Raw genomic sequence first — 60,948 nt, forward strand, 5'->3', positions numbered from 1 at the left:
CCTTGTTTCTTCTCCAACTTCATCTCTCTCTGTGCTCTCCTTTGCTCATCCTCTCTTTGTAGCCACTTTGGCCTTATTTGATTTCTTAGTACTCTTAAATTTTTCCCTCCCTATCTGCTTTACCCTTTTCCTGGAATCCCTTCCCTTCCTATCTTGGCCTGGTTAACTGTAGCTTTGATGTCATCTCAAATGTGATGACATCTTTAAAAAAGACAGATATTTTCTCTCACTATGTTTTAAGTTGCTGGAAGACAGGCATCTTATGTGTTGGGTTTGCTACAAAATACATGGCTCCTGGCACACAGTAGTCCCTCTACCATATTTCTGTTGGCTAATGGATGAATAGATACGTAGTTGCCAGGTGCCCCATTCATTTATATATTTAACATATATTTTCTTGAGTAACTGCTGGGACCAATCCCCATGTAGCATCCGGTGATACACTGGTAAACATCAAGAGGCATGTCCAACTTTGTGGAGCTTACAGCTGAGTGGAGAAACACCTCTTGATCAAATAATTACCATACTGAGGATATAATAGCAAAGGGAAATACATGCTCTGAAAACAAAAATAAGTTCTAGGAGAATCTAGAATGAGGAAGCTACTCTGCACTGAGAGGTCATGAAGAGATTCCTAAGTGCTAAGGGGGCAACTCTAAAAGCTGAGGGAGGTGCAGAAATGGATAAGAGTGGGGACTTGAGGAATAAGAGTGCAGTCCAAGGACAGGGAGGGAGAAGGTACTATGGAAGGCCAGTGTGGAGGGATGCAGAATTGGAGGAGAGAAGCATGGGAGCTGGGAGCAGTGAGGATGCCCCTTACTCTATTTTTTCTTTTCTTTTTGCTATACTGGGTCTTGAACCCAGGGCCTCACACATGCTAGGTATGTGTTTCACCACTGAGTTATGCCCCCAGTCCCTAGATGCCCTGTATTCTAAAAGCAAGGGGAAGCATTTTGAAGGGTATGAACCTGGAAGGAGATGGGGACTTGACAAGATAATATCACACTTGACAGTATTACACCAGCTACTATGTAGAAGACACATTGAGAGGGTCAAGAAGGGATGGAGGAGACTTTTGTTGACCTTCTATACAGAGGATAGTGCTGTGAGGTGGGGCAACAGCAGGAAAGATGGAGAGATGTGGATGGAGATGAGCAGGACGATGAGAAAGATGGAGGATTCTTATGGAGGTACACATGACCGCCACCACCACCACCCTGACACACACACACACTGCCTCTGCACATCTTACTTGAAACTGTAAGTTCTGCTTATCAAGGCCAAAGAATTTCTCGGAGATCCCTTTCTTTACTAACAAGTCAATCCTTCATGGAGGCAGAGACTGAGGTGAGTTGATCAAGTTCATGCTAATTTAGAAACAACGAAAAACAAAGACAAAGAGGATCTGAAATAAACATAATAAAAATGTACACTGGATGGTCTACAGTGTTTAATCTTTGTCCTTTTTTACCGAACAGGAATCTAAACTTCCAGACTGTCTAGTTCAATACTGTGCACTCTTTGTCCGGATTCCTGTACCTTCTTCCTTCCTCAGAAAACCCAGGCTGCTGCCACAGGCTCAGACTCCCAGACCTCTTCCCTCTTCAACCCAAAGAACTTTTGACTCAAGACCTGGAGCTTCTCTCCCTGCCAGGGAACCCAGCCTTCTGTCACCCTCATGGACCTCTACTCCTTGCCCTCTTGTTGGCTCTGATGCCTGCTACCTGTTCTGACCCTGATCCTACCACAGCCAATCTGCAGCCCCTTCTAAGCCAGGAAGATTCCTCCTCAAGTTCTTCATGGATTCCAAGCCTCATCCTTGACTTGATGTTTCACTCTGCCACTTTGTTTTCTTTGTCCTGGGTCAAAGGACCCTCTGACTAGACTCCCTGGGCTGGAGGCTGTGAGTATAGGGAGAGGAATGGGAAGGACTGTCAAGATCCTCTCCCTTTTCCCACTTCTTCCTCAGTCTTGAGCCCTCCCAGCAGAATCAAGATCTGTGATGCTGCCTGGAACAGGGAAGGGTGCTGTGAGCAGTGACAGGTGCTCCCCTGGCTCTAGAGTCTTAGAGCTTGTTGGTCTGTGTAGCGGAACAGAAATGGAGGCTTGGCCTGTAGGGAGAAAGCTCCAAGTAGCGAGTCTTCTTCCAAGAGAGCAAGGGTTCTTCTAGGAAAAGTCACCTTCTAATACACAGGAAGTTTCCTTGTTTGTCACCTCTATTCTTGGTGAGCTGTATATGACACTATGTGCCAGTTTTCTTTGTTCAGGGACTGAGATGATCAAGCAGGAATAAGTCCAGGCTCAGTGGAGGTTCTGAAATATTAGATAAATTGTGAAGAATGCTCTTTATAAAGATAAGAGTGCTTAGCTTTTGAGGAATCATAAAACCTTACAACGGGCAAAGTGTCCTCTCACTAGAAAGATTGACATGTGGAAAAGTGAACAATGCTCCACATATAGCACCAGGACTCCATCAGGCAGAGGGCCAGGTCCTGGCTCCAGTAGGCAGGCAGGTGAGTACACAGTCCCCAACATCGCCACACACAGTGAGGAGAGAATCCTGGTCTCCACCCGGGTCCAGTCCCCAGATCCTGGTGCAGGGAAAGGGCCAGTGAATGAGCATTTCCCTTAGGAGACAGTTCCACTAATCGGGGCCCTTCTTCTCTACTGTCATTTAAATTGGGGCTCCAGAGCAAGAATTTCCCTTCAAGTTCAGAGTGAGTAAAATGCTAATTCTGATGTTTCATGAGGAAAAAGTCTACACGATGCACCCCATGCCCTGGACCAAATCTGCGGTCTCTTCACTGATGAACTGTAACTGGGACCTTCTAGGTCACTAGAGAAGAGAGGAACCTACCGACACACACAGGTATGCACATGTGAGTGTGCACACACACACACACGCAAAGGGCCAAGAGACCTGTTTCTACAGTGAAAACTTGTTTGGGCTCCATCCTTTACTGGGGCACCAAACTGGGCAAAATAAATGAAATCTCCATAATTAAAACAAAACACAAACAAACAAAAAATCAATAGCTTATAAGTCAACAAGAGCAAAGTCTGCAGGAGCCCCGGTTAGGCCGAGACTTTTCTAACCTTTTAAAACTTTTATAATGAGCCAAGTATGGTGTAGCATTCCTATAATCCCAGTGAATCAGAAGACTGAGGTAAGAGGATCACAGATTCAAGGCCAGCTTTGCAACTTAGTAAGAACCTGTCTCAAGATAAAAAATAAAAAGGACTAAGGAAGTAGCTCAGTAGTAAAGCACTCCTGGGTTCTGTCCCCTGTACCCAAACAAAACACCTGTTGAACTCACCCTTCCCCTGCCCTGAAAATTGTTTTTGCTGTTAATTTGGGGTATTTCTCCCAAATTTTCCCCTCTGGGTAAAAAGAGAAAATAAATTTTTACATGTTTTGCATTATAATTCAATTGATAAACATTTACTGTAGTTCTACTATGCATCACTATGTGGCAGACACCACAGTGAAGAATTAGACGCTCCATACTCCTACCCGACATTACAGAAATAGTTCAGGTGCAATGCGACTTCCCACAGATGCTCCAGATGTCATGTCATCTAGGAGTCGTGGGAGGAAGTGATATTTGACACCTCCTTGAAGGGTGAAAGTAGCAAGTGAGGGCTCCGTCCCTGGGGTCTGTGTGTCCTCATTGTACCTTGTTCCCTTTTACACTTGTTCTGCCCATTACCAGGTGTGCAGGTGGGGGGACCTTGTTCATACTTCACCACAGCAGGAGAGATGTGCAAAGCCTTGGGAGTGCCATCTGGGTGGGCATGGTGTGGAAAAATGATCCTGGGCTGGCCTTGAATAGAAGTCACAGGTGAGATAGTAATGGTGCTCCTGAAATATTGTAGGAGGGCTTGTCCTTAGAGAACCCCCATCTTCCAACCTCCTTCCCCTCTATATCTATCTCTTTTCTGGTACCTCCAGCTTTCCTCTTCATTGTGAAGGTAACTCCCTGGGACCCAGAAGAACCTGGCAATCCTGTGATGCACAGTTAGGATAACTCCAGAACACCACCATGGCCCCCCAAGCCCTGGACTGTCCTACCCACCTCTCCAGGTCCATCTCTCCTTGTTTTCTCCTCTGTCCAACATGTTGGTTTTCTTTAGTTTCTCATTGTCACTACTGTGCTCCCCAACGTTGCTGGGGTCATGATACAGAAAGCCCAGAAAGCCCTGCCCACCCTTACCTCCAAACATCTCCCCAAACTCCTATTCATCCTCCAGGTCTCTCCTCAAGCACCTATTGGTTAGAGCAGCTCTGTGCCCTCATGGCCTCTGCTCCTTTTTGTATAGTGTGCTTATCTGATTGTTGCCCATTCAACTGACCCTGAGTTATAGAATCTGTGTGGATTGGGATGAGTCTGTTTTTTTGTTCACTATTATGTCTGGCATCTGTCTTTACAAAGCCTGCCACACAGTAGGCTACCAGTAACAAGTGTGCAGGTGACTGATGAATCAATGTGTGCCCAGTATGGAGAAAACTATCCAGAATGAGCAGATCCCTGACTCTCACTTTGTGTGCTGGCTGGGCAGCAGTGGAGTCCAGGAAGCCCACGGTGTCTGCCATGCCCATGACTGCCTCATCAGGAAAGTGACCTGAGCCACTTCCTTCCTGCATTTGGGACTTTGGCTTTTGCTATGCAGTTAGAGTGGCAGCAGCCCTATAGCTCTGACCATAGCTGCCCAGGTAAGGACTGACATGTGCCCTGCCAAATTGCAAACAGCTGGGTGTGCTAGAAATCAATACATTCCAAGAAGGCTTGGCATGAACTTCTGCTGAATACTGGGGCTCCATCTGGGGAGTGACAAGCTTCGGAGTTTCTTGTAAGATGTCTAACTACCATGAATTCTAGAAAGAAAAGAGAAAAAAGAGCAGGAGTTCCTCTCTAGGGCAGGCTCTAATCCCAACCTGCCCTGAGCTATTGTTCTACAAGCCTACAGGACAGTCCAATTTCTGTAGCCCTGGGAACAGAGGGATTTTATGGATAAGGAAACTGCATTCCTTGAAACCACACACTCTCAGAAGTCCTTGTCATGTGCCTCCTTTGCCACTGGGAGCTAGTGTTCATCCTTTCCTCTCAAATGGAAGAGTCAGAACAATCTAAGTATGTGGATGAGGAATGGAATTGGCTCCTCCTTAAGGCTGCTCTGAGCCTCTAAAGGTAGCAGGCTATTCATTAGCTGTGGGACATTAACCTGCTAATGAAATCATTCATGATGTCCTTGTGGTTCCAGCACAGTTTGGGGTCCTTAAGGTGAAATATCACAGATAGATTAAGACACAATATGTTTGTGAGTGATAGCACTCACCAACAACCCCAGGTGCCAAGTCCTACAGAATTAAAAGCAAGCGTGGATATTGGTGTCCAGGTGCACCTAGTTAGTCCAGTTTATTTGTGGGTATGTCAGTGTTGCCAAATCAACAAGAAAGGCATCACTGTATCTATTTCCATGAGGTTGGATATAGACCTCAAAAATGAGTATCAGACAGGTAATGATAAGACAAGATGAACAAAGCAAAGAAAACAATTTTGCCATTGAAAAAGTTGAGCTCAGCTGATGATAATCAGAAGAATAAAGCGAATGTCCTGGGATCATCCTAGGCAGACTAGAGGTGGAACAAGTCTCTCTGACTTGATTGCATTCCATGAGAGAAGGTCTCTGCATGAGTTTGCTCTCTAAATCATCCCTAGTGTTGATCCTAAGGCCTGGCACATAACAGGCACTCAGCAAATGTTTGTTCAGTCATAAATGAATCAGAAAGGAAGTTGCAATCATGATACCACAGATCAGAATAGAGAACCAACTAAAGGATGAGATGGGACAGAAGATTCAAGGAGAGAGATAGGTGTTCTTTTTCACTTATCTTTATCTCTGAATGTCTTTATTTTTCATGAATAAATAGAGGAATGTATGAAATAATTTCCTTACAATTATAGTTCCTGGTATATATAGAATCTCATCCATCAATCATAAGAAAGTAAAATAAATATTTTATCTTATGTGGAAATAGAATTCTTTCCTATCATTCTAAAACCAGAAGCAGCCCCCAGATAGTTTTTGCTCTGAGCTCAGAGACGTTAAAACCAAGACAACTTTGGAGCTCTGATATCATGCAAATTCTCGTTTCTGTCAGAATGACCCAGCAGGGGGCTCCTTCTACTCCATCCATAACCCATTTGGGACAGAGGACTTTGTGGACTTGTTACCTTGTTTTTTATACATTTGAATTTTAGTTTTTAGTACACAGTGCAACAATGCTTTCAAAAGCAAGTTTTGTGGAAGCAACATAATAGATCAACATCTCTGGACTGCTTAGCATGGCTCCTCTCAGGGATGGAAACAGTGTACTGTGTGACTTGGGAAGTCAGAGTGGACTTAGAGAAGCTTAACTTATTTGATGCATCAGTACAAATTGCTCCTAATGTGGCACATTAGTGATACCCCCATATTGTCAATGACACATCCACAGAAGTATTAGTCACTATACAAACAGAATGAATAGTTTCACTACACTTCAAGATAAACCTGTTGGAACACTAGCTCCATTCAGTCAGGGCTCTTTGAACTTGCTGGGGCCCTCGCCTGACTGTTAGAATACTTATAAAGTTTTATGGTCTACTTGCTCTATGTGATTTTGCTATCACCGAAGGACACAGATTCAGGTTAGAAATCGCAATAGAATACATCACACATTTATTTATTATTTTACTTAATAATCTATTGTTTTCACAGCCTAGTTTGCAGAATATTGTGGTTCCCTGACATTATCATAGGATTCATAAGAACCACTTTGTCAGAATGCAATAGTTTAGTATGGTTCCGTGTTTTGGTAAAAGTGTATCAAGAGAACAGATAGCACTGTGTAGTGGTTAGAGCAGGAGTTCAGGAGTTAAGCACCACTGGATGTGAATTCAAGTTCCCTTACTACTTACACAAATTCAGGAATGGACTTGACCTCTCTGGGCTGCCCTCATCTCTCATCATCCTGACACACACTGTTCCTACTTATACACCTTTCAGAATGCCAAACATCAAGAAAAGATCCCTGAGGACCAGGAGGGCCTCATGAAGGAGGAGGAGGAATATAAAGTGACCTGGGAAGGGAAGATAAGAAAGACAGTGAGAGAGGACATTCCCCACAGAGAGATTACTGTGAAAGAAAGTTGTGTTGATGGAAATGTGATAGTCAGTTGGAAGTTGGGAGCAGTGCAGGTAGCAGAGAGACCAGTTTGATGGCAGGGTAAGGAGAGGGTAGAGGGAGGTGGGTGGGAAGATGGTAATGGGCTGAGTTGTGGGAAGCAGAATATGCCAAATTTTACAGAGTATGCGAAGTGAGGAATAAGCCTGATGTACAAACTATTTCATAAAAATTCTGTTATATCCTTTAATGATTAGCAAAAATTCACAAACACCAGTTCTTTAAAAAGATATGCTCTAAGGCAGGGCCAGAAACATTTTTGGGATCCACGATAGCTAGTCCTTTCATGGCTTGTGTCTTATTTTTCTTCGTGAGTGTTTGTGTGTGTGTGTGTGTGTGTGTGTGTGTGTGTGTGTGTGTGTGTGTGAGAGAGAGAGAGAGAGAGAGAACAATAATTTCAGTAATTGGAAGCTTGTGGTAAGGTTGCAGTGGCATTTCATAAAATATATAAAGCACATTTCTCTACAGTTAGCATAAAGTTAAGTGCTTGATCAATACTGGCTATTATCACAAAGTACATACACATAAAGAGAGATCTGGCAAAGTGTTACATCAACTTATAAACCATGGTCATTTCTAATTCATGGAATTTTAATTTTTTCTTTTTATCATTCTTGACCTTTTTCCTATAATTTGAATTTTCCCAGTAAATGTTGTGTCATTTTTATAATAACCATGAAGGTTTCTTTTTAAATTGATACTTAGCAATGAAATATTTTAGGAAATGTAATCCAGTAAGATACAGCTCTGCTTGTAACCACCTTTAGAATGATTAGTACTGAAAAGTTTAACCCCTTAATGCTAAAATCTCCGCCTTAGAATAAGGTTCTTCTTTTGCATGTTTATGATTAAATGTTCTGTTGAAGGAACTCATCAAGGAACTCCTTGAAGAGAAGAAGGTTCTCCTCCACTGTGAACCCTTGGGTTCACAGCTTTAAAATAACAGATTTTGATTTTTTAGTTTCTAGATCTTACATCAAGTGTTCAAGGGTTTTAAAGACAGAAGACAAGCAAATGTCCCCCAGGGGGCCTGAGTTTCATCAGGGCAGGGAATTACCTTTGTATTCCCACTGCTTGACACAGTGACCAGTACACCGGGGATACCACATACATGTTTTTATATGAATGAATAAAGGCTGAATCCAAGGGCTGGGAGGCAGAGGGAGTCATACCCCATTGCATAGTAAAACTGAATTAGAAAATTTAGAAAAATCAGCTGGAAACAATGTGATTTTTAACTAGGAGCAAACATAAGGCCAAAATCGAAGCAGAATATCAAATGCCTCTTTATTGAGGGCCTGCAGCATGCTGGGCCTGATCTGAGTGTTAAGGATTCAGCTGTGAAGAGGAGCTTAATTACAGTGGGGAATATAGACTTTGATCAAGTTACGGCGTGTGAGAAGCGAGTCCCAGCACAGCAGGAACTGGATGCTCTGTAACTATGTAATGGGGGATCCAATCTAGGTGGAGAGGGGAGGGAGGGAGAGTGGATGTGGACAGGGACCGCCTTTGTAAGAAAGTGGTATTTAAGCTGAGACTTCGAGTTGATGAGAAGGAGTGAAGACAGGTTAAACCTTCTATAAGTTTCTGAGGTGGAGAGAGAATAAGGGAGGGAACAACAGGCACAAAGATCCTGATTTGGAGAAAAGTTTGTGAAATGTGAGAAACAGAAAGAAGGCCCATATGAGCAAGAAAGAAGGCCCATGTGAGCAAGACACATGCAAAAATGTTGGTGACAGCAGGAATTCTATCACTGGAGGAAGGGCCATGGGCGGGGTTCCAGGTTTTATCTCAAATGCAATGGGATTGCAGAACATTTATTCAGGGGTGGCCATAATCTTATTTACATTTCAGAGGTGGGTATTGGGAATCAAACTCAGGGCCTCCTGCATGCTAGGCATACACTCTACCACTGACTTATATCCCTAACTCAACCTTATTTGCCTTTTCAACTTATGATAGCTGCTGGGTGATAAAGGAACAGAGCAAGGCTGCATGGAAGCAGAAGATGGTCTGGGGAGATGGAATTGTGAGGTAGTGCTGACTATCTTGAGGACAGAGGACATGGAAAGAAGTGGGTAGATTTGAGATATGGTTTGAGGTAGAACTCTAAGACTTGACACCGATTGAAAGTGGAAGAGCAACCCTATTTAACCCTGACTGCTCCATCAAGAGAGCAGCCATTGTTCCTCTTTATCCCAGCAGTATCTCCCCCAACCTCTACTCATGGTTTTATTTTTCTGCAGGTACTTATTACCATGTGGCATAATGAATGTTACTTGTTTTTGTAGTTTTTAAAAAATGACCTATTTATTATTACTTGGATTTTCGTTTAATATCCCATGTCTGATGATGCTTGATAGGTGCTCAATAAATATTTACCTCTTATTGAACTATGGAGTAAGTAAACAAATAAATGAGAGACAAATAAATGAGGAACAGGGATAAGTATGGAATATTTTTAGTTGGCTATTGCTTTTTAACAAACAAGCCCAGAATCTTAGTGGTATATAACAGCAAACATTGATTTTTCTCATTCATGAGTCTGTGAAACAGCTTGGGTAGCAGTGCTTCAGGCTGCAGGTCTGTAGAGCTGTCTCCTTACTGGGATGTGGGATGACACAGCTCCCTGTACATTTTCATTCTCCTTGGACCATTGGTTACTGGGATCTTATCTTCTAAAGATGGATAACAGAACCAAAGACTAAGTGAAGACACTTACAGGTTATATTCATATCATATCTACTGGTCAAAATCATCATGGCCAAAGTCAACTTCAAAAGAGCATATTCTACCTTCTCCAGTGGAGGGTACTGCAAAGCCACAGGGCAAAGGGCATGGGATGTGTTATTCCACAACAGGAAAGAAGTAAAGATTTAGGAACAATAACCCAATTAACCAATGTGACTGCCAGGTATGGCTTGAGCAACTAAGGGGTGAAACTGCCACTCATTGATATAGGGAAGACTGGAGCAGGACCAGGCTGGGGAGGGAGTATGACAAATATCAGGAGTTCAAATTTGGACCAAAGAAATCCAATGAGACTGTTAATAGCATGTGTTACAAGAAGTAGAAGTAAAACTAGCTAAAACAAAAGCAGACTGTACTGGTTAATGTAGTTGGAAAGTCTAAGGAGAACCTAGAGCTTCAGGCATAGCTGGATCCAGGGTCTCGAATATTTCATAAGGAATTTGTCTTAGCTTCCCTTTCTCTGTTCGTCTCTCTTTTGGCTTCATTGCCACACTACAAGGTAACAGGATGGACCATGGGTGCCTCAGAGTCACTTGTGGTTTAGTGATAACAGAAAGAAGAACTTTTAACATCCATACATCAACCTAAGGAATGATGCATGTTATTTCATTGAGGTCACATGTCCATCTATGAACCAATCATGGTGGCTTGGGTTAGTGGGATATCATAACCCTTCTGGGTCATATGCTCATCTCTGGGGTGGGGTGTCCAGATTGTGGTAACTATAGGAGGGGAATGGTAACATAAAAGAAGGAGAGAGGACTGTAGAATATGAGGGCAGGCAAAATATTTAGCTAATATAGTCAGATAGGGAAGTGAAGAGGATAGTTGCTTTAGTTTGGATCCAGAATGTCTCCCAAAGGCCTATGTGTTAAAGTCTTGGTCACTAGCCCATGGCACAATTAGGAGGTGGTGAAACTTTTAGGAGGAGGGGCCTAGTGGAAAGAAGTTAGGTCATTGAGGCATACCTTTGAAGGGATATTGGTCTCTCCTCTTTCTTTCTCTTTTTGCCACCCAGCTGCCATGAGGTGAAAAGATCTTCTCCCTCACATGCTCCCATAATGATGCGCTGCCTTCCCACATGTCCAAAAGCAATGGGTCACTTGACCATGGAGGGAAACCTCTGAAACCAGGAACCAGAATAAACCTTTCTTCTTTATAAGTCAACTATCTCAGCTATTTGTTACAGTGATAGAAAATTGACTAATACAGTAGTGGAATTTAAGAGTCTGAAATTCATTAGCCAAGTACAATGGAAGCACAAATTTAGGTATGGTCTGTAACAGATGGTACCAGAGGCCTGGAAATGAATGAGATTACTTATCGGAGTGACATAGGAAGAAGGCCCATTATCCTGTGAAATGAGCACACATCTTATGTAATAAATCAATTTGCTAACAATATTGTAGATGTTTCTGGCATATCAAGAGGAAATGCATTTTTTGTAAAATAAACACCTTTGTTGCACTTAAACTGTGTGCCAACACTGTTCTAAATGTCTTACAATCCTCACAAACATTTTATAAAATTGATAACCACTATTATCTCCATTTTACAGATGAGGAGACTGAGGCACAGTTGTGTAGGAAACTTGTCCAAGGTACACAGGTAGTAAGTCAACAGTTTGTTTTCAAATCAAGAGGTCAGTTTTGGAGTTCTTAAGAGTAAGATTTCAGGAAATTAAAAGGCTTCCTAGAAAATGTGAAATTTTGTCTATCCCCCTTTCCCCAATTCCATAGCACTCCCAGATTTTCCACCTGCTGCTCTGGATTTGTGGTGGGGTACACATGTGGTTGGATCCTCTGAGACCACGTCTCTGAGGATGAAAACCGAGAATGTTGAACCACAGAGGTTAGTGGAGTTAACTCAGGGGGTGGGGTTGTGCTGGGGTAGCCGGCAGGAGAAACAGATGCTGCTTAAGTCAGGAAGAAACAAGTGTTCGCTCCAAGCCCTGCTTTAGAAAGCCTCTTTGTTTTATGACTCCGGGTGCAAGCTACCCTTTTAATTTTGTGTTTTGGATTCCAGCCATAGGAGGCCTTCTTTAATGTAGCAGATGGCTGGAGACAGGCGAGCCAGGTTCTTCCACTCTAAAACAAGCTGCCTTCCCCAGAGAGGAGTCTCCTAATTATGTTGCTCTGAAAAAGAAAACGATAAGTTAAAATAGGCATGTTAAAAGTACACCAGATGTAATGCAACCACTGTCTTGAGCATCTGCAAATGTGGAGTTCAGGAAAACTTTTGAGAATATGATGAAAGCTACAGGCTTTTTCTGCAGAAAATTCGCACATAGGTATAAATGCAAAAATGTGCACAGGGGGCTCATAGATTCTCTGACATTATCCCTGAAACTTCCAGATCCCTGTGCTTCAATGGAGGCAGCTTCCATTCTTTTATTTTTCTCTTTCCAGTACATTACAATTTCAACTTCTCAGTTCTGAAAATAAAGGAATTTGTCTGTGGATTGTTATGGAAGCATTTCACACCAGAACACCAAAGTTTTACTGGGAAAAAAAAAAAAAAAACCTCTGAAATATTCTATAAAATCACTTTAGTGTAATCTCTGGTTGTCATGGAATTTTGGTTCATTCTCTTAAAGAACATGAAGCTTCTTCTGGCTAATTGTAACAGTGATCTTTCCTCTCTCTCTCTCTCTCTCTCTCTCTCTCTCTCTCTCTCTCTCTCTCTCTCTCGGGACTGTGGAGGATGTCTTTATGCATCACTTCTTGGGAACTTGCCCTTCTTGGAACTCTTCTCTGTTTAGTTCTGGCTCTGGCACTGTTTCCAATCTGAAGAATGGGGGAAGGGGCTGATCTGCAAATAGAAGGACATACAAGGATTTCTCAGAGCTTGGAATGAAGTTTTATTGTTTCTAAGGATCCTGTCTGGAGGAGTCTTACAAACTGATGTCTACTTTTCATGACTGTCTGTAGAAATGAGGTGTCTTTGAGGTATCTACCCAGAGCCCTTTACGGATCCCTGTGATGTCATTTGCTGATGCTTTTGTGATGTGTGATGCCCCTAAATATCATTGCATTCTTCCAGCTCTACTGGGCCTGGGAGTTATTCAGGCAGAACCTTCTGAGCTACTACAGAAAATTGTGGAATTGAGATGTTTATTAAGGATATTCAAAACCAAACCAAATTGTCTCAATTACTTGACATGTTAAAATAAAACATAAAAAAATGAACTTGGTTAATTATTCCAATTCTTCATGTTCCATGCATTGTTGAAAATCGCCTCCTTCTTAGATCTGGAAAATTCAAGATGGGAACTAAACATTGAGGCTAATTCTCCATGTGAAATGAATAATTTAAGCCATTTGAAAAATTAGTAAGAAATGGTCCATTTCCTTTCTTAACACCCATTTAAAGAAAAACTATGTGGGGTTTAAACCAAGGTTTCTTAACCTCTGCACTATTAACATTTTAGGCTGGATAATTGTTGACAGAAGGTGGCTGCCCTGTGTATTGCAGAAGGTTTAGCAGCATCCTTGGCCTCTGCCCACTAGGTGCCAGTAGCACTGCCCTCCTTCTTGTGGCAACCAAGAAAATCTTCAAACTGCCAAATGTTTCCTGGGTGCGGTCACCCTTGGTTGAAAAGCAGTGGCCTAAATTATCCAGAAATAGCTTTCTTTACTAGTGAAGTAAAATTGAGTGTTGAAGCTGCTGCTCTTCTTGATCAGGTAGGAGGCTAAACTGAAAAAGCAGTTTGTCTATTTTGATGTCTCACTGATTCTATCTACATGTTCAGAGCATCCTGTTCTATATTTGTTCTCAGATCAAAAACAGGGTCTTCTTTATTCCATTCCTATAGCTCTGGCAAGCCTGATCCTTTCTGTTTGATAATCTTCTTGACAGTTATATAGATAGTGAGCCCTCAGACATTCTATACCTTAGAAGTCGGGGTAATTTCTAAGTCCTTTTGGAAGACTCATGCTGACTGCTAGAGTCTCCATTCCTCTCTTCTATATAATTATCTCTTCCAACTAAAGACCTAAGCCGAACCCACAGAGTAACTAAGAGAGATCGGAGTCTCTGGTTGATTTGATCAATATGTGAACTCATAGTTCAGAAAGCAAAACTGTTGGCTTTAGGATTACAAATATAAATATTGAAAAGGAATCCTATAATCACAGGTTGTTCTTACATATATGCAAACAATTTGTTTGGGTAAGGATTTTACTGGCTGTTTGAAATGAGGAGTGGCTCTAGCATATGAAATATTTAAACCAAATTGTCATGTCCTGTAATGTTCAACAAAGCACTCTGTAAACACCAGTTCTGAATAAAAGGTATCCTCTAAGGCAGGGTTAGAGGCACTTCTGGGAGTTGTAAACCCATGCAGGCTCCAGAAATATGTGTGTTCCAAGAGTTGGAAATTTCTGAATTAACAACAAATAATCAGTGAGTGTGACAAAGAGTTAAAGTACACAGACTTTACTTTTACAAAGTTTATGATGTAGTAAAGAAGTTTAACATGTAGACCTGATGTAGACCTTAGATTGCAAATTGATGGCCAGCAGGCTAAATTGGGACCATGAATTTGTTTTGTTTGGCTTGTACAGGGTTGGCCTCCTGAATGTCTGAGAGGGAGAAGAAGGGGGAGGAGAGAGAGGGAGAGAGAGAGAGAGAAGAGAAGAGAGGAGCGGAGAGGAGAGGAGAGGGAAATTGCTAAAGAGATTAAACTGAGATTTGGTTTTTGCATAAAAACACAAGTTTTCAGTTACCTTTGAAAAGTAAGATCTACCAACACTGGGCCCTCATCCCTTATTTCCCCCTAGTTACAGTTGGCTAGAGTAGAACAGCAGCTGTTCTCTTCGGTGGGAACAGACACTCTCTGGTTCCCCACTCTGGCTCACTTCACTCTCTCACCAGGCCCCTGTCACCATTGGAGGTGGCCACTTCAATGCTGAGACTTCTGCAGCATTCCTTTGATCTTTTCTCCATGGAAACAATTTACTAGAACCTGGAACAAAAAAAAATAAATAGCTGCCCCATTTGTGTGTCAGGTGATATGACACTGGCTCTGGCAATGGAGGTGGCAATAAAGGTGATGAGAAATTGTCAAATTTAGGTTGCTCAGTATCTGAAGGCAGATTTAATAGGACTGATGAATTGGATTAGTCTGTGAAAGAAAGGATTAAAGATGATTACAATTTTGATTTATTTATTTATTTGTTTTTTGGTACCAGGGATTGAACCCAGGGGCACTTAACCACTGAGCTACATTCCCAGTTCTCTTTTATATTCTATGTAGAGACAGCGTTGCTTAGGGCTTCGCTAAATTGCTGAGGCTGGCTTTAAATTCGCGATCCTCCTTTCTTAATCTCCCAAACCGTTGGGATTACAAGCGTGCGCCACCGCACCCCGCCCCATGATTGATGTTTATTGAATGAGAAAACCTATAATGGAAAAGCGGAAAGTCAGTATTGACCTTTTAAAATTAAAGCAAAATTATTTAAAACATTTTCCTCACTAGTGCTCTTCAAATCGGGTGTCCTAGGTGGTTCCCGTATCATATTCTGGAAAGTGCTAACACTTTGGGGAATTGGGAAGGGGAAAGGAGGGAACCTCAATCACTGGGAACAGAAGGGGTGAAGTTCATCAGCCTTTCTGCGCCCCGTAGCCCACTTGTCCAGGCCTGTGTACCTAGGAGGTGGAGGAGTGTGTTATCTTCACTACTGGGGTTGCTCCTCCACAGGATGGGCAGACTTATCCCCGGAATCCCAGGGATCCAAGATTGCCCTATGGGAGAAGTTTTACAGCTGCATCTAGGAAGAAGCTGTACGATGTTCAGAAATTTGTTCTGAAGCGACTTTTGCACAGAAAGAGAACTCTTTTTGTTCAGATTTATATCACAGTTTAAAAAAAAAGTACCGATCTTGTATTTGAAGATAACTTTGCTTACACTTTATGTCAGAAAAATCTCCAATTGTCCATATCCAGGACAATTAGTTTATGATAATGTGTGTTCATTTGGCTTGCGGAGGATACTAGTGCCTACAACGGACTCCCACTCGCAGTTCTGGACATGGACGCGAGAAAGCTTCGGACTGATCGGAAGTTGGGGTTTTTGGGCTCGCAGCCAAGTGCTGAGGCTTCCTTCGGCTGCCGGGGTAAGGCGGCCCTTCCCTCCTACTGCAGCGGTCACTCGGCCCTGGCGCGCATGCGCAGATCCCAGCCGGCGTCCTCCAGGCTCGCTTCTTCCCTCCCTCCCTCCGTCATCCGGGTTCTGGGCAAGCGGGCGCCGTGCGCGTGTCCTGCGGCCGAGCTGCTAATAAAGTTGCAGCGCGGGGAAGCGCAACTACGGCGCCAGGAGAGCGCGCCCAACCGGCCCGCGAGTGAGTGAGGGGCCCCGGGGCGGGCGAGCGGGTCCGGGGGCTGCTGTCTCGGTCCGGACGTGACTCGCCCTCGGGCCCTAGCGGCGGGACTCGGGCCGAGGCGGGGGCGTTCGGCTGCGGGCGGAGCGGAAACGGCCCAGGGCCTGTGGGGCGGGAGGTAGGCCTAGTCCGGCCTGCCGGGGTCCGGACGGGCGGGGATGAGAGTGCCCGGCCGGCTGCAGAGGCCTCGCCTGCGGCGCGGGGCGTCCTGAGGCGGGGCCGGGTCTGGCTCTCGTCCCAGCTCCGCCGTTCGCGCCCGGATGGTCGAGGCAGGCGTCCCAGACGTCCCAGAGGGTCTCCCCGGGTCCCACTTATGTCCAGAGGAGCAGTTTGCTACCCTGACGCTTCTAAGCACCACCCTCGATACACATGCCTGATAGGATTGCCCTAGTCGGCTAAGCAGCTAGGTCTGCTGCACCGCCAAGGTGTCCAATGGTCTGATGAATCTGTGCCGCCGTCGCTTTGTATTTCAAAGATAAGGATCCACGCTTATCGGTGGGAATTACACTCTGGGCATCGGTGACCTGCTGCTGCACTCAGCTGGTACTTAGATCTGGTTTCTACCACTTGCTATGTCAGCTTTCAGTATTGCAAAGATTTCTTCTACTTGATATAAACTTCGGTAAGCTGCAAAGTAGAATGCCCAAGTAGTGTCTCTTTTCCATCACTATGTTCACCTCCTGCCCAGGTCCTTAAATATTAGTATTCAATTCATATTCTAGGCCCCCCACCCCTTTTCCCTTTTTCCCTCTTCCCTTTTCATCTGCTTTATTACGTGGAGTTTGGAGCCTAAGCTTTGAAAACTCCCATGTGGCGCCTGTCTTAAGTCGGAGCATGCTCCATAGCAAAAACAGATTTGAGTTGCAAAAAAGAACACGGGTGAGGATAGTCGGGGTATTTGGAGATTTGCCCATTTCTTGACCCATGTGTTTCAATTCTGGTTTAGATGGCATTGGAGAATGGAGCATAGGCCAGCCTAGAGGTGAGGAATGCCTGAACACCTTTAGGCCAGATCTTTATCTCAGCTGTAAAGACAATGTTTCCTGACCAGCTGGAGGTCTGGTGGATGTGAGTGGGGAGCATTCCTGGCTGCTTTTGCGTTTGAATGGGTGTGGTGCTAAGTATATCTTGTTTACCTTGTCTTTCTGTGGAAAAAGTTTTGAAGTCAGGTTGGGTTTGTCACATATGCCTGTTACCTAGCACTACGAAAAGTGTTCTTATCTAGCAACAAAGACTGGATAGGTGGAGATTGAGGCTTGGCTTCACCAAAGTTGAGAGGAAAGGGTTCAAGTGTTGTTTGTTTGTTTGACACTGGGGATTGAACCCAGGGGCACTTTACCACGGAGCTACATCTCCAACCCTTTTTTATCTTTTTATTTTGAGACAGCGTGTTGCTAAGTTGCTGAGGCTGGCCTTGAACTTGGCCATCATCCTGTCTCAACCTTCTGGGTCGCTGGGAATTTTACAGGCATGTGCCATCATACCCAGCAACAAGTGTTGTTTTTATAAAATTCTTTTAAAAACTAAAGTACTTATATTTTCTTAGAGTACTTGAATGCTAAGTGAATTAGTTTTAATTTAAAAGTTGAAAGCCTTAGCCCCAGCAGATTAATAACATTTCAAATGGTTTAATATTTCTGCTAAATGCCAATGTGGTAGTGTCCATTTGGAGAAACAATACCTACACTCAGTATGACACACATTGACCTGATATCATTAATGTGTTCCAGATTCTGTAAGAAGTTATTTGTGGATCTATTACATATTCTATGTATATATTCTATTTTTTAATTTAACTCCTTTGGTTAACTTTTTTTTTTTTTTTTTTGGTCTAAGGTAAACCCTGAAGTTATAAAAATATAAAACAACTCAGAGAGACAATTTAATAAATTCTAACCTTCGTAGTGGTTATACATATGCTCAGGTTTTAAAAATTTGGATTATACATTTAAAAAAATTTAAAAATTTTATATTTGATTATGATTGTGTGGTCATCCGTATGCATCCTCTTTTCCTTCCCTCTGTATTGCTGCTCCTGCCGTCAGTCCTTTTTACCTAACTGCTGTTACCACATAAACTGTTATAAATGCCCATTCATTTTGTGCTTCTATTACTTTCAGATCATAACTGAAATAGGCAATAAAGGTAGACTGACTTTCCTCTTAAGTTTTAAATGTATCCATATGATATGATTTAGTTAAAACAAGGAAGAGAACTGGAAAAAATATTTTTGTAGGTTTTGTACAGATCTATAGCATTTATCTTCTTGTCTGGTTCACTGTGGTAGGCGCCACAGAAATGGGTAGATTGATATGGTACATTTCTTTTCCCTCTGGCAAAGTGAGCTGTTAATTTCAGTGGGAGACAGTGGCAGAATGTTGTTACTAATGAGGTTTGAATCAGATTGTTGTTTACTGTTGGTTATGTAACATGTTGCTGAGAGTATTATTAAAAGTTGCATTCTGTAGCAAGGTAGAAAGGGAGTAGATTCTGCTTACTCTCTTCACTGGGTTTTAATTCTTGGCTGAACCTGAAGGCACATTAGAGTACAACCATAATTATACCTGGGCAGCCAGTCTGTTTCCTGTTTTCATCGTGAACTCAAACATTATGATTTGCAGTGATGATCTTTTTTGTCCTTTGCGTTAAATAGAGGCAATGTGTTTTCCCTCTCTGTGAAAACAGATTTGTAACTTGGTCAAATCAAAGATTTTAGTGTTTTGAAGACTGGGCAGTAAAATACCAAATAGTTTTTCATTTCTTAGGAATTTATTTTAAAATACCATATAAAACTCCATTTCTTAATATATTCTTTGATTATGTTTTAGGTAAATTTTAATATTGCCAGTAACTTGTAGAGTCTTTGAATTAAGAAAGCCTTTTTTTTGTTTATGACTTATCCATGTTCTTTATAACCAGATTGTATTTGTTGGTTTAGGCAATGAGCCCCACATATGGGAACTGATATGAATACACTGAAGGATATAGGTACCTTTTCTCCCTGGTTTATCAGTTTTCCATATTTTCTTTTATTTCTAGAGAGTCTATGTTCCTTAGCTCCTTTTTGTGCTTACAAAAAGAAGCCAAAGTTTGTATTTCTTTAGATACTATAGTTACCTTATATTCTATGTTTGCCAGTCTAAGTCTGTTAGACATTGGAGATATTCCTTTTTGTAAAGGACAGTAGTAGCCAGAGGAATTATTCTTATCTCTACCATTCTGGATATTATTGGAGAAAAGACTATTTGGGTAGGCAGGACTCAAGATAGCTGAGGTGCACAGATATAGGTGCTTTTTCGACAAAGATGAAGGATCCCAGGAAGCTGACCCATGTCTTTTTACACCTTTTTTTTTCACTTCTGAAGTTAGAATAATAGTAATGAAAGTTTTAGTGCTGGGATTTTTAGCTCATATTCACTGTCATATGCTTTTTACAGCTAATCAAGACTTTGAACCTGAAATTTTTTTTTTTTTTTTTTTTTTTTTTTTTTTAAGTAGGAGGTCAAGATTTAGAACTCCTTTGAAAGAATTATGAAAACCTGGAGTGTTGTTAGGATCAACTGAATTCTCAATCCTCATAGCTTACCTATTCTAATAGCTTTTGTTTTACAGCTTAGAAAGATGAAGTAATTACAGAGTTCCTAGATTTTTCATAAATAATCAGCTATTTCTGGACTTTTTGTGATATATACATGTAATACACACACACATTTGAGTATCCATATATCCATTCTGTGGTGAATTGGGAGGGGAGGTTTTGGTTTAGTATTTTCAGTGACTTTTTCTCCTGCTTTTACTGAATCTTAGTTGAGATATTTTGGAAAGACAAGCTCTTCATTAAGACCGTTTTATGTGTAAGATCTTAATTGACTTTTGGAAGGTTTTTGTTAATGTGTATTTTGTAAGTAGGTTTTACTTTTGAATCCTTTGGGACCCCACTTTTGCCTATAATATGTCTGTAATTTATAGGTTGGTATGCTATTGAAATTCGAAAATGGTTTTATCTGTTGTGGTGAGATTTTAACTGGATTTTCCTTTTGATTTTCATTTTTTTTTTTGTTATACTAAGAGTAACAAAAAACAAACAAACAAACAAACCAGTGTCCCCTTCCCAGCTCTCTCAGAGCATAGCATCTGGTGTGTTGGGAAGAGGTTTATACTTCTCAAATTTAACTATGATCTCAGAATATGGCTGGTATTTTCAAGGCAAGTTTTGTTTTGTTCAGTTTTGTTTTCAGTCTGTATTAGCCTCTGTCTAGCATCCTATCTAGTAGGCTATATGACTTGAGATCTAGTTATTCTGGTTTGTGTGTTCTCAGGAAGAGGGGATACTGCAGAAATAATTCAAAGTCATTATTCTGTTTTTTTTTTTTTTCCCTCCCTTATTCACATGTTTTGCCCACATAAATGTCTAGTTGACTTATCGATCATTTCCCACTCTTTGGAGTTGAGGGTAAATGAAATGAATGATGACTAGAACTGAAAAGGTACCCAAGAGCCTTGTTTACTCTCTTTTCTACTAAGTGAGGGACTTGAACTCTGGAATGTATGAGATAACTGGAGAACATCTTTGCAATGCATTGGAATATATGTTGTGTGCACAGGTTAGCTTTTTATGCTTCAGAGATACATCTAACAGTAACAATTTTGCATCTGTGTTTGGTGATTGTATAATTTAAAGAAAAGCACTGTGAAGATTGACCAGCTCTGTGTCTGGTCCTGTTCTTACAAGCTTGTACAAGCACACTCAAATACTTCGTAGCAATGTAGAAAATCTTGCAGGCTCTGTGGAGGTGAGTGATACATCTAGATCAGGCTCTGCTTAATTAGAGGATTTAAAAGGAGCAGGTGAAGCTTAAAGAGTGATTAAAAACTGGGAAACAAAAGTCGGGTGTGGGAGATAGAAAAGTAGAGGCTTGTGTGGGCACAAAGAGAACAGGCAAGAAAATTATATTGTGAAAAGTGTTAGGGATCATGAGTTCAGCTCCTGAAGAGCTTTCAATCTACTTTGAGAGCTTTTCATGTCATTGGAAATTGGGGGTTTCAGTTGAGAAAATGGTGATTTAAGTGTTTCTTTAGGAAAATAATTTTGGGTGCCCATATGATAGTATGGTCTCTTCCTTATAGATGTTCTCATAAAGAAAAGAAGTTTTGAAACCAGAAGAAGTATGGGCAAACTTGCTTTGGGTTTTTCTCTTTTCTGCCTGCAATCATGAATGTAGCTTATAAGTTCTGTAGTAATTGTATACTTGGATTTAAGTTGCTTTGATGGTTGTCACAAGTGTATATTCTTGCAGATGCTTGGTGACTGCTATTGACATTAGAACCACAAGGAGAGTCCCAGGTGTGGTGGTGCACACCTGTAATCCCAGCTGCTCTGGAGGCTGAGGCAGGAGGATTGTGAGTTCAAAGCCAATCTTAGCAACTCAGCAAGACTGTCTCTCTAAGTAAAATATAAAAAAAGAGAACTGGGATATGGCTCAGTGGTTAAGTGTCCCTGGGTTCAATTCCTGGTACCAAAAAAAAAAAAAAAAAAAAAATTCCACAAGGGTAAGAGAATTTTTAAAGCTTTATCCCCCACAAATCCCCTAGAAAGGGGTATATATCAATGTAGCTTTCTTCTATTACTGGTGATCCTGAGCTTCTTGGTTCCCAAACCTATTGCATAACATGAGACTCTTATTAAAAATATGGGAGGTAGGGCCAGACTTCTAAGCTTAATGAATGAATTTTTAGGGTAGGTTTGAGTGGTGTTTTTTTTTTTTTTTTTTTTTTTTAAAGCCCTCACTTGTAATTCTTTTTTTTATTTTCCCCTCTCTCTCTCTCTCTCTCTCTCTCTCTCTCTCAGGTGTGTGCCACTGTACCCAGTCTCACCTGTGTGTAATTCTTCCGTAAAGGTTTGGTGTAGATGATGGTGGGTTGTAGCCCATATGTATGTTCATTTACATAGGATTATGTGCTCAGTTGATTTTGTTTTTGCTAATGATGATGGGGGAATTGAGAGGATTGGTTTGTTTGCCATTTATTTTGGATTGAAGCAGTCAGAGATGTTGGAGTAGAAAGTGAAGGAGCTATTTATATGAATTTGGAAGTCTGGGTATGAGCTATGTGTGTCTGTCTTTGTGGGTTGCGGGTGTTTAGAGTGTGTGTGCATGTGTGTGTATTCATGGGAGTTGGTGGTATGTCCTATCTCAGTAGTTTGAGAGGAAAGCAGGACCTTTGGGTTATTATGATTTCATTTGAGATGAAAGCCTTGTGAAGCCCAGCAACATTTTATTCATACATTCAACTTGTGTACAATTTAACTTCTCATCTTTCTTTAACCTCCTTATCAGCCTTTCCCAAATCAGTTAATGACAAACACTGTTCTTCCAGTTGCTCAGGCTGACACCTGGGAATCATTGTTGGCTCCTCTGTTCTCACACACCCCTTATCTCTTCCATCAGGAATCCTATTGTCTCTCACATTTGCTTCTTGCCAGGTCAGTGCTATCACCTGGTCTAAGCAACCATCATTTCACTTAGATTACTTCAACTCTGATCTGGTCTCCTTGCTTTTACTCTTGCTTTCCACTCACCCCATCCTTCATTCCTCTTTATCTTAGCACACCAGCTAGAGAAATTTCTTAATAACATAAACCAGCAAATGTTGTGTCTTCATTCAGAGCCCTCTGACAGGACCAAATTTACTTTAAATAGTAAATCCTAAAACCCTTATCACAGCCATTATGACCAGTCTGGGTCTCTTAACCTCTTTGACACCATTCCTTACCTTCTCCTTCTAGTTCAGTTTATTCTCAGGCTACATTGGTCTTCTAGTTCCTTGAGTGTGCCAGGTCTGCTCCCACCTTGGGATCTTTGTATTGCCTATTGCCTTTGCCTGTGATGTTTTTTTCCCAGATACCTGTTTAGCGCACTTTCTTTATTTCCTTAAAATTTTGATTGATTTGGCACCTTCCAGTAGGCCAAGCCCAGTCATCTTTTTTGAAATGACACCTTCCCCCTAGGACACCCATTTTCATGTTTAATTTTTTTCCATAGCAATTTTTAATCTAACAAAGCTATCATAACATTTTGTGTGCCTTACATAAGGACAAGGATTTTGTTCCCTTTTGTTCACTTTTGTATTACCAGCTTTTGAAATGCTACTTTAATTAAATATTGAATTTATTACTAATAATTTTATTAATTTCAATAAACTATTTGGGAAATATTGAAAATTGAATGAAGGACTTGAGTGAATGAAACAGGTTATCTCAGTGTGTATGCTACTATATCTTAAAGACTGCATTCTAGTGGGAGAGGGAAGCCTAGTGAATGAACAAATTATTACAAATTGATCAAGTGAAGGAGATGAATATAGTATTGGATTAGAGAGTGCAGAAAACATTCTATAGGGTTAAGGGAAGATCTTGAGATGATAGCTAAAGCTGAAACTGGAAGAATGGTCTAGAAATTAGTGATTGGGGCTTGAGCATTATGTAATGGGCAGAAAATGGCATTTGTAAAATCTGAAGTATAAAAGATACTCCAGTACAGGAAGTGAAGTGCTTTTGAAGAATGAAGTCTTACTAATATTTACTGGGTGCCAGAATGTTGTTTCCAAAGTTTTATTTCATTGTTTTGAGGCACACCATGTCATTTGTAGTAAGAGGATATACTAAAAAGTTTGGATTAGGTGCCCCTCCTCTGTCCTTGGGTGTTCCTTCGGTACTGTGAATTTATCTCATTGTACTTAATATATAGGGTATAGTTTGATGTCTGTTGTGCTAGATTACTCTGTGAAGGGAAATTCTGTGCCATATGCATTTTTGTTATCTTACTCACTTATACAGTACTTTTGTATGGGACTTAGAAAAAAGCACCTTCACTTCCTCCTTTACCCTTGCACAGTGAACAGACTGCATTACCTTACATCATAGTTCTGATAAATCCCCAACTGTACCACAATGTCTGGTAGTAGATGCTCAATAGTTGTTTAATGATCTAGAACTATTTATGACAGCTATTTCAGTTACTGTACTTTCAGATGTAGGTCTATCATATGATAATAAATTCTATTTTCCTATTGACTTACCTAGAGTACTATAGTTATGGAAATATTTGCCACCAGTTTCTGGTTTATTTTTTCTTAAATTAATTCCAACCTCCAAATTTCAGTAACACTAAATATATTAGAGGGAATTCTTTTGAAATATGAATAACTTGTTTTTTTCTTTTTGGTACTGGGAATTAAAATTGGGGCACCTTACCACTGAGCTCCACTCCCTGCTTTTAATTTTGAGACAAAGTCTTGCTAAGTTGCTGAGGCTGACCTTGAAATTTTGATCCTTCTGCCTAAGCCTATGGTGAGTATAGGTGTTCACCATGTCTGCTATCACTCTTGATAGTGTGAATCCTCTTTTTAGTGAGGATTTTAATATGACTGAGGCACAACTTCACTCTGGTTTTAAAATATGTTTTTTCCCCTGTCTTTCTAAGAAATGTTTATTTTTACAAGTTGCTTATGTGCTTTTCCTTTCTCTTATTAAACAAATATTTGTTGAGCATATGTGTCACTAGCCTGCAGTGATGAGTGAAAACTGATATGGCTCTTAGAATTTACATTTTTGTGGGGCAGATTAAATAGATAAATGTAGCAACATAGGTATGGTAAAAGCTACAATATAAGGTATGGTATACAGTAAGTATATAATAGGGGGATGATGGTGGGGTGGGAGTTGGGGAATTGATTTGTAATGTGATAGATTCTTTTGTAATATATGGTGTCTCTTGATTTTATAAGATTTTCATTTATAGTTAAAGTACTATTGCATTTCTTTGGATTTCTATGTGATGTTATTGCTCTGTGTAAAGTTACAGTTTTCAGAAGAAATTTAGGGAAACTACCATCCATAGAGATTTCTAAATGTTATTATCCAGGTTTTCTTTCTAGCACTTAGATCTTTTCTCTAAGAAATGAAAAAATACATTAATAAAAGAGTATTATCAAGTCAGGTCTTTATAAGCCAGAGGCAAGTTATAAAAGGCCAAGATAAAAGCAAATAATGGGTTCGTAGTTACTAACTCCCATTCCTCAATTTCTGACATAAGAAATAGCATATGTTCCTGTCTGCTCAATTACTGGCCCTCTGTGCTTGCTGTTCTTTCTTTAATGCTGTATCTCTGTTGGCTATCATATGGAAATAAGTCTAGGGTAAAATTAAGTGATGTGCCAAAAGCCATATGAAGTTCTTTATTCTTTCTCTCTCTCTTCCCATTACTAAGAATTGAGAGATTGTGAGTAGTGTCTTTTAAGTCTGAGTTCCTAGCATATAGTATTCCTGAAGTAGTAAATGCCCAAAAGGTTTTGAAAAAATGAAGTATCTACTGTCACAAATTCAGTTCTCATATCTATTCCTGTGGTCCTTCAAATTGATATATTTATTATTTCTCTCTTGAGTTTTATATCTTCATGAATGTATGTCAGTGCTTGCCCTCTACTATCACTTTCTTGCCCCTTTTTGGCCATAACCAGAACTTCCCTTTTTTGGTAAGTTATACAATTATTCTTTCAGCTTTTAAACCTTTCCTTTCTACTTTGCCCTCTGTTTCTAATCAATAGGACTTGATCACTAAGGTCCAATAGTTGTTTATTTGTAATGTCCTTCATATCTCTTCCTTTTCTGTCTCTGCGGCTCTGTGTACTACCATTGTGGTGTGTGTGTTCTTATGGTTGACTTATTCCATGTTTTTCCATCCTCTTTGCCCACCTGGTTAGTCTTTACTTGGTCATGTGTTGTGCCATTTTTGTCTTCTTGAAATGTGTCTTTGAGCATATCTTCCTTCTTATAAAGAACTCTGCACTGCACATAAGATTATTTCTGGCAGTTTGAGGCCTTTGTATTCATTCTTTCCCTGTTTGGCCTTATTCTTTGGTGGTGCCCTTCCTTTTGGCTTCACAGGCCACTTGGCTGATTGTCTCCTCCTGATTTCCATTTGGCTTAGTAAAACTTGTTTTTTCTTGCTCTTGTCCTTTCTTAGTGGACTATGAATTATAGATTGTCGTGTTTCTATTTGGTATTCACTCTCAAAATTTGCGCTGTTATGGTCAGTAGTTACCCATGCCTCATACTCAAGGTTTTATTCAATTCTGTGCAGTGTGTTTGTGTTGGGGGGTAGCATAGGGTAGAGTTTATCTGAATTAGGATTTCTGCTAAGCCTCCAGTTTTTGTTTTTCCTGGCTACTTGGACAGTTAATTTCTTCTTAAGCAGTCTTATAAGTACATAATATTTTCACTTTTTTCTTATTCACTTTATAGTAGTAATAGTATAATTGCTCTTCCTTCCTAATCCATTTATATATTGGTTGTCCTCCTTGTTTCCTAGCTCACAATTCCTATAGCTTTTTCCCAGGTGACCAGACAATAAAGGTATCTTGTGTTAAAATATTTGGGCTTTTTGTTCCTGCAACATTTGCAGTCTTTTCTTATTTATGACCAGCTCTTTAAAACATACTTGAGCTTAGGTAACAAGTGGATGAGGGGGGCTCATTGATAGGGGAACCAGTCATGTGTTCAGAGAATTGGGACTTTCAGCCCCATCTCCCAATCATCCTGAGAGTAAGAGCGGGGATTGAAGGTTAAATAGATTCTAGTGGCCAGTGGTATAAAAACTTATGCCTACATATGGTTCCATGAGCTTACAGATAGCCAGACACATTGGGACCTCTAACAAGGTAGACAGGAACACGTCTGCCTGCTAGGAGGGTTGTATACTCCAACTACATGGGGATGGAAGCTTCTACTTGCAAAACCCTTCTAGACCTCATCCTGTGTATCTTTCATCTGGTTGCATATGCCTGTAATTCCCAGCTGCTTGGGAGGCTGAGGCAGAACGATCACAAGTTCAAAGGCAGGCTCAGCAACTTAGCTAGACCTTTCTCTAAATAAAATACAAAGACAGACTGGAGATGTGGCTCAGTGGTTAAGTGCCCCTAGGTTTAATCTCTGGTATCAATCCTTTATAAATAAGTGCAAGTAAGTGTTTCTCTGAGTTCTGTGAGTCACTCCAGAAAATTAGTGGAACTTCAGAAGCACAGTTAAAAAAAATATCTGGGTTTGCAGTTGTCATCAAAAAGAGGTGAGGGAGTCTTGTGGGCATGAACCTTCAACTTGTGGGATTTGAAGCTATCTCCAGGTAAATAGTGTTCAAATTTAATTAGAAGACACTCAAGTGATGTCTACTGTAGCATTGCATACTTGGAGTATGGGGAAAACTTCCCCACATTTGGTCACTGAAGTAGTCTATGTTTATAAGGTATAATAGGAGAAACAATTTCTTTTTCGGCTCACACTTTGATAGACCTGTCCTTACTACTGACTACTTAGCTTAAATTAGAGAAGATTGGGTTAAAAGTTTTATACATTGATGTGTTAAATGGTATAAAAATTAATTTGAAAATAAGCACACTGAACTGTATTATTCTTGGTCTCTTAAAAATTATAAGTTTATGTCATTGTACAAAGATTTGGATGTTTTGGAGAAGTCAAGGGAGGATAGAATAATAGAGAAGATCTTTTTTTTTAAGAGTTATTTAAAGAAAATTCATTGATGCATGAAAGAATAAGGATGTGAGCCTTGCTATAATATGAACAATTTATTTAAGTGTAAACAACTTAATTGGGATATAATTCACATATTATACAATCTGCACATTTATAATATACAAATAAGGATTTTATGTTGTTGAACAATCATCATAATCAATTTTAGAATGTTTTTATCTGTGCACAAAAAAGCCCTATACCTAATAGTAGTCCCTCCCTATTTTCCTCTTCCCCCACACCCTGGCAACCATTGATCTATTTTACGCGTCTGTTCTTGACATCACATCTCACAGAATTGGAATCATACAACATATGGCCTTTCGTGATGGACTTCTTTCACATTTTAAGGTTTAATCATGGTATAGCATATATCAATACTTTGTTCTTTTTAATTGTTGAATACCATAGTATGATAGCTAAATTTTTAAGAGAGGCTCTTTAAGGGAAGAATATTCCTTGACAAGAGATTTTCTTTTAGTAATGCAGTGAGTAAGAGTGTTGGTTCTGGAGCTGGACTGCCAGGATTCAATTCCTAACTGTATTTCTTCCTATCTGAATAAGTTAGCAAGTTATATTTAGTCTCCCTTTGCCAATTTTCTCATCTGTAAAATGAGAATAATGCAATTTACCACATATAGCTGTTTTAAATTCAATGATTTTCAGTTTCTAAATGTAAGGTCCTTAATGGTGTGTGGCATAGTGAGTGCTCAATAAATGTTAGTGGTTTTATGATTAGTTTTACTATTATCAAAGGAATATTATGATTCCTTTGCTTAAGCAATTGATTTTTTAAGAAAGGAAGCTGTTGAAATCTTTGATACAGCTATATTCCTTTTAAAAAGTCAAATGTCCAAAAGTCTACCTTTGAAAGTAGCCTTTCAAGATTTATTGCCCTTTTTTTCTCTTCAGTCAGTAGCAGTGCAGTCTGTGTTCCACACCTTCTTCAGAGGGTTTTCAGCATGGCACAGTAATGGGTATTCATAATAACTGAGTCATCAAGAAAAAGTCCTACATTAAGGTCTTTGTGAACTAATGATAATTGGTTCAGGAAGAAACTCATTTAAAGTAAAACCATTTAAAATGTAGACCAACATTTCATGCTAAATGATTAATAAAAGTGTCTGATTGAAAGTTTATCTTAACTAAATATGGAGGAAAACATTTGGTTATAATTATAAACATTGTTACAATGAACAAAGAATGAATGAATCAAGTGTGAATGGATAGGCTTAATTGTTCTCACAAACAATTCAATAGCATGACATCCTTCAATTTGATATCTGTGACATTAGCATTAAAATATTTTTTGCAAAAGTATTGTTAAAATATGTATTGATTTTTTTTTTCCCCAAAGGACTTCTGTAAATCTTTTAATAGTCAAATTACTCTTATGGCCACCACAAAGAATAGCTTGCTAGCATTAGTATAAAAGTAGTAGATTCAGCAAGTTCGATATTCTTCGAAAGGTACAAACCCACTGTAGGAGTACCATATAAGATGACCATTTGGCATCACTTTCTTGCTTCTTGAGGGCAAAAGGGTTAAATAATGTTGATATTTATGCTGTTTGTTGTGCCATGAGTATTAAAGTCCTTTGTTTTTGACCCTGGAGACTCATGTCCTTTGTCTGTATTCAGGAAAAGAGTAACAGACTAGCTTGATTGCTTATAAGTAGATAACATCAAACCCTAGAACCTACATTCCCACCATTTTTATAAATTTTATGAAATCTTTCAATTTTTGCAAAATTTGCCATCTCATGGTTTATAAGCCATATGGTGAAGGAGATACTAATTTTATAAATGATCAGTCACTAGTCAATTTTAAAATTTGTTAAAAAAATTAAAGTATATTGTATAATGAGGTGTACAAATCTTAACTATATAGAGCTTAATGAAGTTTTATGTGTGTAAACACTTATCATCACCCAGATTAAGATACAGAAAATTTCTAGTGCCCTAGAAGGCTCTCTTGGGATTCTTCTTAGTAGTATTATAGCCTCTGATGATAAAGGTTAGTTTTATCTGTTTTTGAATGTCATATAGATGGAATAATTTGTAGTCTTTCCTTCAGCATTATATTTGTGAAATTCATCCATGTTTATGTTAGGGTTTTTTCCTTTTTTACAAATTTATTTACCCACTATACTGTCGATGGATATTTGGGTTCAAGTTTGGAACTGTTATAAATAAAATTGCTATAAACATGTACTTGTCTTTTAGGCAACAGTACTCATTTATGTTAAATATATATCTAGGAATAGAATTAATGGGTTATAAGGATCTATGTTTAGCATAAGTAGATATTGTCATAAACAATTTTCCAAAGTGGCAGAGCTAACTTTTATTCCTCCCAACAGTATATGAGAATCCCAGTTGCTCTGTTTTATCACAAACATTTAACCTTTCTTTTTAAAGTATAGCCATTTTGGTTAATATAGAGTAATATCTCACTGTGGTGTTTATATGTGTGTGTGTATTGTGAATTGTTTTTTTCTTTTTGCATTTATCTGATAATTAATGGTGTTTAGCCCATTTTCCCATTTAATGACCATTTTGATATTTTCTTTTATGAAGTGTCTGTTCAGATCTTTTGCCTGTTCACTAGTGAATTTTTATGATGAATTTTGATTCCTGCTATAACTTTGTAAGTTGAAACTTCGATAATGAGTACTTGGATGGGTTGCACATATCACTTACATAGTTTGGAATGTATATAAAACATTTTTAGGAAGAATTCCATCAAACATGCGTAAGTTGAGCGCAAGATTTGACCCCTTTCCCAGTGGTAATTTTAAGAAAGGACTTGTTTTCAATATTAGGTTTTAAAATCTGATACTCATTGTTCTTTATGAAGCCAATCCTTTGAAGTTTAACTGATGGCATCCCCTTTCTCCACAGTCACTGGACTTTTCTTTTGTTCACATTTTCTTTGAACTCTTCCATATGTTTACTTTTCTGAAATAACCACTGTTCTAGGCCTATCTTTTTAACATTCTTTACCAGTAACTTTTCTTTCTTTCCTAGCATTGAATGCTACCTTATATTCAAGTGTTTACTTGTTGTTCTTTTCACTGTTGAAGGATACTTTTATTGTTTTATCTCTTTGTGCAAAATTTTAAATGTTTCTCATCTTTACCTTGCTAAACCTGCAAATCTAATCATGATCTTTTCCCAGTGACATTTATCATTCATTTCTACTGACAGGCATACCTGCTGAATGTCCTTATTTCTGTTAGTGGAATTTTCAATTATCTTAGTCACTCGCCTGCAAAATTCAAGTTATTGCTAAGGTACAGTGGTTTTAGCCCTTATATTTGTCAGATTCTTATTACTATAATGAACTATCTGAGGCAATTAGCTTATAGAGAGAAAGGTTTATTTTGGCTCATGGTTCTGGAGGTTGCAGTTCAAGATTGAGCAACGCATTGCTTTGGGCCTCTGGCAAAGGCAGCACATGGTGAAGGGAGCATGTGGCAGAGCATACTACTTACTTACCTCATGAGCCAGGAATAGAGGAAAGACAGGAAAGGGTTAGAGTCCTCAGTTTCCTTTTCGAGGCCACACTTCGATTTACCTAAAGACCTCCCACAAGGCCTTACCTCCCAAAGGTTTCACCTCCCAATAGCATCACCTCCCAATAGCATCATGCTGGAGACCTTTAATATGTGGGCCTTTGGGGAATAGTAAATATTCAGACTGTAGCAGTCCTTTTTCAGTTACTATAACAAAATACTTGAGGCTGGGTAACATTGAGAAGTTTATTTAGCTTCAGTTTGGGAGACCAAAAGTCCTAACAGCAGCATACTAGCTCTTACAAGGCTCTCCCTACCTATTTCACATCATGGCAAATAGCATCCTGGTGGGATTGTATGTGAAAGGGAAAGTTCATGTAGCATGACGAAACCATAGTATGGGGAAGATATGCTCTTTTATAACAACTAGCTCTTGTGAGAACTAACTCAGGGTCTCACAAGAACTACCTTAGACCTTCTCAAGGACAACACTCCCAGTGACCCAATTTCTTCCCAGTATGCCCAGCCTTTTAAAGTTTCTTTTATCTTGTACACAACCACACTGAAGAATAAGCTTCCATGGGGATAGACTCAAACCATATCCAAACTGTGGCAGAACAAGATAGAAAAATCAATGACTGTTCATTAAAGACTCCTGTAGTATATGGTTCAGTGCAGGAATAAAACCAGGTACTTCAGACTCTTTGAAGGATTCTGTATTCTATTTGTGAAGTATCAATGTCTTCTTAATTCTTTTTTATGATAAATACTCAATAGCCATAGCCTCTTTAGGGTAGTAGAGTCATGCTGAAATTCTTCATAAAAAGATGAATTTGAGCTTATCTTTAAGGATAACTAAGGTTTCTCTTGGAAGATACAGATAAGCAGACAAGTTATAGGAATTTGGACTGATTAGGAAGTATATACATATAGTGGTACAGTGATAGGTGGTTAGACTGAGAATAAATTCATTCACTCTCAAGTCTTGGCTCTTCCCTCTGAACAGTAATGATGATTATTCATGTTTGAATAGAACTCTTGAGTTTGTAAAGTATATATCATATATATATTAATACTCTACTATTTCAACTTTGAAATGACTCTCTCTAGATACCTAGTCCTGGTCATAAACCTTAGTGAAGGACAGAATCTGATCTTCCTTTTGCTTTCATTATACTACTTTAAAAAATCAAAACTAGTGGGTTTTTTGAATTTTGAAATACTTAAATATATGGAAAAGTAAAAAAAAAAAAAAGTCTGTTTCACAATAGACAATTTGCCTATTTACTTCAAATCTGTTTAAAAAAAAAAAAAACTAAAGATTTTCTATCTTCGTCCTTCTTTTCCTGCTCACTGGAGAAAACCGATATGTAGGAACCTATGGTTGGTGTGTGTCATTTCCATGCATATTTTATTCTCTCATAGTATATGTACATATCTATAATGACAATTTTTATTTTAAATTTTATATACTCTAGTAGCTCCTTCATATCCACAGGTTTTATACCCGTGAAGGTCCACCAATGTAAAAAATAGTACAAAAATTATGCCTGTACTAAATGTGTATAGACTTTTTCATTATTCCCTAAATAATACAGTATTATTCCTAAATAAACAACTATTTAATAGCATTTACATTAGGTATTATAAACAATCTGGATATATATTTAGATGTGCATAGATTATATGCCAATGCTATACAGTTTTATATAAGGGACTTGAATATTCTAGGATTTTTATCCCCAGCCCTTTTTAATTTAATTTGAGGCAGGGTCTTACCAAGTTGCCCACAGTAGCCTTGAACTTAAAATCCTTCTGCTGCAGCTTCCTGAGTAGCTAGAATTACAGGGATGGGCCACTCTTTCTGGTTGGTGGTATCCACATATTTTTGCAAGTTGCTTCTTTTCACTCACTGGTTTGCTTTATAAATAGACACTATTCTAGGTCCAGGAGATCTGGTGGTAGGTTGGAAAATAAAATTATCTCCCTACTAACATTTCAGTGGTGAAGACATTGTAAATAAGTAAAATTGCTAGTAGGGTATCAGGTTTTTTAGGATAAATGTTATCAGAGATGGATAGGGTTGGGATAGGGTTATGTGGAAATGGGGTGTATGCTATTTTTGATAAAGTGGTCAAGGAATTCCTTTTTCAGGAGTTGCCATGTGAGCAAATGAATTAATTGAGAAAATAAGCCATGTTAAGATCTGGGAGAAGAGAATTCCAGGGGAAGGAACATCAAGTGCAGAGGCCTTGAAGTAGAAATAACCTTAGAGTCCTTGAGAAATGGAAAGAAGTCAAGTGTAGTTAAGTGCAGAGTTAGCTGGAAAAATGGTTATGGAATAAGTTTGGAGGAAGAAGCCAGGGGCCAGATCATGTAGGTAGTATAAAGTAATGTAAGGAGTTTAGATTTTGAGTGTCATGAGAAATCACTAGATGGATCTTTTGAGCAGGGGAATGATATGCTTTAGTTATACTCTGAAATTCTGTGTTGTAGAAAAGAATATGGGAACTCTAGAAAGATCCGGATCTAATATGCAGATATCTTAAAGATACATTTCAACACTTTTTTTCTTTTCAGAATGCAAACTACTTATATAAAGAAAAAATATATATTTGTTTATGTGTAAAATTTCTTTGGAAGGACATTAAAGGTAAACAAAGGGATTACCTATGAGATTGGGAACTGATGGTGGAGAGAAGAATGGGAAGGAGAAAACAGATGGTAGTTCACTCTTTATGTGTTAAGAAAAATATTAAAATCACACAGAAAAGTGTTCTCCTTATTAATACCCAACCAGCTGAATTTTCACTAACTTTAAAATCTTACACATAACCACCCAGAACTATAAGCAGAACTTCACCAGGACAGTAGAAACCCCTCAGATTTTCTAATAGTAATTACTCCCACCCTTCCCATTGTAGGGTCACTACCATCTTAACTTCTAATAGTAAGCATTAGTTTCACCTGTTTTTTGTGTCAGTGAGCACTCAGTTTCATTCTGTTATCATAATTTGATTTTAGATCTTTTTTTTAATTTTAGCATTAATGCTTTAATAGGCTTTTATTGTTAAAAGGTTAAAACAATAGAGAAGTATATGGAACAAGTCATGCAAGATCCCTTTCTTCCACCTCTTGCCAGAGGTAAGTGCAATGAATAATTTAGTATATAGCCTTCTGGTCCTTATTCTCTGTTTATATACACAATTAACTTTTCCCTTTTTTTCCATATTATGAACAATGATGACTGTGTATTATGAATGACGGTGATAATAGATGAATAGTTAACATTAAGTACTTTCTATGTACCCTGCAGAGTTTTAATTTAGATGGGGAAACAAGGAGAAATACCTTCCCTAAAAGTTGTAGTATCTACCTTACTGTAATGGCTGTGTAGCGTTCTTATACTGTATCTCATTTATGCTCCTTTATCATAGTTAATTGTATTGTTTCTGTAATCACTGTGACATTTAGAATGAACTTTCTATTCTGAATTTTGGTTTTTAAGCTCCTCTCCTTTTGCCTCCCTCTTCCTCAACGCATCTTTCACTTGCCCATACACCCTCTTACACACACACACACACACACACACACACACACACAACCCTGTCTGGACCCCACTGTGATCCTGTATTCCTGAATAAGATCTCAGCCAGGCTTTTCTCTTCTCTGTGGTCCGGAAATTCTCTGTTATGTCTGCCAGTATATTTTTCGTTAGTGTCCCTTAGCCTTTGGAATTTCTTTTCTCCTCTGAGGTGTTCAAACCTTGCCTTTACATTCTGACCCAGTTGGATTTTGTCCTACAGCCTTGATGTAACTATGACTGAGATCAGCCCTTCTTACAGTTCCTTTATATACTTAATACTTCATGTTCTGTGGCTTGTTACTGAAAAATATACTTTCTCTTGTTACAGCTCTAGTTTAATGTAGCCAGATTTGCTTTGCTGGCAAAAACATCCTACAGAGGATTAAGGAGGACCAGGCACGAGGCATATATCCTGTTAGAAGTATATCTTTACTTTCTTGCACCCTTCTCCCATGGTTCCAGCATAGCAGAGTGGACGACCACTTCTATTAGTCACCACCATCAGCATCCAGAACAATGCCTGCCACTTAGAGGCTTTTAGCAAGCACATGCTGAATGAATTGATCTCTTGGTTCTTAAGAAGAAACCTATTTGGTATGACTTTTTTTTTTTTTTTTTAAAGCTCCATCATGGCTGATCACATCATGGCTGATGCACACAATGAGCAACCAACAATTATTTCTTGATGTTTAACTTAGTTTTTTACTTTATGTTTATCTGGTTTAAACTAAGCACATGTATTCTTTTCTGGGATGATATATCCCAGCCTAGAACAGTCTTGACTGTAGAATTTGCTAGCATTTGTCAAAGGCTACAGCATTATTTGGTAAAGGAAGTATCTTTTGTTATTGACTTTTTTTTTCCCCCTAAATGTTATTCCTGCTATTTCACTAAGTGCATGTTATCTTTTGTTGGCTATATAGTGATTCTTAGTGGTAGAGTGTCACTGCATATCACTTCCTGTGGTCATCACCAAGAGCTTCTTAGTGGGTCAGAATAATGGTAGTTTGTATGAAGCATCTTCACTAAATAAAATATCATAGAAGCCAGTAGAAATTATAAAATATAAACTGAACCTCTTTGGGTTGAATTATATATTTCTCTTTCTAAATCTCTTTAGCTCTCTTAGTTTCAAAAATAGAGACTTTTTACTTTTCTGGCAGTTATATGTACTATGATTTATTTGAAGATTTGGTACATATTATTGACAACTTTTAATATAATTTGTATCTGGTAACGTGACTTGAATAATTCCAGTTACTCTGGTGGAGTGTCACTGGGTTCAGTCCTCAGTATCACCAAAAACAAACAAACAAAAACTTAGGGCTTTGAGCCCCAAGTTCAGAATTGACAGCATGTGGCATATATAGATCTTGGGGAAGGAAGAACTTCATAAGCAAATCTTAGAGGACTGTTTTAGGGCTTAGTGGCCTGACCAAAAGTAATAGAGTCCAGAGGCTACTTTTGTTTTTGATAATATACAGAAAGTAAAGTAGCCTGTTTTTACTCTTGGTTATGGTTTGGCATTGTCAGTCAATTATTTGTTCATGCTGTGAAGAAGAAAGTAAGTAGTCACAGAACCTTTACAGAAAATTTCTTCTTCTAGATTTATGTTTTTTGTTTTACTTTGTAATGCTTTTCTGCTCTTAAGTGACAAATAACACATTTTTCAGTTATATTGATTTAAATGTATGTAAATCGAATTGGTTTAAATTAGGATCCTTTCCTGCTTTCTCTTTTAGGACTTGAACCAATGAAAGAAGCATATGGCACTTGTGAAGATAAATGTCACTCCTTCCTCTTTAATTGGACCTTCTGCTTAGGACCTGTATGTGACTTTTCACCTGTGATCTGTTCTTTCAGTCGCTACTGACTTTGATTACAGGAAGGTCTCTGAAGATTTGTATCAAATGACGTCAATGGCCAGCTTGTTTTCTTTTACTAGTCCAGCAGTGAAGCGATTGTTGGGCTGGAAACAAGGTGATGAGGAGGAAAAATGGGCAGAAAAGGCAGTCGATGCTTTGGTGAAAAAACTGAAAAAGAAAAAGGGTGCCATGGAGGAACTGGAGAAAGCCTTGAGCAGTCCAGGACAGCCGAGCAAATGTGTCACTATTCCCAGATCTTTAGATGGACGTCTCCAGGTTTCTCACAGGAAGGGCTTACCCCATGTTATATATTGTCGTGTTTGGCGCTGGCCTGATTTACAGAGTCATCATGAGCTAAAGCCTTTGGATATTTGTGAATTTCCTTTTGGATCTAAGCAAAAAGAAGTTTGTATCAACCCTTACCACTATAAGAGAGTGGAGAGTCCAGGTAGGTTTTACTATCCTGAGAAGAATTAAAAACAAAACTAAAAAGGAAAAAACAAAACAAAAATGTCTCTGACTAATTTGCATATACTTATGTTTATTAATTGATAGGTTATATTGACCTCATATTGCCTTTTTAAAGATTTAATGTGGGAGGGATACTAGATTTCGAATTTACTTTTTTTTTATATAGGTGACATAACTCTCAATGGTTTGTCCTATTAAACACCCATATATATACTTTACTTACATGATCTGCCTTTCTCATATGCACTAGATCTTGTTCCTTTTTGTCTGCTCAAGAATTTTGTTCCTACAGTATTATCCCTCTTCCAAGCATCATATTGTCTTCTAACAGACTATTTCTGATAACATATAATCATGTCATGTTACTGCCCATCCTAAAATAAAAGTTAGAAAAGAATTCCTGTCTTGACCTCTTTCACACAGTCCCATCCCTTATCTATTGCACTTTCTTCTGGTCTTTTTATAGGATTCTCTATTTTCATTATCTTTACATTTTTATTTTTAATTTTTTCTTGTTACCTTTACAGTTAACCTTTCTTCCCTGCATTGAATGTGTCATGATCACTAGTGACTGCTTTTTTACAAATCAAAGTCATTTCTCGGTCTTCATCTTACTTCCTTCTCAATAGGGTTTGATATAGTTGGTCTTCTGCCCTACTTCTCAAATCTTTTTTTCTCTTTGACTTTTAAGACACTGCATTCTCCCACCTCATTGCCCTCATTCATTCTCTTTGCTGCCTAATTCTGTTTCACAGGACTTAGTAATTGGACCTTTTCTCCATCTGTATTCTGTCTTATTTGCTCTCATGCACTAAGTACCTCGAGTGTGTTAAATCATCTATAAGCTGATTCTCACAATTGCACTCCAGAGTCAACTTTTTCCTTGAGTTTTAGACTTGTACATCCATTTATCTATTTGACATCTCCACTTGAATGTCAAATATACATTGGATGTAATATGACTTGATTCCCCCCACACACTAAATTATTTTTTCCTCCTGTTTATCTATTAAAATACATGGCATCAGTATTCACTTAATTACTATTGTCCTAAGCCTAGGCTCATCTTTTATTCTTCTTAAGTCCTGTATTTGAGCTATGAGCAAATGCTGTTTACTGTACCTTCAAAATATATCTTGATACTATCACCTCTCACCATCTCTGAGTACTACTTTGTAATATTGTCATCATCTCTCAACTTAGTACTCTCTTGATTGTTCTCTCTGCCTTTCTCCTTTCCCCTCAACCCATTGTTTTCTACGTAGCAGCCAGTGACCTTTAAAACAGCGTATGTCAAATCATATCAGTCCCCACAAAAAACACGTTAAAGGCTTTCTTTCACACTTAGAGCAGGTTTCTTTATGACCTGTCCTTAGACTTCTGTTCCTTGGACTTGCCTATTCCTGTATCTACACTTTACATCTTGCCTTTTCCTTTATTTAGAGGATTCTCCCCCTGTCTCATTTTCATGGCATAATCTCACTGTGTTTAATCCTTGCTCCAGTAGCACCATCACTTGTTGACTCTGTTAGGTATTTATTTTGTTTACTGACTGACATGAACAGTGCCTTCCTCAGTCTCATTCATTACTGCATCCCCAGTGTCTAGAGTAGTGTTTCCTGGCACTTAGTAGGAGCTACTCTGTATTTTTTTTTTGGTCAGGAATGAATTACATAAACTGATGTTTAGTCCATCTATTGCTGTAACAATACCACAGACTGAGTAAATTACAAATAGTAGAAAGTTATGGGGGTTGGGTTGTGGCTTAGTGGTACAGTGCTTGCCTAGCATGTGTGAGGTGCTGGGTTCTCTCTTCAGCGCCACATTAAAAAATAATAATAATAAATAAAATAAAGTTTTTTTAAAAAAACTAACATTTAAAAAATAAAGTTACTCAGCTCATGGTTCTGGAGACTGTAAAGTCCCAAGGTAAGAGGCTCTCTCTGGTGAGGGTCTTCTGATTGTATCATGGTGGCAGAATGGCAAACTATCGTAAGTGAGGCAGGGAGGGGCTGTCCTTAAAACAGAATTGGTTCTCATTATAAGTAATCCACTCCTGAAATAATTTTACCTCATCACTTCTTATCAGGCTCTGCTTCCTAACACTGTTGCATTGGGGATTAAGTTTCTAGCACATGAATTTTGGGGACATATTGAAACCACTGTAGCTGAGATCCTAGCTGAGTGCAGTAGTTATCAAGTGCTATACAACAAATTACCACATATGTGGTAGCTTAACACAAATTTATTACCTCACAGTTTCTGTGGATGGGGCATCCAGTCACAGTTTAGCTGAGGTTTTGTATGCCTCTAATAAAAGTGTTGATCACAGCCAGGGTCTTATCAAAAGTTCAGGTGGGGAAGGCTCTGCTTCCATGATCCCTGTGATTGTTAACAGAATCCAGCAGTCCTGGCAAGCTATGCGACCCTTGTTGATCATCAAGAGATTGCTTTCAGTTGCCTACCACATGGTCTTCTGCATAAGTAGTTAACATTTATGGCAACTTCTTCCTACAAGAATGGCATTCTGTTTTTATGTATATAATCACACATATCTCCTGTCATTTCACCATATTCTTTTGGTTAGAAGCAAATCACAGGTCATCCTCATGCTCAAGAATTACCCAAGGACGTGAATACTCAAAGGCAGGAATCATGATGGCCTTCTCCGAGTCTGTTCACTACACTGCAGATAACAAACCCAGAGTCGTAAGAAGACTGAAAATACATTGAATGTGGAAACAAGTGATCGTCCTGTCAGGGAAATTTCAGCTAGAGAGCTTTAGAACTACTCTTTGATATTCGAGGTGATTTTTAATTTCTCATGCAGTCCCAGGAGAGCTGTAGCCTGAAGGAATTGATGAGGAAAGGAAGATTGGAGGATTTAGTAGAGAAATGTTGTCTGTAAAACTCTCAAGCTGCATTTTGCTAAGAGTAAGTCTAAGAATTTTGTGTATTACTTCCATATCCAGGATGTGACTGCTGCCAGAATTTGTTTATTTAAGAATCCATTTTTTCTCAGCTACGGTCATTCTACAGAAAGAACAAAAACATACCTCTGATACTTTTAAAGAACACTAGAGGTCACCTGACTTGCTTGATGGAATGTTAAGAAATCTCATTTTTGGAGTACTTGCCTGTAATCCTGGCTACTCAGGAGGCTGAGGCAGGAGGATTGCAAGTTTGAGGCTAGCCCAGATGAATTTGTGAGATCTGTCTCAAAAATTTTTTTTTTAAAAGATTGGGGATGTAGTTCAGAGGCAGAATACTCCTGGGTTTAATCCCCAGTATCACCAAAAAAACAAACAAACAAACAAAAAAAAAAACCTACAAAAACCTTATTTGGACCCAAGTCCATCCAAACATCTTGGGGAGGATATGACAGATTGACCCAGTTCCAAGCAGTTATGACACAAGATGATCACTTCATAGAACTATTTTAATAAAGTAGTAGTAGTAGTGTTTATGGACTAGGTGCTTTTCAAACCCTCTGAGGCTATTCCTTCATAGAATTAGAAAAGGGTATTAACATTTTATACCCCAACGAGTGTGTAAATTTATAGATAAGGAAACCTAGACTTGAATACAGTGGTATATAGTATATTGCACAAAGATAAAAATGGTGGAAAATAGTTGGGAGTTGATAGTGAACATAAGAAAAATAGAGGACTAGTCTAGGTGTTCACTGTTTAATAGGCAATATTACCTACTAGCTGATATTATGGATTCTGGAGCTAGACTTTCTGGATTTGAATCCTGGTTTTACTCCATATTACCAATGTGAACTCAAGCAATTTAAACTTTCTGTGAAGTAGTTTAGTTATCTATAAGATAGGAATAATACTACCCATCTCCCAGAATTATTTTATGAGGATTAGATGATTACATGAACAAATGTTTAAATTAAAACATTGTGATCCAGAACAGATTTCAAATTAAATATTAATTCTAGAATAATAGTCTGAAAATAGAGTATGGGGAAAATGGCAGAGAAAAAATTTCAGAGGAATACTGCTCAAGCAATTGTAGTGACTCAGTGACCATGTAATCATTACAAGGGATTGAAAAAGATTCACACATGAAATCTTAGGAGAGCATGGATTAAAAAAAAAGATTCTGAAAGCTTCCAGAGAGAAAAATTTAGGACATATACAAAGGATTGAAAATCAGAATATTGGCTATCTCAGTGCAATTTGGAATTCTAAAGAAAATGAAACATTGCCCTCAAAATTCAGAGGGATAGAGTTACCTAGAATTCTGTCTGCAAACAGACAAAACTTTTTTTTTCCCCAGATATTTTTCATATGTAAAATATTTCTTATCCTTTCTTAGGAAGCTAATAGGATGAGGCCCAGGAAACAAGATCCAGCCATACAGAAGGGAAGGGCTGTCTGTGGTCTTCATCTTTATAGAAGTCTTGTGTAGCAACTAGTCTAGGTTAGAGCAAAAAGGAGGAAAGATTCAGAGGAAAACATGAAATTAATAAATTATTTGATAATTTGTTCTATATGAAAATATTGATAGGTATTTGGCAGATCTTTTGAAACACTGGAATTAGTGGTACCCCCTTAAAATTAAGCAAGTGAAGGAGCAAGGTAGTAGTTAACTTTAATAAAAGCACTTTGAGTCGAAATTACATACACTTGAATCATCAGTGTTTTTTATATATATATATATATATATATATATAGACACACATATATACAAAGTATAAACACTGGATGTTGATTTAGCATAATTTCTATGATAGTGGTGGGGAAGGGAAATGGGAATGGAATGGAATGAAATAAGAAAGCTGCCTCATTTGCCACAAGAGCAAGTCTACAAATAATGTCTTGACAAATCAGTAATATATAAATAATATGCAATGTAAGCATATTATTTAGCAATGTACAAAATAAATATTAGAAGAAACGGCTGAAGATTTGAATTTGTCATTTATGGAAACAGTAAGAGAGAGGGCTAGAAATTGCTGCTTTTATAATCTTGTCATTTTTATACGTTTATGTTGTAATCTTTATAAACTTTCCATGTATTATATTGGAATAGTAAAATTGATGTATACAAATAATATGCAAATAAGAGGGAAGTCAGTGGTTTTAGTTATGCCTTTAGTAAAAAAAAAAAAAAAAAAAAAGCAAAAATCTTTAGTTCACTAAGTCTTTTTCAAATTGCTAGCTAACTAAAGAAAATTTCTTACTGTCATTTAATACCCTGCTTTCCAATGACAGTTGCCCCATTGTTCTGTAAGGGGAACAACAATAGAAAAAAAAATGTTGTAGTCAATGTTAACTATGTATTTACAGCGTTGATTCAGTAAAATGAAAAATATAGTACAAATACTAAAGAGTCTGATTTGTTGTATACATTCCAACTTCAGAGAGAGGAAGTATGAAGCTAAAAAGTAAATTGATTTTGTTGGTGCAGAATGATATCAATAGTGAGATTTTTCTGAAATGAAATTACATTAACAGATATAGGAAAGTTATTAAAAGAGGGGAATTGTCATATTAAGACTATGAAGAATCAGGTTTCAGTTCCCTATAAGGAAAAGTAAGTAAATAGGCATTTGAGTGTTGTTTTGATCACTTAAGTCTTTAGAGAAAATGAACATTTGAATAAGGTTAAAGTTTTCTTTTCAAAAAAAATCTGTTTAAATGTTTAGACATTGTTCTATATATTTTCACTATGATCACATTTAGAAGATTAATTTTGAACAGAAGACTCTATTTGGGGAATATTACTATTTTTAGTGAAGAAAATTTTTCTGAAGAATACAAAACGTGAGAACTTTCAAACTAAGAATGATGAAAATATTCAGAATTGGAAATGTGGAAGTTTTCAAGGCATCTATATAACTGGCCCCGACTTCACTCTCTATTCTTCCATCCCACAGGGTTCAGTGCCTAGGCCAAGTGACTGGTTTTTTTTTTCCCATCTTCCTCCTCTACCATTTACTTCCCCTAGCACTCTCATGTAAAATCCTCCTGATTTTTTAAGGTCTGATCAGGTGTTGTCTTTTCTATAGTATTTTGTTTGATTCCCTGCTATATGGGAATGCTAATTTTATTGAACTTATTGCATTCAAATTTTCTGTATTGTGTGTGTGTGTGTGTGTGTGTGTGTGTGTGTGTGTGTGTGTGTGTGTTTTAAACAAGTCTACGTATCAAAGAATAGGAGTAGTATCTTTTCTGGATTTTCTGTCTTCCTGAGTCCCATATACAGGCTAAATGCAGTTTTTTTGGTTTAGTTATTATGTTAATATAGTTTCAGGTTTCTACAAAATAGCCATTCCTAAAAGTAAATTGTTTTAATAGATTTACAGTCTTATGTGAATCCTTTCTGCCAACCCTTTAAGGGTGGGTGGAACATTTGCTTTAGTGATTTCTAAATGAAGACTTTTCTTTTTTGTCTTTCAGTCTTACCTCCTGTGTTAGTGCCTCGTCATAATGAATTCAATCCACAACACAGCCTTCTGGTTCAGTTTAGGAACCTGAGCCACAATGAACCACATATGCCACAGAATGCCACGTTTCCAGATTCTTTCCATCAGCCCAACAACACTCCTTTTCCCTTATCTCCAAATAGCCCCTATCCCCCTTCCCCTGCTAGCAGTACATATCCCAACTCCCCAGCAAGTTCTGGACCAGGAAGTCCATTTCAACTCCCAGGTAAGGCTTTATTGAGAGGTAGAAAAAAAGTAGTAATACTAATCCCTGAGAATCAGCAGTTATTCTTACTGCTGGCCCTCCAGGTGGGCTATTCTACACAAGAGCTAGTTACTTCTGACTATATATTCCTTAGATAATTGTTTGATTTTCAGAATAGTTTGGATTTTATTTTGTCAAATACCATATGTTTAAAATATGGAATTAGTAGGGAAATTAAATACCAACTGTTTAACCTGCTTTTAGGAATTTGCTCAAAAACAAATCTTCATACTTTATCTTTGCATAGATGTACCACATTTTATCTCGTCACCAGTCAATAGTGCTGATTTGGTGCTGGTTTTAACTCTATCTTAAAATATATATCTGAGCATATGATTCAGTGCAAAGAAAGGCAGTTTTTGACCTTTAATTCTATTTTAGTGAATTTTAGTACTGATTTTAGTATCTTGGATTACCAGGTTCTGATATATATATGTACGAGCTTGTAATAGGTTTTCAGTTGCTATTAGGTGTGCTGTCTAATGTCTACATTTTTGTGTGTCTAATGTTCAGTAATGAACCCTACTGGTAATCTTGGAATTTTTTAATGCTATAAAGTAATAACTTTAAGCAGGTTGAAGATTTTAACTATTCTTTGGGATTTTAACTTGTCTCATTTTCTTCTTAGCTGATACACCTCCTCCTGCCTATATGCCACCTGATGAACAGATGGGCCAAGATAATTCCCAGCCTATGGATACAAGCAATAACATGATTCCTCAAATTATGCCCAGTATATCCAGCAGAGGTAAGAGAAGTATTCACCATGTTGATTTTATTGTAACTGTTTTTATTTTATTTTTGTTTATTCATTTGTAGCATCAGGGGTCCAGTGCAGGGCCTACCACATGCTAAGTAAGTGCTCAACCACTGATCTACACTCCCAGTCTTGTCCACTTTAAAAAAAAATACCTTTAATGAAGTATATTTTGTGTGCTATAAAATTCACCTTAAGTGTATGATTGAGTGATTTTTGGAAAACATAAAATTTTGAATCATAATGTAGTTTGAGAACATTTTCATAACCCTTTGAATAGATCCTCACTCCCATGAACAGCTCTACATACCATTCAATCTGTATGTTTTCTGTATGTATAGATTTATCTTTTCTGAATATTTCATATAGTCATGTAATATGTAGTCTTTCATCTGGCTTCTTTCACTTAACATTGTGTGGTTGAGATACATTCATGTTGTAACAATAATAGTTTATTCCTTTTTATTGCTGAACAGTGTTTTTTTTTGCATAGATATACCATATTTTATCTATTTACCAGTCAGTAGGCATTTGAATTATTTCTAGTTTTTGTTTTGTTTAGTGTGAATAATACTCTTAGGAACTTTTGTATAAAAGTCTTTGTGTGGACATGGTTTTTATGTTCTTGGAAATGTACCCAGAAGTAGAATTGCTGTGTCATATAGTAAGTTTAACTATTGAAGAAAAACTGCCAAACTTCTCCAAAGTGGCTGTTTCGTTTGACACCAGCAGTGCATGAGGGTTTCAGTTTTTTCATAACTCGTTAACCCTTATTATTACATCTGTCTTTTTGATTATAACCATTTCAGTGAGTATGAAGTGTTCATTGTGGTTTTAATTTTTATACTCTTAATGAGTAATGATGTTGATCATTTTAAAAATTTTTCTTTGAAATATTTATTTTAAATTTTTTTGCCCATTGCTTTGGATCGTGTATCTTTTTATTGAGTTATACAAGTTCTTTATATATTCTGGATTTGAGTCCTTTATCAGAAAATGATTTACAGATATTTTATGTCCGTTTATAGATTTCTTTTCATTTTCTTAAAAATGTCTTTTGAAGCACAGTAGCTTTAAATTTTGATGAAGTCCAGTTTATCAATTTTTTTTCTGGATCATGCTTTTTGGTATGGCATCTGAGGTTGTGAAAATATTCTTTGGAGTTTTCTTCTATGTGTTCTGTAGTTTTAGTGCTTATATTTAGGTCTCTGATTCATTTTGAGTTAAATTTGTGCTATATGGTAAATGTCTGTATTTTTTGTTCTCCATTGCATTGGCATTTTTAGAAATCACTTTATAATAAAAATATAATAAAAATTTACAAATGTAAGGGTTTGTTTAGGGGATCTCAGTTTTGTTCATTGATTATGTATCTGTACCTCATTGTCTTAATTACTGATGCTTGATAGGATTTTTCCACCCAGTTTTTTTGTATCGCAGTAAAATACATGTAAAATTTATCATCTTAACCATTTTGAAAGTGTAGTTTGTTGCCATTAATTACATTCATAATGTGCGGTGGTCCATTTTCCATTTCTGTAACTGTTTTCACCTTATGAAACCAAAATTCTGTACACATTAAGCAATAACTTCCCATATACTCCTTTCCCAGTTCCTGGCAACCGTCATTCTATTTTCTTCCTTCATCCTTCCCTTTCTTCCTCCCTCCCTTGAACCCAGGACCTCACTTAGGTGCCCAGTCACCCAGCCCCACCATTTTAATTTCTCTTTGTCTTTTTATAACTGACTTATTTTACTTAGCATATTCTTAGCTTCATCTATGTTGTGGTATGAATGAATCATATTTCATTGTATGTGCACACCACATCGTGTTTATCCAATCATCCACTGATGAACACTTGGGTTACTTCTAATTTTTGGCTATTACAGATATCTTTTCGAAATCCTCCTTTCAGTTTTGCTATTGTGGGCTGTCATAGGATCTTTGAATTTTGATTAGGTGACGTCATTTGATAGTATGGTTCAAGTTTTCTGTATCCTTGTTTATTTTCTTTCTAATTATTAAATCATTTATTGAGAGTGGGAGATTAAAGTCCCCAACTACGGTTGAATTGTATATTTCTACATTCAATTCTGTTGAGATTTGCCTTATGTGTTTTGAGACTCTCTGGTTTGTACAGTTCAGTGTACAATTCAGTGGTGTTAAGTGTATCCACAATGTTGTACCACCACTGTCAGTATTTCCAGAACCTTCTCATTGTGCTGAGCAGAACTCTGTACCCATTATAAAACTCCCTGTTCTCTCTTCTCTGGCCCCTGATAAATATTCTTCTACATTTTGTGTCTATGAATTTGTCTATTTGAGATATCTAAGTGGAATCATATATTTATGAAGTTTATATCTAGCTTTCACTTAGTATAGCATTTTCAAGATTTATCCATGTCATAGCATGCATTAAAAATTCATTCCTGCCAGGTACAGTGGCCCCCTGTCTGTAATCCCAGCTGCTGGGGAGGGTGAGGCAGGAGGATCTCAAGTTCAAAGCAAAACTGTGTCTCTAAATAACATATAAAAAGGACTGAGGATGTGGCTCAGTGGTTGAGTGCCCCTGGGTTCAATCCCCAGTACTGAAAAAAAAAAAAAAGAAATTCATTTCTTCTTTACACCGAATTATAATTCCATTGTATGCGTATACACATTTTGTTATCCTTTCATCTATTGATGGTTGTTGGGGTTTTTCTACTTTTTTGGCTGTTGTGAGTCATGCTGTTATGTTTGAGTCTCTGCTTATAATCCACTTGAATATTATAGAGAATAGAATTGTTGTGTCATATGCTAATTATATGTTTAAATTTTCAAAACATCCAAACTGTTTTGCATGGCAGCTACTTCCTTTTATATTCCCACCAGCTGTGCATAAGGGTTCCAATTTTTCCATATACATGCCAATGCTTGTTTTCTGTGTTTTTGTTTTTTTAATGCCATCCAATGAGCATAAAGTGGACCTCATTATGGGTTTTTTAATTGTCTCCATTTTAAATTGACAAATGAAAAATGGTTTATTTTTATGGTGTCATTGTGGTTTTAAAGCCACTTTGTTTTGAGACATTAAGTTTCATATAGTATCAAAGTTTAGAAATAACATACCACCCTTTTACATATTTAAGTGTTTTGTGTTTTATACATTTGTGTTTTAATAAAGAACATCTACAGAAAACCCATAGCTTACATCATACTTAATGATGAAAAACCAAAAGATTTTCTGCTAAGATCAGTAACAAGGCAAGGATGACTACTCATGCTTTTATTCCCAGTTTGCAAAGTTTGAGTTCAATTTTTTGTTTAGAATAGTGTTACAGATACTGATATAATTAAACCTTTCCAGTTGTTAAAAAAATTATTTACATCTCAAATTTAAGTCTGAAGTAGATTTTCCTAGAAAAACAATTTGTGATATTGCTACTATGTTCGGAATTGTGTCCTCCCAAAATTCATATATTGAAACCCATTACCCCCAATGTGGTGGTATTTAGAAATGAGTCTTTGGGAGGTAATTAGATTTAACTGAGATCATGAGGGTGGGGTCCTCATTGTGGTATTAGTAAACTTTTAAGAGGAAGAGATAGATCCCTTTCTGTCTATATCTTTCTCTACCCTTGAACACAAACCAAGGAAAGGCCATGTGAGCACACAGCAAGAAGGTGGTTGTCTACAAGCCAGGAAGCGGGCCCCTCACCAAACAGTGAATCTACTGGCACCTTGATCTTGGACTTCCCAGTCTCCAAAACTGTGAGAAATAAATTTCTATTGTTTAAGCCACTCCATTTGTGGTATTTGGGTATAGCAGCCTGAACCAACTGCTTGGGTATAGAGCAGTTGGTACCTAGAAATGGGTGCTGCTATAACAAATACCTAAAAATATGGAAGTAGCTTTGGAACTAGGTAATGTAGAGGCTGGAAAGGTTTTGAGATACATGCTAGAACAATCTGATGCTGCTGCGAAGGAACTATTAAAGGTGATTCTGGTGAGGGCCGAGAAGTAAAAGAGGAAAACTTTAAAGTAACCTTCCATTTTCTTAGGGAATACGTCAATTATGTATAGAATGTTAGTACAAATATAGATGTTACATCAGGCTGATTCCTGTGAGGATATAGGACTAAAAGAGGAATATATTATTGGAAAACTGAAAAGGCCATTGTTTTTATAAAGCGGCAAAGAATTTGACTGAATGGTGTTAATGTTCCCATGTATGGTAGAAGGTAGAACTTTTGAGTTATGAAATTGGATATTTAGCATCCTAAGTGTTGAAGGAGTATTCTAGTTCCTCCTGGCTTCTCACAGTACAAGAAGAAAGAAATGAATTTGATAAAGAATTGTTAAGCAACAAGGAATCAGAACTTAAAAGATTTGGAAAATTCTCAATCTATCCATATTTCAAAAAATGAGAACATGTGTTTGGAGGAGAACACTCAATTTTGCTTACCTGCCCTTTGATAGTGAGATTAGTGTGGGTGTGAACCATGGACCTCAACAGCCACCTCAGCAGGAACATGGTTTGACCTGAAGGGAAACAGAGATGGGACTGGAATTTAGTAAAGCTATTGGGCTCCTTAAATTCTGTGGCAGGCCAGTTAAGCTATTTGACTGTAAACTTATATAATTCTTAAAAAAAAAAAAAAAAAAAAAAAAGAAGAAGAATTTCTCTGAAGCTGATTCAGAAATCGTCAGGATCACTAGTCTGGTTTCAGCAAGCTGAATGAAGCCATGAGGGTACCTGAAGACTGGAGGGTATAGCTCCCTACGATACATTACTTGGTGTAATTTCACATGTTACAGCTGGTGAGGAATTCTGCCTTGGAATTTTGTCTCCTCTCCTGTCTCACCTTTTTCTAATTTTGATAAGACTAGACTTTAGACTTTATAGTTTTTGCTGGAATAAGTTTAGAAGTTTGGGTCCTTTGGGAGGTAATGCATGTATTTTTGCATTCTAACAGACCAAATTGTGCCTTAACCCCCAATGTCATGGTATTTGGAGATGGGGCCTTTGAGAGATAATTTAGGTTTAGATGAGTTCATGAGAGAGAGCATCCTCAGGATGGAATTTGTTGCCCTTATAAGAAAAGAAACAGAAATGGATCTTTATGAGCACGCACAGAGGATAGGTCATATGAACACACAGGCAGAGGGCAACTATCTACAGAATAGAAAGGGAACCCTCACTAGATATCAAATGAGCTGATATCTTGATGTATTTCCCAACCTCCAGATGTGTGAGAGGGGGGAAAAAAAATCCACTCAGACAATGATGTTTTGTTAAGGGAGCCTGAGCAGATTAAGATAGTTGTCTATCTTTATTTTCCTAAAATTGCTTTGTCATATTTAAGTCTATTTCTAGTATTTTGGGATATAGATACAAACCCAGGAAGGACAGTGATACTTAAGTAAAATATCTTTTCTTTTTCATGTAGTGCTTTGGGTTGGGTTGAAGGTTAAGCACATAATGAATCTGGAGTTTTGAATAATCATTTATTAAATTTCTTTTCCGTCTGGTTTGTTCACAGATGTTCAACCTGTTGCCTATGAAGAGCCTAAACATTGGTGTTCAATTGTTTACTATGAATTAAACAACCGTGTTGGGGAAGCTTTTCATGCATCTTCTACTAGTGTGTTAGTAGATGGATTCACAGACCCTTCAAATAACAAAAGTAGATTCTGCTTGGGGTTGTTGTCAAATGTTAATCGTAATTCAACAATTGAAAACACAAGGCGACATATTGGAAAAGGTAATCCTACATGCAGTTGAATTCAGCCCTTTGTTGTACTGGCTATGTGCCACACTTTGTGTAAGGTGCCGTAAACTTACAAAGAATCTTAAGGCGCAAGACCTTTGCCTCAGGTTTCATATTAAAAAATGTATTAAATAAAGACATAATGAATTCCCAATTCTTTATCCTGCTTAATTTTTCTGCTTGGTATTAAAGATCTGAAATCTTATTATTTCTTTGTTTTTTGAGTGTTACCCTGACTGGAATATAAACTGCACAGAAATTTGTCATGGTCATAACAATAGCTAGGACTGATTGGCTCATGAAATATACAACATATATATTTGTGGAACATACGACTGCTAGTAAACAATGAGGATTCCATAATTATGGTATTTGTGAAGCATTTTCAATTAAAATAACTTATAAAAATTACCATGTTTCGAGAGTGAAGTTAGAGGTGGAGAATCCAGTGTGAATGACAAAATTCTTTGTTGGTTTTACCATCACCCCTCCTCTTTTAAATTTAGGAAACAAGGTTTTTATGTGTAATTCATCTTGAAATATAGTTGCCACAACAAATCATTTATCACACTGCAATGAAATGCCAAAGTCTCATGCATGCATCAAGTAATCAGGAAGGAAACCCATCCCAGGTAGAATATATTGTATACTTCTTGAGAAGTTTTGTTTTCACCTCTTGCTGCTTTTTTCTTTAACTTGAGAGGGCCTTACTCCAAGTAGTAACAAAAGGAAAATAAATATAATTGTGATGGCATTTTTTTCAAATAGTATGTTAGAAAATAGGTTGAAAACAAAGTTCCCATTCTCTTTTGAATTCATGGCCTACTCGCCATGATTTTTTTTTTTTTTTTTTAAATAGGGGTGAAATGTCTTCCTTGTATGCATTGATTTCCCCCCTACCCTCAGTAAAAATAATTTTAAGTGAAATCTATTTGGGAAATTTTGAATTTCTGGAATTATTTGTCTTTTTTCCCCAGCATGCTATTCTGGAGCCTTTGGTTCATAGGTCATTTTTATTTACTCAGAAGCAAAACTAAGTTTTTATTATTATAACCTGGTAGAATTTTATGACTTACCTATGTGCAGAGATATGGATATACAGGGATGATGCTAAAAAACACAGTTGAAAAGTGAAAAGTTGTCCATTAGTAGATGGTAAATTCATTCTAGAATTATAGCAGCATTTAGAAGATATGTACATTGGCAAATTTATATTTTAGAGCATACTAGAATCCTCAAGATTGCTTAAGGTTTAAGAACAAGTTTTTGATTTAATAGAATGTGGTACCATTCACATTAAGAAACAAAGCAGAGGACCCAACACCCCCCCCCCCAACACACAAAAAATGCTCCATAAGAACATTTACATAAAATTAAATACATTTAAAAAGGTTTGAAAAGATATACACCACTTTGATATCAGTTTCTACCTTTGATGAAGAGAAATTTGAGGTGATAGAAAAATACGTTGGGAAAATACCAGATGACTTCACCTTTAGTTATATAATTTAAATTTTTGTATTGAAACTTTTCATGCATTATTTTTATACACACACATACACACATACACATATATCTTAAATATTGAAAAAAAATTTTGAAGGAAAGTAAAATGTCTACAATTCTTGTTGTGACCTGAAAGTGCATAGGCACTTTTGGGGGTTTTGTTTGTATTTTTGTTTAATACTGTTGTCTTCTTTATTAACAAAAAGAAAGTACAAAACTACCAAATGACTGTTTATTTAAAGGATTTATGAAAAGGCAATTTTATTTTCTTAGCCATCTCTTTCTCTCATAGAGATAATAGGTGATTGTTGGAGAAGGAAAACAACTTAAAAGCAAATAACCTAATCAGTGGTCAGCTTGAGGCTTGATTTATTTTTTTGAAGAACATTTTAGATTTAGGCAGACATTAACCTCTTCGTTATCTTTAGCAGCAGAAGGCCATCTAGTGGTAGCTTCTATCTAAAGACAGTTGGGGGTTTGCTATGAATATCTGAGTATTTTGATTGTACCATACAATCTCTTTTGCTTTGTTAAACTGACTCATGGTACTCATCTTTTTAAGGTGTTCATCTGTACTATGTTGGTGGGGAGGTGTATGCGGAGTGTCTCAGTGACAGCAGCATATTTGTCCAGAGTAGGAACTGCAACTTTCATCATGGCTTTCATCCTACCACTGTCTGTAAGATTCCCAGCAGCTGCAGCCTCAAAATTTTTAATAATCAGGAGTTTGCTCAGCTTCTGGCTCAGTCTGTCAACCATGGGTTTGAGGCAGTGTATGAGCTCACCAAAATGTGCACCATTCGAATGAGTTTTGTTAAGGTGAGTGTGTGATTTGTAATATAATATGAGTTACTGTAAATATGTATGTCTATAGGTTATTATAGAAAAAATTGTTAAGTGAAAGATAAGCATTACTTTTGACCGGATTTGCTAGGTTTTTAGATGGAATTCTTGAATTTGATTGTAAATATATGGTAAGTCTAAGATACCTTATAATCCAGATATTATAAAATGCATGATTGATGTTGATTTTGATATTGAATAGGAGTTGAGCTTACAAAGAATGTCAGTTAAAAGTTTAAATTATTGGAAACATTTAATAATAAAATTGCTTATTGAGTCCCTCAGTGTCAGTAGTTTTGATTGTTATTAGATTCCATTAGGGTTACTTAACAATTATTTAAAGAGGACTAAAATTATTTTACTTGGTTCTGAGCTGTGTTATTAAGAGTTTGCAAAGTTCAAGTTTATCATTTACCCTCTTGGCCTGATTTTATTGAATATTTCGAAGATTATGGTTCTTGAACAAAATTTGAAAAGAATTTGTGATGTGTTTAATCAACCTACACTATATTCACATAGTCCTTAAGGAATTAGCCCAAGAACAACAACTGTCACATGCTTTGTGTGGATTTTTTCTTTTTGGCATTCAGTCCCTATCCAGTGTTTTCTTTCTCTCTCCTTTTCCTCCCTCCTTCTCTCCCTCCCTCTCTTTCTTCCATCCATCCAGTGTTTTCTTGATGTTTTACTGCAGATCAGATGTGTACACTGAGTTATCAATCACCCTAAAGTTCTTTCCTCTCCCTTTAATGAGACTTTAGCATATTTAGTTAATCGGCACTCCCTCATTTTTTCCATTCTTTTTCCTCTTTTCCTCCACAGTTTTCCTGGACCAGGACTATAATAGCACCAACACAGAGAACTTAATAAACCCAGGGGGAAAAAAGTGAAAAATTTCCTTTTTCTGTTTTTATTTGTAGTTTTAAGCTAGCATTTCGATTCATTTCATCTCATTAATTTACCAACTTTAAGGATAATGGCTATGTAATCACTACATTGAATTATTTATAAATGTTTTTATCAGTATCTACAGTGCTTTATCTGACTGGAAACAAACAAACAAACAAACAAACAAACATCAAAACAAGCCAGACACAGTGGAACACGCATGTAATACCAGTGACTGAGGATTGAAAGTTCCAGGCTAGCCTCAGCAACTTAGTGAGGCCTTGTCTCAACAAATAAGGAGGACTGAGGATATAGCTTAGTGATGGAGCACTCTGGGTTCATCCCCAGTACCAAAAACAAAACTTGAAAACAAAGTTTTTTGGTCATATAATCTGACACGAAGTTAGGTGAGGCTATTTATGGGTTTTATTTAATAAGTGAGAATGTACCTCACAGCAGAAATATTAATTATTTAATTATAGGATGTTATACTGTATAACCTTTCTAAAATTAAAAATGATGAAACGTCTGGTGCCATAGGTTTCTTTTAGAAGAAGTGTATTTTATTTAAAAATTCATCTATCTTTGAATATTGCAGTTCTTTTCTTATAATTCCGTGGTGAACACCACGAGTGGTTTTGTGATATTTAAAAGTACATTCTACATATCTTTACTGTTCAACTATCTTATTATTATAATTGGTTTAGACTGATTGACAATTTAAAGAGGGTTTAACTATGATATCTGTTCATTTTTATAGGGCTGGGGAGCAGAATATCACCGACAAGATGTTACCAGCACCCCATGTTGGATTGAGATTCATCTTCATGGGCCTCTTCAGTGGCTGGATAAAGTCCTTACTCAGATGGGATCTCCTTTAAATCCCATATCTTCTGTTTCATAGTGCAGAAGTATTCTTTTCAATTGTTATTACTATTAGTGGACTTGTTTTAATTTTAGAGAAACTTCCAGTACAAATACTGTGAGCTGACATGGAAAAACAGATTTTATAGCTCGTTTTTTTTCTACATAATTGTGACCAACACATTTGTATTTTGTGATGAATCTGCATTTGTTTGTATTCATGTTCATGTGATTAACTCTCAAAAGTATTGTAAAAGATGTAGATTAAGTATTATGCCCCTGTTCAGAAGTTTGGTTTTGATTTTAAACTGGAACGTCTTTAGCTTATCATCCCAACAGGTTTTTTATTCGTTAATTTTTTTAAAGTATGCATCACATGATGAAAAATTATAGTTTAAGAGGGTAAAAATAGGGGAAAATGGTCTTCCTTCTGTTAATTTTTCCAGAAGCTATATTTCTAACAATTTCTTTGTCCCAGCAACTTTAAAAAAGCATAACACATAGTTTTGCAAAAGCCTATGGTAGGGGCTTAAAAGAAACTCTAAAATAATCTTTTATTTGAAGGAACACTATACACTGCTCTAACAGGTAGTGTTCAGTAAAAGCGAAGTGAGTTTTCTAGATGACATAAAATTTACATATAGCTAAATGTTTGTCAGTGTAATGTGACTTCATGCTATATATCTTTTTTAAAAACATTTCCTTTAAAAAAAAAAATTGCCAAGTAATTGATCTCTAGTGTATGTCATTTACTCAAAATCTGTCATAAATATTACTTTATAGCTAGTGACAGTGCATGCATGGCCTTGTTCAGCTATGTTTGCTGCTTTTGGCCAATGTTGCAAGGACTGTAATTTTGACATGCATTAATCTTTTATTTTGCACTTTTATGGGTGATAATTTTTAGTGTAACCTTTGGTATAACACACTCAAGTAACTTGGACTTAGATGCTTATCCTTGATTCCTTGGTACCCCTTTTGTATTAACAAACTACAATTTATAGTTTACATTTTAGGAAGTTATGCCTTTTTCTAGTATTTTATTTTCAATCTAGGTTATAAGATTGTTCTTCTATAGCTCCAGCTAAGGTGCCTTTTTAATGTCTACAGTTTTATGGGTGTTATTAATGTTGGAAAATCGTGTACTTAATGCCATTGTATCAGTCTCTCCATACAAGGACTTATGCACTGTAGCCAGAGGAGGCTCTTTGATTGGGCCTCAAGCAGGAGACTGCTGGTCTGATATTAAATGAATCAGCAGTAGGTATTGGGAAAGCTGATTTCAAAACATTCACATATCAAAGTCTGTTCTCTCACTTATCATCAATGCTTTTTCTGATTTTTTTGTATCTATGTGAATGCTAATCTCCCAGAACACAGTCTTCTAAAAGAAAGGTGAAAACTCTAAAATCTGCATTTAACCAGTCATGCTTTGGCTTTGAGTAGAGTACTGTTAACCACTTTTTCTAAGGAGCAGTCAGATGGACGTTTAGTTATGGCGCAAGAAAGAAGAAATTATTTTGAAAAGAAAAATGACCTAATGTACCTAATCAAATGAGAAGCTTTGTTTTCTAGTGCCTTTTGTAAGTATATGGAGCCATGTCATTTTTCTGTTAAAAATGTTATTTTTGGTTTGACTTTCTGCTTTGCCCTTTGTGCTTTTATGAGGGAAAAAAACAAAACAAAAAAACTTTTTTTTTTTTTTTTTTTTTTTTTTTAAGAAAAGGATTTTGCAATTCCTTTTGCTTTCTGTGTCAGTATTTATTGCTTTTTCAAAGTGCAGCCATTGGATGATTTCAGTGCCTTCAGCTGAAGTGTCATTTGTGTTTCAGCTCAGAATTCTTTGTTGGGTAAAAAGAATAATTTTAGACAGTCACCTGAGCCTTAAACATAAGTATTTCATAACATGTATTCTCAGACTTCCAGAGTTGTATCAGGCACACAAACGAGAATTATTTGCTTAGTGATAGAACTTAGGTATTTTTATCATTCTTTTACTTAGCAGGCTCATGGCACAAATTTATAGAAAAGAATTCACTCAAGTAGAATGACAGATGAGTATAATCAAACTTCAGTGGTCTCTCATAAACTAGTGGAAGCTAGCAAATTGTTTCGTAGATGTTTTTAGCTGCAAGTTAAAAATTGTTTTGTTTGCAGTCATCCTTTTCCAGCCTTTAGAATTAGCAGGATTTTATGTGATTGACTTTTTGTTTTCTCTAAGAAGTATTATCTTATGAATGACAGATAATACTGAAGCTATTAACTGTTAATTTCATGAAGTAGAAATCTGTTCTATTTCTCAAGATTGTCAACTTTCCACCTGTGGCCTTTAAATGAAAATTTTTTAAGTCCGGCTACTCTTGTAAACCCTAAGGATGTATGTATATGTACATATACATATTATATACATATATGAGATAAAAATTGTTATATTAAAACAGAAAAAGCAAAGTGAAATTCTGGCTAATAATAAGAAAGTACCTCTAAAAGAAACCATTTCAGAAAAGTATAGTGTTAATATTTTATTTAATGTGTAGACTAGTTTATAGTCAAATTTATAAGAATATCAGCATCACTAGAATAATCATTTTATATAAAATATATTAATACATGCAAGTTAAAAGACAGAATCTTGGAATAGTGAAATCACAGCCAGTTTGGTAAATGCAAAAAGCAGAAGAGAATCAAATTAATCTCAGTAATAAAGTAACAAGATCTTAATTGCATCTAATATCTTAATGATTTTCTGGCTAGTATATATGGAATATAAATTAGTAGGCATATTACTGATCTACTGAATTTAACACTTCTCTAGAGAAAATTTAAGGAAGGTATCAGAAATGTCAGATTTAGGGACTGGGAGCTTAGCTCAATGACAGAGAGCTTTCTTAGCATGCTTTAGACCCTGAGTTCAATCCCTGCAGCATCACCAGAAAAGAAAAAAATGTCAGATTTATATTCATTAGAATACAAATCTTTTACATTTCGTGGTTGCTGTGTAAGAAAACTATAGCAGTTGAATCTGAGGCGAAACCCAGAATAAGAGTCAGTTGAACAAGCCACACAAAGAAATATAGATAGAATATGTGCTTTTGTATGCTTTTTATAACCGTTAAGAATAAGACATCCTTTAGGGATGTAAAACAATTACTAAGTAATCAAATCTGAAGTTTATGGTTAAGATAAGAACTAGGGTTCCCCTTATAAAACCTTCCCTGTTATTACCTGAGGGTACCTCTGAGAAACAGTTCCTTCCCCTGTAATAGTACCATTTTGGAGGAAAAAGTTTATACAAAAAATGAAATCCTACTGATAGCAGAGAAGCTCTGAAACATTTGATGGTATTTATTAAAGTGCTATATTTCTGTTATAGAGAGCATCTCATATTCCTGTCTAGGTCCCTTTTTTAAATGCTTTTCTAGTTATTTACTTAATGGTACTTTGGGTCACTGTCATCTTTGAATTCAGTCATGAGTTGCATTTTGGACCTATTAACTTTTAAGAACTCAAAGCATCATCTCTTAATCTCTGGAGTCTGAATATAAGTGTTCATTCTGATTTTTTCCATCAGCAAGATAAGCCAGTATCTTTTAAGGTGATAGGTAGTGTGGTGGTTTTAGGAGTGTTTGGTGGTTTTATGGGAGGGAGTTTTCCTAAATGGTGGTTTATTGATTTTCTCAGATATTAACTAGGGCAACTTTTTGGAGCATAATCTTCCTTTTGATGCCTGTTCTCCCCAGAGCAGCATTATTTTCTTCATTGATAGAGGTGAGATTCTTGGAAGTTTTTCTTGTTGTAAGAGAAGAATGTACTTTCACGGCTTCCCTCCCCCACTGCCCCACATAAGCAAAGAATCCTACTTGCTGGACAGAAACTTGGACAGTTATTTGGAATTCACTGGATTGCAGTTTAATGTGTCCTGATTACAGGAGGTAACAGTATTATCAAGCCTTTGTTAAACTGGATTATTCTTAAAAGAAATTTGCCTTCCTGATTGTGGATGTAGTCAGTGGTAGAACATTTGCCTAGTATGCGGGAGACCCTGGGTTAGATCCACCCATGGGTAGGCAGGGGTGAGCCGGGCAGGGAAAAAAGAAAGATGAAACTCATCTCCAAAGTAAAATACAACTGCATTGTAATTGAAGTGACGCTCTAAAATTAGACGGTATATCAAAACCAGTGAATGAGATTTCATATATTGACTTCTATTTTTGTTATTTTTAAAGAATGTGTGCTGTAATATTACTGGTAGCATTTGCTGTAAAATAAGTAATGAGTTATTTTGTTGAAAAGAGCAGAATTCCTTGATCATGGCAGAGTAAAAAGTGTTTTTATGGTTCTTGTCCATAGCTCAGTTCTTAAAATTCCTAAAATCATCATAAACCATTATCCTTTAAGGGTTTATTTGAAGTGGCTGTGTTTTTAAAAAGTTCAGAATTTTGTATAACTAAATCCCTGCCTGGCCAGTAGTAGATAGTGCCTTTCTTAAAGCTAACTGGTGTTAGCTGTGAGAAAACTCCAGTTAGGCCAAAGAATTCCAAGTGTTTTGTAAAAGAAGATATCTCATAGGATCAGATTTTCCCTTCTAATACTGTTGGAAATGATGTTTCTTTGATTTTACTCATACAGTATATTAACTAGAGGGACTCTTGAGGATGATGGTTGGGCTAGAGATATTCTTTTTAGCTTGGTTGTTTAAAGTTGAAATTTGAAATTCACTTATTTAAATTGGTTAGGATTAATCATTGAAACTGAATTTGTGTACCTGACTACACCTTCTTTAAAGGATATTTCATATGTAGATGATAAAGACCAAACCAATGGCTGCACTGTAGGACTGCTTCTTATTTGTTCTTGTTCTGAATCTGTTCATGTTGTAGAAAATGAACTTGTAGCATGATGCTTCAATTCTGTTATCTTTTTGATACTTATAAATATGTATTAGGTTTTACTATGTTGTGCTTTTCAAAGCCATAACTCTTAAATTTGTTTTGCATATTGTTTGCTAATTCTTTATTTTAATAAACCTCAAAATCTGCTTAATGTGTCTTTTTTTTCTTTTAGGGAATTTTTTCTGATTTATGTTTCATTGAATTGAGTTACAGAAGAGGGATGAGATCAGTTGATACAACCTGCTGAATTATTTGTTTGCTAGTGATAGAAAATATTTTATACCATGCCAAGTGGCAGTGGGCAGGAGGTGGTATGCACCTTGGCTAGAAGTAGAGAAAGCTAAACTAAATATTTTGACTTAAAAAAATAAATATGAAAGCTCTTATTCTTTTCTTTAGAGAAAGATTTCCTTAAAAGAATCAGTTACTGCAAAACAGTTCATTCTTCTGTCATTTTCTTTGAAAGTGAGGTACTTTGTAGCAATTTTATTGGCTATTTTAGAGACATTCCCTAAAAAGCAACAACAACAACAACAACAAAAAGAATACTTTTCCTGGCAAAAGATTTCAGATTTAAGATAGTTTTCAAATTGCTGTCACCCAGTCAGATGATGAGGTAGTGAGACTCAATGACAAGTACTATTTCATATTAGAATCCAGAATGCAGTTTTAGTGCAGTTCATATTTTATAAGCACTTTATAAGAAGCCTGTCAGACTGGACAATGCTTATACGAAAGTAATTATTTAGATGTCTGTTATAGTATATACATGGTTAAAAGGAGAAGCATTTTCTAAAAGCCGCCTCCCCCACATTTAACACTAAAATATTACTGTGATTTTTGTTGTCAGATTTATAATTATTTAATAAACTTTTCAAAAAAAATCTTTTTTCAGCCTCAATCATTTTCATTGCTATATTTTGAAGGTTAGGGTAGTGGGGCTATTGGGAAAGTTTAAAGAAGAATTTTTGGCCAGCGTGCTTAACCATCTTCATCCTAGGGTATATCGGATGGGTGGTGGGAGAGGGGGGATTTTAATCTGGTAACTAACTCTGAGGATCCATATTGTACCAAGATATGTGAATGTAATTCCTAGGGAGGCAGTTTATTCATGTTTGGAGATGGATTTTGAAAAGCTCCTTATACTTCCTTAATCTCTTATCCCTTCCTCATCCAATAAATCTCAACCATTATCTCATTTTTTAAAATACTTTCATCCGAGGTAAATGCTGAGAATTTTTACAATTCAGAAAAGCATAAACTAAAACCCTCCCAAACCATTAGCTAACCACTAGACATTTGTGTATATACTTTTTTTGTTTTGTTTTGTTTTTGAGTACTGGGGATTTAATTTAAG

General features: G+C 37.2%; 1 protein-coding gene and 1 long non-coding RNA gene across 8 annotated transcripts; one reads left to right on the forward strand and one right to left on the reverse strand.

Moving 5' to 3' along the window:
* Positions 1–16,144: 16,144 nt before the first annotated feature.
* Positions 16,145–54,941, forward strand: SMAD5 (SMAD family member 5). Of its 7 annotated transcripts, none has more exons than XM_079145012.1 (9): positions 16,226–16,320; positions 34,538–34,604; positions 35,375–35,640; positions 36,789–37,359; positions 43,802–44,053; positions 44,721–44,840; positions 50,374–50,595; positions 52,670–52,926; positions 54,596–54,941. In XM_079145012.1, the coding sequence occupies exons 4-9, from the start codon at positions 36,957–36,959 to the stop codon at positions 54,737–54,739; spliced, it is 1,398 nt and encodes a 465-aa protein (XP_079001138.1). In that variant the 5' UTR covers positions 16,226–16,320; positions 34,538–34,604; positions 35,375–35,640; positions 36,789–36,956; the 3' UTR covers positions 54,740–54,941. The 7 variants fall into 7 exon arrangements, with proteins under 7 accessions (XP_079001143.1, XP_079001142.1, XP_079001141.1 ...); XM_079145014.1 differs by having other exon boundaries at positions 35,509–35,640; XM_079145015.1 differs by lacking the exon at positions 34,538–34,604 and having other exon boundaries at positions 16,204–16,320; positions 35,509–35,640.
* A 1,428-nt stretch (positions 54,942–56,369) lies between these two features.
* Positions 56,370–60,527, reverse strand: LOC306664205. Its single transcript, XR_013764674.1, has 2 exons — positions 57,671–60,527; positions 56,370–57,617 (listed from the first exon to the last, which is right to left on the reverse strand). It is a non-coding gene; the product is annotated as an uncharacterized lncRNA (long non-coding RNA).
* Positions 60,528–60,948: the final 421 nt, after the last annotated feature.

Source organism: Sciurus vulgaris, assembly GCF_902686455.1.
Source record: "Sciurus vulgaris genome assembly, chromosome: 6".
NCBI lineage: Eukaryota > Metazoa > Chordata > Mammalia > Rodentia > Sciuridae > Sciurus > Sciurus vulgaris.

Excerpts from the sequence above, each read along its gene's own strand:
- SMAD5 (XM_079145016.1), top strand. The coding sequence starts at position 36,957 with ATGACGTCAATGGCCAGCTTGTTTTCTTTTACTAGTCCAGCAGTGAAG. Across the intron at positions 44,054-44,720 it reads AAGTCCATTTCAACTCCCAG|CTGATACACCTCCTCCTGCC; the intron begins GTAAGGCTTTAT and ends TTTTCTTCTTAG. Across the intron at positions 44,841-50,373 it reads GCCCAGTATATCCAGCAGAG|ATGTTCAACCTGTTGCCTAT; the intron begins GTAAGAGAAGTA and ends GTTTGTTCACAG.